Raw genomic sequence first — 72,089 nt, forward strand, 5'->3', positions numbered from 1 at the left:
TTGCTAGAAGCCACTAAAACATTGTGCATACTATCTCTGTTGCAATACTTTATTTCTGCTTTGGAAGTGCAGATTAGCCTACCACCTGCCGTTTTCACACTACTAGCAGCAGCTGTATATATTTTTTATATTTTTATAATTTTGTACATACCTTGGCTCAAGAATGATATTATTCATTTCAACTAGAGAAACCTGCATATCTACTCTTTGAAAAGGACAGTATTTGTATAAGCACAAGAACTAGTTAACGGGAATTCATGTGTTAATCAATTCCACTCGAGACTCTTTATATATTGGGGCTCGGCCTCCATTGGATCGCCCCTGACGAAGTCATAGTGACGAAACGCGTAGGGGCCCAATGGGAGCTCGAGTCTGGTTACTGTGACAACACAATCCGTAAGTCAGTTGGAAGCTGACTGCGAGACGGAGCTGTAGAAGTTTATAACAGCTCGTTCAAAGATACCTTTATGAGAACCTTTTTTACTTGCAAAATGTAAGTGCATTTTATCCTGTGTTTTATTAAACGTTGTTTTGGATAACTACACCATTGGAGATTCGGTATTTGTCTTCTTATCTCCCGTATATATGAACTACTGGGGGAAGATTTGATTATTATTGAAGACACTCCTGATGGGCGTGACGAATCACTTTGAGATGATGTCAAGTTTTGGACATTGGGACTCATTACTACGATATCGTGACTATGACCATTTGATTTTATCTTGTATTTATATGTATGAAGTATCAACACATGTCACTTTTTGTAACTTAGGCATTGTTTGATATTGAATTTTCCCTTTTTTCTACCCGTCCCATTTGCGCCTCATCCCATATTCTGTTTTATATTGTATGAGAACAGTGTCAGGAGAATTAGAAGAGAGTAATGGTCTTTAGTTCTAGCAGTGATCAAATCATTGACAGCTTTAGTCAATGCATACTTGCCAACTCTCCCGGAATGTCCGGGAGACTCCCGCATTTTGTGAGAGTCTCCCGGACTCCCGGGCGAGTGTGGCAATCTCCCGAATTCTGCCCACTTCACTAGGAAGTGCCCCACTTCCTAGTGAAGTGGGCAGAATTAGATCCCAAACGCCGCGATTCCCGGTGAATCGCGGCGTTTGGCCCCGCCCCCGCTGTCAAATGACGCAATTTGCGTCATGACGTCACAGGGGGCGGGGCCGAAATGACGCGATTTCGGCCACCCCGCCCCTTCACGCCCCCCTCCACTGGCTGGCTCCCGGAAGGGAGCTGAAGAAAGTAGGTAAGTATGAGTCAATGTAGTTTCTGTGGACAGGGCCGGTGCAAGGTTGCTCAGCACCCTAGGCAAAACTTCAGCCTACCGCTCCTCCTCCCCTCAGTATTCTCTTCTCAGCCCCTCACACACTTGACATTTGTAAAATAACAATAGTAACTCTTACCTCCTCCTTGCTGGCTGGTAAGGCTGCAGTCCAGATGCACTGATATCCAGATGTACTGATGTCTGGTGCAGGGTGCTCTTCAAGCTTCACTGCTGCCCAGGAGCAAATGCAGGATATCGAGAGGGGAGGCTCCAAATGTTAGATTTCAGAACAAAACAAAGAATACTTGACATCACTCACCTGTTACACACTGACATGTCCCCGGACGTCCAACAATTTTTCTCACACATGAAAATCTGCCCACTGGAGGTATGACGGGCCACTTGGCGCGCGGGATCTTAGTAGAGTACGGGAGAGCTGGTACAGCCCCTGAGGTATATTGGACCACCTGGTGCGCAAGCAGTGGTTTGGTATGGGTACTGGTTCAAGCCTGGAGGTATGTTGGGCCACCTGGTATGCAGGCCATTATATGGTACGGGTACTGGTACAGGCCCGTAGATATGTTGGGCCTTCTGGTGTGCAGGCCGTGACATGGTATGGGTGCTGGTTCAGCCCCGAAGGTATGATGGGCCACTTTGTGCGTGAGCTTGATGCTGGACTTGGGTCCTGCGGTTGATGCAGCCTTTAGCGTGGCAGGAGAACACTGTACAGGATAAGCAAGTTTGGTGAAACGCACATTGATGGCGGTAGATGATGATTTTGCAGATGAGATGTATAACCAAGATAAAGATATATACAGAGATTCAATTTTTCTTTCATTAAAATGTCAGTGGAATGTAAATACATTCTAAATTAGTCTGTGATTTATACGTTTTTGCTTATTTCCTAAATCTTCATCAATGTCCTATTGAACATTCAGATGAACTAAATCATGCAAATTGAAACAGTGCTTTATGGACATAAATTTAAACTATCGTTGTTTATTTACATCAGACTGTATTCTTATGAGGATTGTTTGCGTACAAGAGTGCCGATCACCTATATGTTACCACCGGTGGAACTCGGGCTGTATGCTGTGGTATGCCATACCGCCACTTCTACTGCCTTCATTGTAAAACTATAACATTCCATTCACTTACATTCTCATAACATTTTTTGTACCGTCACTTCTAAATTTCCATACTGATACTTTTAAATGTCCACTTCAACCATTGTATGTTACATTATTTTGAAGTGGTTGAAAATATCCTTTGTATAGGTGGACTGCACTCACTAAGGAGCTCAGATTAGAGAAGTGTGGCCATCAGCCTGAACGCAGTTAAAATCACGTGGGTGAGTGATTAGGTGTTTAGCCTATGGGCTTGTAGTATATGTGAACCAATAGGTAGAGAGAGGGGAGTGGTTTTGTTTTATATAGGTGATAGTTTTCATCCATTTTCCCCTCTCTGTTTCCGGATTCCTCCCTCCCACCCGGCTGTTTTTTAAATGGTTCGTCTCTTCGGTGGGAGAGCAGTGCAGTTGGTAAGTTTGCATATGGTGCTTGGTTTATATGTCATAGGTCACTACTCCCCCTTTCGTATGGTGTTGTCATCACGTGTGTTGGGTCCAGTGAATGGGACTCTGGGCCAGTATGTTGATTATCGCTGGTGGTTTATTTAGGGGGGAGTCTTGCCGTTGGATATATATTTCGCACCGGCCAATAGATAAGGTATATCCTGGGTTGGTGGTTCAATGGTCTGACCTTTCCACCGTTATTGGTTTTGTTTTGCCATCTGCCCTGCTCTCGTCCGCCTTCAGCCCCTTTAGTTTAATATATCCATTTAATATATATATTAATAAATATATTTTAATTCCAACGTTATTCTGGTGTCCGTGTCGGTATTGGTTTAGAAGGTATTATGGTAAACACTATGAGCTTCCGCACTGCGCATTTTAGGTGTTTTTTGTATAGTACTACTTTTCTGTTGTGATCATATGCAATGTTAATATATGCAATGTTTATGTATAGATCTTATAGGCCCTTTTATCAGTTATTTTGTGTTGCTTATCATACGTCACTTGATTGGGGGAAGAGTTTATTTTTCTTCTTATGTACAAACTTTTAATAAAAAGACACAATGCAAAAAATTTACAGCTTTCGGAAATAGATTTATTTAATCAGGATTATAAAGCAAGTATTCTAATAATCAATAAAATCTTGATTAGTTTTAGATACCACTTTTCCAATCTCTGTGATAACAACCTAGTTTCCAACCAGTCTATATAGATTCCTATTGGTAGATTTAGATTTTCTTCTAAAAAAGAAAAGTGAAATTGTTGCCCACAGCAACCAAACAGATTTGAGCTATTATTAATCTAGTGCATTCTATTCTTTTTCTTTTTAGGTTTGATAAATCTACCCCCTCATGATTAAAGTAGTTATACATTTAAAGCTGCACTGCCAACTTATTGCTAACTTTGACTCCCTTGCTCCATCCCATCTCCAGAGCCCCAGGGGCTGCTGAATGCACTTGTTTAACCTGTGGATCCTCCTTCTCTCTAATGTTGAACTGGCAAAACTTTTACGCTTTTCAATTGAAAATGGCTTAGAGGCAGGGTGTGAGCTGGAGGGCCAATCAGAAGCTACAGTGACCCGTGACTACAGCTTCTGATTGGTCATCCTGCTCTCTTCCCCTGCAGCATCACATAGCCTTTGTTTTCGGCCAGGACTGTCTGATTAAGGATTAGGCCGCCCCAGGCTAATACGCTCCTAGCACCTTTTGGCTTTGAATTTAAAATCTGGGCTCCTTAACCTCCCTACCCACCAGCAATGTTTATGTTCCTGTATTTTGGAAACTCAGATCCACTAGGTTTTTTTTGTGTCTCTGCAGTCTTTGTCACTCATTAAAATTCAAACTGTATAACGGAACAGAGGCATGATTGAGCGCTATTGAGGCTGAGAATGTGAAGGTGGAGGGGGGTGTCACCCATGCACCTGTTTCCATCCTTGTCTCTCCTAGCCACTTATCCTTGTGCGCCCACCCAAGGATGACTCATTTTCTTCAGCCTTTACCATGGGAATACGCCAAGATTAAATCTTTACTACATTTTTCTTTCATGTTTACTTTTTACTTTGTTAAATTCAGTCGAAACCTCCTCACAATTTTGCACCGCCGGAAATTTTGCACCCTCCCCAAAATCCTTGGTCCCTGGGGGGGGTGTCTGTGTCTGTCTGTGTGTGTGTGTGTGTGTGTGTGTCAAAATACGTGCATGGAGCAGCCCCTAAGAGCTCCGGGAAGGGGAAGAAGCAGGTGACCAAATTTAAGTGATGAAGCAGCTTGAAAGATACATTATCACTCAAATTTTGCAATATAACCCTGCATATCAGGGTAGCCAGTATACGAACTGCCAGGTGCTGTAAAAGTAATTGGGCATCTGCAGACACAGTAAATCCTGCACATCTTGGTGTTTTGTATCATTTTATTTGATAGATTGGTATAAGTGTTTTTTATATTGTACAGTTTATTTAGTAGTGCATAATCCTTTTATTATATAGTGTTGAATTCCAGTGATATAATTTTGGGGTTATTAATCAGGGTTGGGTACCTTTTAACGATGAAAGAAACCCCCGACAGTAGTATAACAGTGACTATGCGCGATCCCGGTACTAGTAAATGACATCCGTGTAAAACGCGACACTTCTATTACTGCTGTTAATGGGGTATACAAGAAAGCATCGGCTGTAAAATGTAGAAGTGTTTGTAAATAAAACATTGTACAGGCGACGCTTTTTTGTACCGAGCATAGTCGCTGTTATGAAACGTCATTTTTTTTAACACTCGCAGATATACCTCGGTCAGGCATGTCAGCTTTGGCGTGTTCAAGTTGCCCATCCTACTGTTGGGGTTTCTTTCAACGTGATAGTGAGTACCACCGATTATACGTTTTACATCTGCGTACATATGTACTCTTTATTTTTGTTCTTGGCTACAACAGTGCAAGACAGATATATCAATACGGTGGCGTACTTTTATAGACATGTTTAATAAATTCAACTAAAAACAAAAGCTGGCTCCACTTTCGGAAAATAGTCCATCAAAAAAGTGCGCGACCGAGGTATCATGTTCTCTCTCTCCAACAACCAGTGTGTTTGGCTATGCAGTTTGTTTTTCACATGGAAAATAAATCACTGGTTGAAGACTAACAGGAGGAAACACTGCAATACTTAGTAGGTGCATTGGTGCCTGAATACAACTTTTATTCCAGTCTTATTGGAATAAAATCATGGCTTCATGTTTGCGTGCAAGAGTTGATATAACTTCAGGGGCAAACAAAGGATTTGTAGAGGGGGGTTTCCACACCACGCCGTCAGTGGGCGTGACAAGCATGCATGGGGGTGTGGCTATAATTTTAGACAGTGATTGGCTGCTCTCCAACTCTTTCTATCCCCATAATATACATGGGCAATGCTGCGTGTACTGCTGTTAGGTGCACACAGCTCTCCCTTTTCAAGCAGAGCCATGTGAAGTGGGGGCGGGGTCCAGCCACCTCAATTATACAATGCCCCAGGCTTGGAGGGGGGTTCCAGGCACTAAGAACCCCCCCACCCCCTCGGATTGCCTATGTACTTTAAATTATACCAATCACTATCTATTTTATTTAAACTATGGCAAAAAACCCCAGTATTCACAATAATTGTCCGTCACCAATTTAGAGCTCCTGCCATCTTAACTTTGTGGAGACAGCCATTTTTTGGCTGAACAAATATTCATAAAGATACACCCTAACCATCCAAAACACTAGGCTGCCTAATAAATATTTGTCATAATGTGCCCTAGTGATGTCACAGTTTCCTAGGGAATTTATAGGCTCGTGAACATTCAGAAGTTAAAATGGCCACCCCTATTGTGTGTAGCTGCAAGGTGCTCTTTAAGTACATAAGACACCCTTGTTAAAAATAAAATTACATTTATTGCTACAAAACGGTTAGTAAAACATATAGTCATAACATAAGCTGATGGCTCCAGGTGCTAAAGTTTCTTCCCATAGCCAAAACCATCCTGCTAGGTTACTGTTAGTGTATTTGTGAGGTAGATCATTTGGACTGTAAGGTCAAGAGGGGCAGGGACTGATGTGAATGATTCTTCAGTTTTTGTAAAGCGATGACTAATATGTTGGCAATATACAAATTTTAATACAAAGAGATCAGGTCAGGCCATTTGTTCGCTTTTATTTGCCCAGCATATTGGACAAACTGACCCGCAATCCTTGATCAGAATCGATCAGGACTAGGAGGAGGATACCTACTCTTCTTGTGCATTACTGCAGTGATTAATATTGCATACTGCCTGCAGTTCTCCAACCTTGGTCTCCTATTTCAGAGTTGGCAACTATGAGGATAACACCAATTGGATTCATTCATTAGTTAGTGTTGATTTGTAATTTAAGGGTAGGAGCACTTACAGTACCATGGAAATAAAAGCGTTGGATTTGTTTGCTTTTATATGGAAAGAAAACCCAATTGGACTAAAGTTATTTGACCATTTATCTTGTTTTCTGTGTTCCAAGAAGTGGGGAGAGGTCAGCAGGAATTCCGATCCACTCAGGAAGAAAAGCAGCTTCATATTTGAATACTTTGAGGAAAGGAGAGTCTGGCAAAGTGAAATTTGTAAGGTAGATGGTTTCACCTCCTGTCAAATATCCAGCCCAGTATCCAAATGTCCCTACGGTCATGATGGTGTGGTTACAGTGTGCCAGGAGGGAAAAGTCACGGGCAGGAGAATGTTCCTGGCCATCCCCAGCAAAATGAACGTCTCCCAGGGAATTGTTAATATTCTCCTTACACCAATCCATGCCATTACTGGTCACCACGAACAGAGGGTTTTCATATTTGTTTCTGAAGTAGTCCATGGCTGTTTTCAAATACCTTTTATCAGCTATCACTCCTTTCCATTTCTTAGGCATGACAGTGACGTAATCCCCCCTGCGTACGTGGACTCCTACAAAAGTAACGTGCTTCCGGTCTCCTCGCAGGTTGGAAAGGTATTTGTTGGCCTGCTGCTTAAGTGGCTCGCGAATAGTAAATTCTCGTAGTATCTCTTCTCTTAGATGGTGGTAGAAAGTCCATGAACATGGTGTACCTCCAAGTTGAACGTATTGGTCTGAGATATTACTGTACTCCGGTGACATCCAGTCATGTACATTATATCTCTTCCACTTAATGCCATCTGCAACCTCCTGAGCAATAACAGGTAACTTAATATTGAATATGTTAGATAGCTCATTGTACATCTTTGGCAGTACGTAGGCTCGGCGGTGATTGAGCTTGGCGAGTGCATAAAGTGTTGCATATTCTCCCATTTTGTTTCCTAACCGTGCACTAGGCTGTGATGTCCATATGCTAGTGTTATCGTAATAATCTATATCTAAGACTAGTGGACTTTTTTCTTTCCTCCGGGTGTAGTATAAGAAGGATAATGTAAACACCATAACGTAGACCAGTAAGAAGGCAAGTATTTTCTTCATGTTCCACTCAGCTCCTAATAAGAGGGAAAAAAAGAAAGAAGTTTCAGTTAGAGATGTTCACTGACACCCATATTTTGGTTTTGAATGTGTATTAACTTCGTGTTTTGGCTTTGGTTTTGGATTAATATTTCTTTGAAAAATTGCTAAAATCACATAATTTGTTTTTTTTTTTGATCCTACATTAATATTAACCTCAATAACACTAATTTACAGTAATTTCCAGTCAATTTTGACCCCCTCACAGGTCACAATATTATTTTCATCCACTTTCAGCCACAGACTGCAGAAAGCTGGATGGATCTAAGCGACAGAGCAACGGCACAAGCACACGGCAGTTCATAGCATATGTAGATAACATTGGCACACAGTAGTGTCAGGAAAAGAAAAGTGGTGCAAGTTGGAATTGTCCTTGGACCCTCCCACCCACCCTTATTTTAGATATTAAAAAGGACATGTACAGTTTAATAAACCAAGCACTTCAGTATCAAGCAGTGCCACTTTTGTGGCTGAAGTACTTGGTTTGTTTTGGGCCCCCACAAAACAAGCTAACAATGGGCTTAAGGCAGCTAAGCTAACAGTGCTATTAATGAACTCTACATTGGCAAGTCCTGCACCAGTGTAAGAAGTTCTTGCCAGTGATAAGAAGAAGGCCATTGTCATGCCTGGGCATAAGACCAAAAAATCCACCTCTTATTTGTGGCATTATTTTTACCCAAATCCTGACAGCAGTTGTCTAGCCATTTGTAGCGCTTGCAAAGTAAGTAGAGTTAGGGACCTTAACCATCTAGGAACCATGTTACGACATTTGAAGTGAGTTCATGGCAAGCTCTTGGCAAAATCAGAAACTTTATACTAAAAAAATAACAACAAGCAGTCCAGCATCAGCTATCTCCCTTCTCTCAGCTAGAGCCCAACACCTGCAATCTACACCGCCAATTTCTTCATCATCAATGCCCTCACTAGTGATCGGAGTTAGTGACTCCTCCCCTATCCAGGATTCCTCCGAAGAATCCTTGAGCGTTAGGCCCACTGCTGCTGCTCCTGCTGCTGGGGGTGGATCATCAACCCAGAAGCAGTTTAAGAGGAAGACTACTAGTAGTCTAAAACAATTAACTGTTAAACAATCCTTTGCAAGAGTACGCAAGTATGACAGCTGCCACCCAGTCGCACTTGGATCACAGGCGCCATAGCGACTATGCTAGTATTAGATCTGCATCCAATATCCACCATTAATGCAACAGGTTTTAGACAGTTAATTGTGGTCCTGTGTCCCCGTTACCAAATTCCATCTCGACACCATTTTACTAGACAAGCATTTCTTCACCTGTACCAGGAAGTTACAAAAAAAGAAAATAATTGGGCTACAAATTGCCATTCTACCCACTGTACACTTAACCAAAGATATGTTTACAAGCAGAACTGGGAAAACTAAAGATTATGTTAAACGAAGCCATTTTAGCTGAGGGCACTTAAAGTGCATGGATTATGTTTCTCAGGCCCTTACCCATTCGGGGTTAAAGTTGTTTCATTCCCAGCCAATAGAATCCATGGGGAGTGGTTTAGTCACCTCAGTATGAACTCCCATGGATTTTTAGATCTTTCCTTCCCGCACTTTCACGGATGAAGGAGCTCCCTGGAAGGATAAGATAAGACTGTTATCTCACTGTCTAAAGTTTTTATCACACTGTTTCTGCTATTGTGACTTATATATCTTTTAGCTTCTGTTTCCATTTACCTTTCAGTTTTCCTCTCATTCTTCCTTCTCCTATTTCATTCCCCCTTCCACTCACCCCCCCCCCCTCTCCCTCGGCATCTCCTTGTTTCACTCCCTCCCCATGGCAGCGTTTCCCCAAACCTCATACATCATGTCCAGACCAAGAAGGAATGCAGCTGTCCCAGCTCGCCTCTCCGACGGGACACAGCTCCTGTCTGCGAGTCTGCTCTCTTCCAGGGCCATCTTTTCCATTGGGCACGATGGGCAGCTGCCCGGGGGCCCCACGGGCAAGGGGGCCCCATAGGCACGGCTCTTAATGTGAATAAATAATCCTGCAAAAGAAAAAAACCTGCAAAAAAAACCTACAAGGGTCACTGAGCAAGTACATCTATCTATCTCTATCTCTATCTCTATATATCTATATCTATATCTGTATCTATATACATCTATATATCTATATCTATATCTAGGGGCACCGGTGCACTGCTTTGCCCGGGGGCCCATAATGTTGTTAAGATGGCCCTGCTCTCTTCCCCTATCCCAGTCAGCACTGAAGGGCAATCAGCAGGGGGTTTAGCAGCTGGTGAGTCCCTGCGGAGCGACAGGCATGGGGGGATGGGGGTCGCCCCGGAGATCACAGGCTCCAGAGAGGGCAGCAGCGCTGCCTGTCTCTGGAGTCAGCAGCTTATCTGCAGGGTCTCAGAGCATGCAGAGGAGGAGATCACCTTCTCCTACCTCTGCAAGGGCCAGTAATACAGTTGTGGACCCCCAGACCTCACCATCAGGAAGGGGAGTTCAGACCTCAACCAGTGGGGGAGGCTTGGAATCCTTAGCAGCCTTATACTGCTCTCCTGTTGGGGCACAGGCTGCAAGGGAGGCCAATTTCACTGTGCAGCAGGATGCAGGAGGGGCTATGCCTCACAGACCCTGGCTGCACACTAACATGGGACACAACATGACACAATTGAACAGTATTCCCCCCCTCATGCCCGAGGGATGGATTAGGGGCAGAGCCCGCCCTCCAGCCATACATAATGTTAGCTTTCAGCCCTTACACCCCCCTTAATTATATGCCCAGACGGTTCCCCAAGCGGTGCTCCCCCCGCAGTGCACCTTTTCTACTCCAGTGCACGCAGCCGGGTTTGGTCAGCTGGGGTTGTCATATAGTGGCCTCAGCAGCGTTGTGGGTCACCCCCCGGCGCTGGTTTCTCAAGCCGGTAATACTCAATCTTTGCCACACACTCCGCCCATCCCTTTGGCACGTCCTCCACGAGCATCGGGAGACCTGTCCCATGGTGTCATGCCCACCTGGTCGCTGCCATACCCCCCTCCCAGCGTTCATAGTTATCCACAGAACTGGATTGCGCCCTATCCATCACCATCCAGTGAGGGCTACTTTAATGCCTTTAATCCTGATAGATCAAGCCATCCTAACATGCCTTTTGTAGATCAGGGTATGCCCCCCTGCTATGTAGGTCCCACCCAAAATTTGGTCCGCCCCCCAGCCCCAGGTTTCGCATTTAATACTACAGCTCATCCAGTTAACCCAATCAGTAATGTGGTAGGTAATGTGAATCATTCGGTCATTGCGGATGTATCTAACATTCAGTCTGTTTCAGTGCCTGCTTTATCTGATGTCGGAGTAAGCGCGGTAGCGCAAGGAGTACCCGTGGTGGCAGGGAGCTCTGCTCTTCAAACGGAGTCAGCGGCTGCTTCGGCTGCGGGAGGAGAAACGTATGTGTGCTGGATGAAAAAACAGCCAGTATTTAACTAATGTGCAAAATAATAAATTAATTCGCACCCTTTGGATTGATTGACATGGTTTGTCCCAGAGAACATTTACTCATTTTTTTGCCTTACCTTCCTTAATGACTCAGGCCCTATATGACTGTGACAGCCCACTTGGTTGGTGAATAACCTTCAGCAGCAGGAACAGCAGCAGCATCTAGCAAACAAGGCTAGATCTCTCAGAGACTGACTGCTCTGTAAATCACCTGCTTCACTAAGAGGCACACTGCTGAAAACCGGTTTGAAAACTAAGGGATGTCATTGCAACATTGCTTATCCCACTTGGACACTTCTGAGGATATGTGACCACTAGCAAAATTGTTAGAGCATTACAGAGTGGAGAATTCCATCACGTTCCCTGTTTTGCTCACACAATTATCTTGGTGGTACAGAGCTTTTTTAAAAATCAATGTGACATGCAGGAGATGCTGAGGAAAAGGCCAGAAGGCGGACTCATGGCTTGTGTCTCTATTGTGGTACCAAGGGACATTTTTCTCGTTCCTGCCATGCCAAGTCGGGAAAAGATTTGGCCTAGGAGATAGTGAGGGGTTTCACCTAGGTCTTCAGATCATCTCCTCTAAAAATGCTTTTATGATTCCCGCCCACATCACCTGTGGGGATCATTCTGTTAACTTTTCAGCTTTTGTTGATAGCAGTGCCGCCAGGAACTTTCTTGATATGGAATTCGCAAAGTCTTTTGGAATTCCTCTCCGCAATATCAAGACAGTTATCACTGTATGTGGTCTAGATGGAAAATCTCTTCCAGGTGGCAAGGTCCTGTATGAGACCCCACCATTACATCTAACGGTGGGAACTCTCCATTCAGAATTCCTGACTTTCTACGTGATTAACTGTCCATCTGCACCAGTGATCTTAGGACATCCCTGGTTGCAACTTCATAACCCGGTAATTGATTGGACACAAGGGAAGATTACCCAGTGGAGGTCTCTTTGTTCGCAGACTTGTTTGAAGCTGCCTCTCCGGATGTTGCACCCTGTTTCACCACTACTACCTCCGCAGTACCAAGAATTCTGGGATGTTTTCTCCAAAAAAGCAGCCGATATCTTACCTCCTCATAGGGAATACGATTGTGCCATCGAATTAATTCCGGGCACTAAAGTACCTAAAGGGAGGCTATATTCCCTCTCCAGTCCTGAAACCCAAGCCTTGCAGGATTATGTCAAAGAAAACCTTCAGAAAGGCTTCATTAGGCCTTCAAAATCCCCAGTGGGAGCTGGTTGCTTCTTTGTTTCCAAGAAGGATGGTGGACTCCATCCCTGCATAGACTTTAGGGCCTTAACAAGATCACTGTTAAAAATACATACCCTCTTCCTCTCATCTCGGTTCTGTTTGACCAACTCAGAGGTGCTACCATCTTTACCAAAATTGACCTTCGCGGGGCATACAATCTCATCCGCATCAGAAAAGGAGATGAGTGGAAAACGGCCTTCAATACTCAGTCTGGCCCTTATGAGTATCTAGTCATGCCATTTGGTCTCTGTAACGCACCAGCAGTCTTCCAGGATCTTATTAATGATGTTCTTCGGGAGTTCCTTGATAAGTTTGTAGTGGTATACTTGGATGACATTCTGATATACTCGCAGTCCGTGTCACAACATCGACTCCACGTTCAACAAGTACTCCGTAAATTACGGGATCATCACTTGTTCGCTAAGCTGGAGAAATGCGAGTTCGAAGTCCAAAGTGTATCGTTCCTTGGCTATATCATATCTTCCTCTGGCTTTTCTATGGACCCCAAGAAAGTACAAGCTATCCTTGACTGGGTGCAACCTGTTAATCTAAAGGCCATACAAAGGTTCCTGGGCTTCGCTAATTATTGCCAAAGGTTTATTCAAAGTTTCTCTGATTTGGTAGCCCCCATTGTTGCCCTCACAAGAAAAGGGGCAGACCCAGGCAACTGGTCTCTGGAAACTATCACTTCCATTGAGGCTTTGAAACAGGCATTCATTTCCGCTCCTGTTTTAAGGCATCCTAATCGTGACTTGCCTTTTGTTCTTGAAGTTGATGCCTCTGACGTGGGTGCAGGCGCTGTACTCTATCAAAAGGATCTTGTTAACCAGCGATTGTTCCCTTGTACAATCTTCTCTCGTAAATTCTCTTCTGCAGAGGCCAACTATGATGTTGGTAATCGAGAACTCTTGGCCATCAAATGGGCTTATGAAGAATGAAGTCATTGGCAAGAAGGAGCAATCCATGGTATTTCGGTCATAACTGACCTCAAGAACCTTCAAAATATCGAATCAGCAAAATGACTGCATCCAAGGCAAGCCCGTTGGTCATTGTTTTTCACTTGCTTCCGTTTTACTATCAGTTACAGACCAGGTTCTAAGAACACTAAGGCTGATGCCCTGTCCAGAAGTTTTTCCTCTCATCATGCACCAGCTCCGAAACCACTGCCGATTCTACCATCAACAATCATTCATGCCGGTTTAGCCCAGGATTTGACTTCAACCCTTCACAGATTCCAAAAATTGGCCCCCACTGGAACACCTGCAAGCCGCTTATTTGTTCTGGTTCACCTCCAAAAGGCTGTCCTCACTGAGACCCATGATCATAAAACTGCCGGACATCCTGGTATCTTTAAAACTACTGAGAACCTTTCACGTTCAGTTTAGTGGCCAACCATGTCTTCTGATGTCCAAGATTATATTATGTCCTGTGAAATCTGTGCCAGGAACAACACTCCTAGAAATCGTCCTTACGGTCAGCTTATGCCCTTGTCTGTCCCTTCTAGACCGTGGACACACTTGTCAATGGATTTCATAGTGGAACTTCCTGTCTCAGCGGGCTACAATACTATTTGGGTAGTGGTTGACCGCTTCAGTAAATTGGCACATTTCATACCTCTAACCAGACTCCCTAGTGTGCAGACCTTGGCCTCACTTTTTGTTCAACACATTTTCCGACTCCATGGTTTACCGGTAGATATTATTTCTGACCATGGTTCTCAGTTCGTGGCTAAATTCTGGAGATCCTTTTGTTCTCTCCTTGGAACAAATATCAGTCTTTCCTCAGCATACCGTCCACAATCCAATGGACAAACGGAGAGGGTCAATTAGTCCCTGGAACAATTTTTACGTTTATATACTTTTGAGTTTCACAACAACTGGTCAGCATTATTACCCTGGGCGGAATTCGCATTCAACAATTCCTGCCATTCCTCTACTTTTATGTCACCGTTTTATTGCAATCTCGGTTTCCATCCCAGATCTAACTCCTTGGCTGTTCTTTATTCTTCTGGGCTCCCTGGCATACATTCTACAGCTACTGCACTGAAGAGCATCTGGAAAAAAGTCCATGCTGCCTTAAAACGAGCCTCATTTAGATCAAAAAAATTTGCGGACCAACACCGTAGGAGCTGCTCTTTCAAAGTTGGGCAGAAGGTGGGGCTCTCTACCCGGAATATCAGGCTCAGACAACCATGTAAAAAACTGGGTCTTAGGTTTATTGGTCCTTTTTCCATTATCAAGCAAGTGAATCCAGTGGCATTTAGGTTGAAGCTCCTACGCTCCTTGAACATTCCAAATACGTTCCACTGCTCCTTACTCAAACCTGTAATTTTTTCTAGTAATTTCAGACATGTCCACCCTCAGAGGCCTCATTTGGTGAATGTGGAAGGACATTGAGAATTTGTGATACAAAAAATACTGGATTCCAAGAAAGTCCAGGGGCAAATTCACTTTCTAGTCCAATGGAAGGGCTGTGGTTTGGAAGAACGTGTCTGGATTCCAAGAAACCGCCTTCATGCGGACAAACTCATTAAAGAATTCTTCAGGCAATTTCCCAGAAAGCCAGGGTGTCGGAGTTTCCTAACCCCTCCTCAAGGGGGGGTACTGTCACGAGCCGCGGCGGTACTTACAGCCGCCGTGACTCGCTTCCTGGTCTCCCCTGCGTCCCGGCCATCACCTTGGCAACCGGGACGTCACTTCCGGGCAGGACCCGACTGGACGCTTCATCTCAGTGCAGCGTCCCAGCAATGAAAAGAAGCCAGGCGCGTGCGCAAAAGCCTCCTTGCTAGCCCGCGGGCTAAGTAATCAAATTTATTGGCAGCTGCTGGGTGGTGATTATTCAGAGCTAGGCTCCGATTGCCCACTTGTAGTATTTAAGGCAGGGAGGGCTTAGCCTCCCTGCCAGTTATAGCGTCTGAGTTGTGCTCTTGTGCTGACCTGCTCTCAGTTCCTGTTGGATTGCTGTTGTGACCTTGTTGCCTGCTTACTGGATTTTCCCTTCTTGCCTGTGACCCTGATCTTTTGGCCTCTACCTTGGATTCTGCTGACCTGCTCATGACCCTGACCCTTTGGCGTGTTTCTGACTATTCTACTCTGCAAGTGACCCCTGACCTCGGCTTGTTCTCCGGATACGTTGTCTGCTGCCGGCCCTCGACCCTTGCCTGGACTTCATTCTGCTGTCTGCCATAACTCTCTATTCCTGGGTTCTCCGCAGCCGGTACACATCTCTCCACTAGGGGCAACAGTGAACACCAGACTTTCGGAGCAGACTCCAGGTTTTGTTGTACCGGCTGGAGGGGTTCCTAACAGCTGGATTCCAGCAGGGATTAAATAATATTGTGTGAGGATGTTGTATTCATTGATGAGGGTGAGGATGATCACAGTGTAGATTGCAGGTGCTGGGATGTAGTTGAGAGAAGGGAGTTAGCTGTTGCTGGTATGCTTGTTAATATTTTGGGCAGAATGGTATGTTGGCAATTTTAGGTTTTTCTACCGTAAACTTTCCCTTCATTAAAGAGGTGTTATTTTCTTTACCAATGTAAAAGCTTGTTTTTTGGATTTCAGTTTCCCTAACTAAAACCCACTATGCTCTTGAGCATAGGCTTTAGCAAATGTGTTAGAAGGACTAGTATCATCATGACTGCTGCTTGCAGCTGGTTGCCATATCGATTGCGCTGAGCTATGGCTTTGGAGACTGACAAGAACACTGCTATCCCTTCTGTTTCTGTGTGAGCAATGATACTGGAGACTGGAAAGTGGCAAGAACACTGCCACCCATGTTTCTGTGTTAGCAATGGCACACAGCTATGTCACTGGAGACTGATAAGAACACTGCCACCCTTCCTCTTTTCTGTGTCAGCAATAGCACTCAGCAATGTGACTGGAGAGTGACAAGGACACTGCCACCCCTCTTGTTTCTGTTTGAGCAATGACGCTGAACAATGGCACTGACAATGGAGGCTGCCAAGAATACTGCCACCCCTCTTGTTTCTGTTTGAGCATTGACACTGGAGACTGCCAAGAACACGGCTATACATCCTATTTCTGTGTCAGCAATGACACAGAGCAATGTCATTGGAGAGTGACAAGAACGCTGCCACCCCTCCTGTTTCTGCATGAGACAGGGTGCTTTTTAACTCTGAGCAGCACACCCCAAAAATATATTTTTTAAGAACCAATTATATAAATTTGAATGATATTCTGGAGCAGTGTCTGAAGAATTGCAAGGTAACCTTTCTTCCTTTCCCAATCCAATTAGGCGCTTACCTGGTGTGGTGGCAGCTACAAGTAGCTCCAACTTCAAGTAGCTTTACCCCTAATGTCAACCATGGATCAGTCTACAGATCAGGAGCATCCCAGTACCAGTACTGGCAGCTGTAGTACTTTTTCAACCTCTACTAGTAAAAATGGTCAGATGGGAAGAAAGTGTAAGAAAGTCTGCTTCAAATCCAAACACTTGTACTGCTACTGCTGTTACATGTACTAGGATTCCCATTGCAAAAGAGAGTGCCCAACGCAGTCATGCAGTCTGCAACTTTCCATTCACCACCTTCTCGCTCAGAGTGTAGGTCTGTCACCTCCAAAACAGCCACATCAATGCATGAAAACAACACTGAGGCTGAAGAACAAATTGGACACTCACAAAATTCTTAGGAAAGTCTAAGGGCTAGATTTACTAAGCTGCGGGTTTGAAAAAGTGGGGATGTTGCCTATAGCAACCAATCAGATTCTAGCTTTCATTTATTTAGTACCTTTTACAAAATGACAGCTAGAATCTGATTGGTTGCTATAGGCAACATCCCCACTTTTTCAAACCCGCAGCTTAGTAAATCTAGCCCTAAGGGTGTCCATGAGTGAGTGCTATATGTGAGTCTGACAATTCAGATACTGACACTGTAATTATAGAGCAGCGTCCTTCCAAAATTTCTCAAATATTTGGAAATGTGAGGCCTAATGGTAATGATGATGATTAAAAATTGAGGATGCTTCTTTAGAACTTGCTAGTTTACCAGAGAATGAGGGGTATAATTGTGGATCTGAAAATTATGAATGTGTTGTACTTGAACAAGTTAATGAAGAGGATGATGATGATGATTGTGTCCAAGTAAGGCAGCCACCAGTGGTTTCACCTCATGCCCATGACAAGCACATTGTCATACTAGGGCAAAAAAATCCACCATTTGCATGTGGAGATATTTTATCCCAATCCAGACAACACTTGTCAAGGCATCTGTAGCCTTTGTGACACCAAAATAAGCAGAGGTAGGGACGTTGAGCATCTAGGCAGCTCCTCCCTGTTACAGCATTTGCAGCGAGTTCTTCAAATAGTTTATCAAAAGGTGGAAAATGATGTATAGTAACAAGCAGTCCAACATCATCTAGCTGCAGAATGGATAGTCACCTCATGCAATCGTCACCATCATCCTCCTTATTATTAGTATGTACTCAAGCATCCAATTTTCAAATGCAAACTGACTCCCCTAATACAATTCATGATTCCCAAGAGGCATCCTTGCACACTATGAGGGGAGAAACTTCTATTCAAAAGGGAACCAAGAAGAGTAAGCATAGTTTTAAACTACAATTGCGTCATTATATTGTGGGTGGCAGAGCCAAAATGACGCATTTCATGACGATTTGTGCCAAGGAGGCCCCAATCTCGCCAACTACACAAGGAAGTGGCTGGATGCGGGTGATTGGCCTGCTCTCTCCGGGAATCCGGGAGACCTACTTGGAATTCGCGAGTGGCTGGATGCGGGTGATTGGCCTGCTCTCTCCGGGAATCCAGTACACCTACTTGGAATTTGCGAGTGGCTGGATGCGGGTGATTGGCCTGCTCTCTCCGGGAGTCCAGTACACCTACTTGGAATTTGCGAGTGGCTGGATGCGGGTGATTGGCCTGCTTTCTCCGTGAATCCAGTAGACCTACTTGGAATTTGCGAGTGGCTGGATGCGGGTGATTGGCCTGCTCTGTCCGGGAATCCAGTAGACCTACTTGGAATTTGCGAGTGGCTGGATGCGGGTGATTGGCCTGCTTTCTCCGTGAATCCAGTAGACCTACTTGGAATTTGCGAGTGGCTGGATGCGGGTGATTGGCCTGCTCTGTCCGGGAATCCAGTAGACCTACTTGGAATTTGCGAGTGGCTGGATGCGGGTGATTGGCCTGCTCTCTCCGGGAATCCAGTAGACCTACTTGGAATTTGCGAGTGGCTGGATGTGGGTGATTGGCCTGCTCTCTCCGGGAATCCAGTAGACCTACTTGGAATTTGCGAGTCTCCTGGAAATTCTGGGAGAGGGGGCAAGTATAAAGAAAATATACTATAAAGTGGTTAGCCAAAGCTTATGGGAGTGTTTTATTGAATTAAGCTTACAATAGTGTGTCTGTGTGTTTATTTACTTATATACACTATACTATATTAGTATAATAGGGAAGGAGTCTTACTGACCCAGCCTTCATTATAGTAGGACCACCGGGGTAGCAAAGTTGACTCTCCAGGGTCCCAATTTATAGGCATTACCCCAGTACACACAGTCCCGGGGTGCCAGGTAGAGTCCTAGAATTTTACTGCTAGTCTCTGGTAGGGGGCAGTTATTTCTATCTATTTCTTTTATTATGGAGTCTTCCTATTCAGTAAGGTAAGTAAAATACTCCAAGGGCTGGTGAGAACAGCAGGGAGGTTTGGAGAGAAGGGAGGGGGAGGTTGGTCTGGAGAGAATAGAGGGAGATACAGAGGACTGGAGATTGGAGATAAGGGGGAAATTATTTGGAGCACATAAATATTTCATATATACTGTAAAAATCTAAGCAATATAAAAATTAAAATCAGTAAGATATTCATTAGCAAAAAAATCGCTATTAAATGTGAGGAAATTTATAAGCCATCATTTGATGGGTGTAGTACCTATTAACGGTACTGACTACTCCGACACAGAACAGAACGACATGAGGATTCCGAATGAAGACTACACCGACCTGTGAAAAAACCTACTTACCAGAATGCAGATGACTTCACATCACGACTCCCTGTCTTGCTGGCTGCAGAAAATGATGTCATGAGCAAACACGACTTAACTTAAAGTGGCGATGGATGGACCCGCCTGTAATTTATGTAAAGTAAGTACTCTTTCAGGGGTTTATTACATGGTTTCACCTGCTCTGATGCTTTTCTAAGATTTATTGCCTTAGATTTGTAACCAATTTTTATTGTGTTTTTGCATATATTTCTATGTTATTTTCAAGTCAATTCCGTTTGTATGTTTATATAACTTCTGCTCTTATTGAAATTGGAGATTAACGAGATTCTGAGGTATTATTTTTGTACCATATCATAGTTTTGCAATTTGTATGCAGGGTGGCTCAGTGGTTAGCACTTCTGCCTTACAGCACTGGGGTCTTGAGTTCAATTTCCGACCATGGCCTTATCTGTGAGGAGTTTGTATGTTCTCCCCGTGTTTGCGTGGGTTTCCTCCGGGTGCTCCGGTTTCCTCCCACACTCCAAAAGCATACTGGTAGGTTAATTGGCTGCTAACAAAATTTACCCTAGTCTGTGTGTTAGGGGATTTAGACTGTAAGCCCCAATGGGGCAGGGACTGATGTGAGTAAGTTCTCTGTATAGCGCTGTGGTATTAATGGCACTATATAAGTAAATGGTAATAATAATAATAAAATCTACCGCAGTGCTGTTTTCTTTTGGAATGTACCTGAAAAAGATACGCCTCCTAAGAGGGGAAGCACCCAAATCTAATTATGTCTTATATCTAGCGGCCATGCTCCACCGCCCTTACTGTACTCAATTTACACTTACCCACCCCTGTTCCGCCTCTCTAGGCATAACAGGACACATATCTAAAATACACACAAATCTTGATATGAATACATTTTGCTATGAAAGCGCAGTACGGATATGTTTTGCACAAGTAAACCAGAGATACATCCAGGGCTGCCGAGAGGGGGGGAGCGGGTACTAATTACCTGGACCCGGGCATGTCAGGGGGCCCGACCCGGGCCCTTGCGCTGCTGCTTTTTTTAAAAAAAAAAACGTCTTTTTTTCTTTCTTTCTTTTTTTTTTGCAGGGTGGGGCTCGGTCATTGGTGGGGGGAGCAGGCTAGTTTAAAAAAACAACAAAACATACCTGATCGCGGAGCCGGCATCCCTCCTCTCTGCTGCTCTGTGCTCCATTCAGACTGTCTGAATGCCGGGTGTGATGTCATCATGTCATGCCCAGCATTCAGTCAGTCTGGAGCAATGGATCACAGAGCAGCAGAGAAGACCAAGAAAGGAAAAAAGGTAAGTGCAGGAAGGAAAACGAGGGGGGGCACGGAGGAGTTAAAAAACGGGGAGGCAGCATGACAGGGGTTAAAAAACGAGGGGGGGCATAGAGGGGTTAAATACGGGGGGGCAGAATGACAGAGAAGTTAAAAAATGAGGGAGGGGGCAGCATGACAGGGGTTAAAAAATGAGGGGGGACACAGAGGGGATAAAAAACAGGGCAGCATGGCACAGTGGGGTTAAAAAAACAGGGGTCAGCATGGCACAGTGGGGTTAAAAAATGGTGGGCAGCATGGCACAGTGGGGTTAAAAAGGTAGGGAGGCATGGCACAGTGGGATTGAAAAAGGGGGGGGAGCAGCATAGTATAGTGTGATGAAGGGGAGCCAGATGAAGGGGGCAAAAGCAGCATGGAGGGCGCAGTGTGATCATAAGGCATGGCGATGATGAAGGGGCACATTATTGTAATATTGGAGCTGGAGGAAGGCCTAATTATTAATCGTGGATGGTATTGATTTAACGCCAGGGTTGTTTGGAATTATCTAAATGTAGCTATTTTTTTCCAAATAGGGCCCCCAGCATTCCAGGATCCAGACAAGCCGCAATTAAAGAAACATGCAGCAACAGGTGGTGAAAGTGAGAAGAACAGGTAGGAGAGAGCAGGACAGTATGTGAAATGTTGTGATTCTAGTAGGGACAATGTCAATTTTTGGTGAGTGTTGTGCCCAATGTAAGGTGGAGGTCAAGACTGAACTCTTCGTGTACACACTGCATTTTTTCTATACTACACTTTGGTGCTAGATGTCCTGAAAGGCAGGAGTGCTTGGACATATGTGACGCTCGTGCGAATTGAGAGCCGAGTGATAGCCACGCCCCAATGGCGAATTTGCCACGCCCCCAAATGCACGACCACAACCCCGAGATTACGGCGGCGCAATTTATTTTACCATGCTCAGCTATGAGGAGGGCCCCATGAATTTGTTGTACCGGGGCCCTGAATTCCTCTTGGCAGCCCTGATAACATCTATGGAGTCCCCAATTCACCTTGACATGAAAGAATGTTAAATGTCAAAAAACAGGTATGGCAAGTAAAAAACAGACATATAATCTGATGTTGCAAATGTATTACAAGCACATAGTGTACAGTAAAGATGCTATGCAGTATCCCATGCAAATATTCAATGTGTACATGGGTAATGCAAACCACCAGTGCGGAAATACTATCATATATGTATAAAAAGGGGCGGAGGCACCGTAGCTAGATAAAGCGGATTGACATAAAATACTTAAGCAGCAGGAAGGGGGTGGGGGGTGCAGGGAGGCACGTCCCCCTTTCACACCTGGGGAATAAGAAAGCCAGTGAGAGACTTACTAGGAAAAACAAGTGGGGGAGGTTAAGATCTTGCAAGGACAGGAAGAGTAGGGATAGAAGCTTAGCCAGGCACAAGCATTACACAGCAATGGCCATGGGTCACATGTGAGCAAGAGAAGGAGTGCAGCTACATGCAGATAAACAGGTCAGATAGCAGCCAGGAGGAAGCAAAGCAGCAAGGAAAGCTCAACTATCTTGCTGGAGCCAGAGGCAGGACTAACCCAGCAAGCAGCAGAGATCATCAAAGAGCAGCAGCACATGGTGAGTGAACTGCCCCCCTCCCCCAACTTACTGCACATGGTCAAGGGGCTGAAGATTGCAAGGAATCAGGGGAAAAAGCAGATTAATGGGGTAACAGCTTGTACGGGTACACAATACACCCTCATCACAGCATTCATCTCAGACATATAAGGAAGTCCCAGCTAACACGATAGAAGCAGATGAAGGAGAAATCCAGCAAGCAGTAGAAGGGATCACAGCTGCCTCCTCCCCCTACCTATTTCACATGGACAAGGGGCAGATTATGCTGAGAAGCTGCAGACCAAAAAAGGAACAAAAGAAGGGATCACAGCAGCACATGATACCAGCATGAAAGAAGGCGCAGTCAAGATCGCCAAGGGAGCAGGCACGGAAGCCCACAACAGAGAAAGCAGCGACATGGGAGCTGCAGAATGACAAAGGAGCATAGTCACCACTCCTCACCTCACCACCAGATCAACAGAGCACGGGCATCATCTAGATGTCAGAAAGATAGATCTCACCAGGCCAGCCATCAGCGCACATCGAATCAAGATAAGAGTTCACACAGGGGACTGACAGTGCCGCGTCCAGCACCACAGCAGAAGAATGATATTGCCAAGTCCACGCCAATCCCAGCGGGACTCCAGCAGCTCAAAGCTGCTCACCTGGGGCCACATCCAGCCCAGCCAGTGGGACATCATTGCATATCGCATCGAGAGAAGAGCTCACAAAAGGGGAATGCCGGTGCTGTGTCCAGCGCCACTGCAGGAGAAGAATAACGCTAAGTCCGCCCCAATCCCAGAGGGAATCCAGCAGCTCAAAACCACTCACCAGGGGCCACATCCAGCCCAGCCAGCGGTACCATCAGCGCATATCACATCAAAATAAAAGCTTGCACAGGGGGAATGCCGGTGCCACGTCTAGAAAAGCAGCAGGAGATGAATAACGCCAAGTCCACGCCATTCCCAGCGGGATTCCAGCAGCTCAAAGCTGCTCACCAGGGCCCACATCCAGCCCAGCCAGCGGTACAATCAGCGCATATCACATCGAGATAAGAGCTTGCACAGGGGGAATGCCGGTGCCACGTCTAGAACCGCAGCAGGAGACGAATAACGCCAAGTCCACGCCATTCCCAACGGGATTCCAGCAACTCAAAGCTGCTCACCAGGGCCCACATCCAGCCCAGCCAGCGGTACAATCAGCGCATATCCCATAGAGATAAGAGCTTGCACAGGGGGAATGCCGGTGCCACATCTAGAACCGCAGCAGGAGACGAATAACGCTAAGTCCACGCCATTCCCAACGGGATTCCAGCAGCTCAAAGCTGCTCACCAGGGCCCACATCCAGCCCAGCCAGCGGGGCATCATCGCATATCGCATCGAGATAAGAGCTCACAAAATGGGAATGCCGGTGCCGTGTCCAGCACCGCAACAGGAGAAGAATTACGCTAAGTCCACGCCAATCCCAGCGGGACTCCAGCAGCTCAAAGCCGCTCACTAGGTGCCACATCCAGCCCGGTCAGTGGTACAACAGCAGCAGCAAATGACATCAGGGCCGGCATGGAAAAAAATCCCCCAAAAACAAGACATCTTTCACCACTACCAGCGCAGAGATGAGCGCCTCAGCAGGGGCCGGTGAGTATTCTAATGATGATGCGAACGTTAATAATATGTATATGGGTGATCACTGTAATGTACATGGAGTAGGGGACAGCTCAGTGTTAGATAGTTATAGTGAATCGGATGGTGAAGCAGCATATAAGACTTTTAGGAACAGTAGGGCGTGCTGAGGAGGGCACGAAAGTTGCGTAGGTTAACAGTTCTTGGGATGGATGCAGCTATAAATCAATTGGGGGTAGGCTTCGAAAATAAATAAATAAAAAATCTACAAATCTAAGAGGAGTGACGGGAGAAGCCGAAACACACAGCAAGATCCCCGGGAGCGGGGTAAGTGCCTTTTTCCTCATCAGCTCCTCCAGAGCCTGCCACACATTTCTGCCACATTTCTGCCACATACGAACTTTTGTGGTACCTAGACGGAACTTCTCTGGATTACATCGCTTTTTCATGTATATATGCCGTGGATACGTTTGATAGAGACTTATTTGTCTACAACCCTTTGAACTCTCCTATTTGACGTTACGTACAACAGGTGACCACAGACTGAGATTTCTGCACTCCGCATATCAGCAGTTTGTCCGCCCCTTGCGCCAGAGGGAGCTACAACGTATCTGTTTCTTATGATTCGATTATATTGGACTTTTTTACTCTATTTATGGTGCGATTTCTGTGTTTGCTGTAAGTGGATACACTACCAATTTGATTTATACATATATGATAGTATTTCCGCACTGGCGGTTTGCATTACCCATGTACACAATGAATATTTACATGGGATACTGCATGGCATCTTTACTGTACACCGGGTGTATGTAATACATTTGCAACATCAGATTATATGTCTGGTTATTTCTTGCCATACCTGTTTTTTGACAATTAACATTCTTTCATGTCAAGGCGCCTTGGGACTCCATAGTTGTATCACTGGTTTACTTGTGCACAGTTTACCTTGGAAGGTGGGTTTGACCCCCACTGTCCCCTTTCATTCCTATCTTTTGGCAGTCACTACATACTACACTGGTGAGAAGCGCAGATACTAAAAAAATCTATTTTACTGCAGTACGGATTTGTGTACGTGTACGTCACAGAAATTGACGCTTAGCTGAAAAGAATGCTAAATTTGGAATTATATGTTAGACCATATTGAAAAGTAGTGCCATATTAAGAGACAAAAATGCCAATTGATTGTCTTTGGAAATTTGCAACTTTGTATTTCCTGTGCCAGAAATGCATTTACCCAGCACGGTGTGTATTGTTATGACCAAAAACGAAATATTGCTCTGTGTGGTGAAAGAAGAAACACATACGCTAAACCAAAATGTAAATTTTTAACATGCACTATGTTGAAAAATGAAATAATAAATACACAGCAGAACAAATCCTTCCTTATGTTAAGTAATCACATTCAGCGGTAACCTGTCACATATAGTTCAATATGTAGAAAAACAGCTTTACACTCACCAACAGCCCAAATGAATGTTACTTTATCTTTCCAGTATATGATTACAAATACAAAGCACACACAATGAGTTTCAAGGAAGTAGTGTAAAAATAAAACATATTGGTGCTACCTATAATATAACAGAGCAGGCAATCAGGGAGAAGGAATAGTGGGGAGAGTAGTTATTTGAGATCAGAGCTGGATTAAAGCAATGGGCTTTCTGGGCTATAGCCCAGGGGCCTCGGGCAGCTGGGGAGCCCTAACAAAAAATTTTATGTGGCAGCGTTAAATAATTTATTTATTTTTTCTTTGTAATGCCGGCAGTCGGGTCAGGGGCTGTATACCATTGCCTCCCATTCATTCCTGTTAGGCAGGCGCAGCTAACAGCAAATCTGAGGCTGTCATCTGCCCTGCTGTCAGTGCAGCGGGTCCCATTATCTCCATTCGCCCCGGTGCACCGCCCCTGCTTCAAATTGACTTGTTCTGCTGCAAAATTTGATCCCTGTGAAATTCCACCACAATCTCTAAATGGGTTTATAACTCAACCTCCTTCCCCCTATCTCAGACAAGTATTGTGAGGTAGAGGGTGCTTTGTGTGCTCTACAAACTGAATGCTGACTTTCAACACCGTTTGTCATCTGTCCCCATCTTGCTCTCTGACCCAGTGGCACTGTCTCAATATTTAATGCATAAGTATCAAATATATTTTGCGGTAGCCTAGGCAGCAGCAAAAACAATGACCTCACCTGCTTTACTTAAAAGACAGTCTGTCCCCTCTGCTAATCATTGAAAGAGATCTCAGAGAAATATTTCCATTATCTGTACATGTAACTTTACTGTACAAATATAACGTGACACCGAATAAGAATTAAAACAAAACTCTATTAAGATTGTGATTGAAGAGCAGAGACTTACTTGCACTTGCAATGCCTGTAGTCCGTTTCTCAAGGTAAAGTACCCTTATGTAGAGAGCAGAGCCGGATTTAGACCTCAGAGGGCCCTAGGCAAGATACTGGTTTGGGCACCCCCCGCCCACCCCCAGTGAAGCAATCCATAGCAATGCATTTTTTTTAAAAAAAAAATTTAAAGTATAGATTATATTAACTGTTAATACCTACTAGAAAAGATAGTGCAGACAATGATATACCAATAAATATTAACTTTTAATTAAATCCTTGCATAAAACAGAGCACAAATAATGTCATACATAGCTTTAATTAATTACATTTAAATAATAGGAATTTTTTCAATAATGTGTTATAATGATTACTTTTCATTACTCACGTTTGCTGATGAAAAGAAAGGTTATTTCACTCTCTGACGGTTGGTATTATTGGCCCAACTCTGCACAGTCTACCTCAATCCTCCGTATGATGTCACTTCATTCCCTGCACGCCCAGTCCAAGCACACTGCGCCTGCGCAAACTCTCACAGCTCCCTCCTACAAAAAAATGTTTGACAAATAAGTTGCAGAACTATAGAATAGAAAAAAATGTCCCCACCTTCATCACTTTTGCTCCTCCAACACACTGATCCCATTTAGTACACTGTTCTCGCTTCATCACCACATTGTGCCCTCCATCGATGTTTATTGCCCCTCACACTGCCCTCCATAATTGTTCCACCTTGCATTCATGCCCCTCTGTGCCCTCCATAAATGTTCACCTTTCTCTCATGCCCCTCTGTGTCCTCCATAAATGTTCACCTTTCTCTCATGCCCCTTTGTGCCCTCCATAAATGTTCACCTTTCTCTCATGCCCCTTTGTGCCCTCCATAAATGTTCACCTTTCTCTTATGCCCCTCTGTGCCCTCCATAAATGTTCACCTTTCTCTCATGCCCCTCTGTGCCCTCCATAAATGTTCACCTTTCTCTCATGCCCCTCTTTGCCCTCCATAAATGTTCACCTTTCTCTCATGCCCCTCTGTGCCCTCCATAAATGTTCACCTTTCTCTCATGCCCCTCTGTGCCCTCCATAAATGTTCACCTTTCTCTCATGCCCCTTTGTGCCCTCCATAAATGTTCACCTTTCTCTCATGCCCCTCTGTGCCCTTATTGCTTATTGCACCTTTCTCTTGCCCCTCACCCTATGTGCCACTGCCTTCGTTAGCTTACCTGTGAATTGCCCTTTTCTCTTTTCTGTTCTGTTCTTCTTGTCTTCTTTTCTGTCTTGTCTGTCGCGCTGTCGCAGCTCCTCCTCTCTTCTCCGGCAGTGCTCCTCACAGAATTCTCCCTGACACTGACGTCGGGCGTGATGACGTCACGCCCGACATTCAGTGGGAGAGAGGAGACTGCCGGGAGCTGACGCGCGGTCAGGTGACTATAATTTTTTTTTTTCCTTCTTAATTTTCGGCCGCGGTTCTTCTTATTATGCGGGCGGACAGAGGGGGATGGCGGGCAGAGGGGAGCGCCCCTCTACCTTGCCTTCCCCACTCCCCGTCGGCTCTGGCAGGGCCCTCTGGGACCGCTAGACCCTAGGCAGTTGCCTAGGTTGCCTAGCGGTAAATCCGGCCCTGGTAGAGAGGAGGAAGTGGAGAGAGAGTAATGATTAGGAGGGGAGGAACAGAATCTGTGAACATTGACATTGTTGTTCTGCTTTCATCAGTGTAAAAGCAGCAGAGTATAACTTACTGAGGAAAGTGAGACGAGACAGTTCATCCTCCCAAGCCCCTAAATAACTGTTTATTTTATTGGGGACCCTTATCCAGTGACCCCTGCATTCCCCTGATGGCAGCCTTGAGTGTATATAAAATGTTATCACAATGTTTAACAAATTGCTTTTCTTAGTCTCTTTTCATGGCATGATCTTTAGGACTGTATCATCTTTCACCCCTCCACCAACACAAACATTTGTTCATATTGTACCTGCATTACTCCACTTACCTCTAGTTAACACCCATGAACTGCTGTCCTATTTATTATCTCTAAGAAGTACAACCTCCACCTGTCGCCAGAAAATAAAAAGTCACACATCTTACAATCCCCTTGCCTATCTTTCTCTCACTCTGCTTCTATAAGCTGGTGATATATCACCTAATCCAGGTCCCCCACACTCCTCACACACACATACATCAGAGCACTACCGCTCTATAGCAAACCTCAAACACATCACCTGTCTCCCCTCTCTTCCAAGGTCCTTTAAATGTGCCCTTTGGAATGCACGCTCTGTTTGTAACAAACTTACCTCCATTCATGATCTCTTTCTCTCAAAAAACCTCAACCTTCTGGCAATAACAGAAACATGGCTCATGCAATCAGACACTGCCTCACCTGCAGCACTTTCACATGGTGGCCTCCATCTCACCCACACCTCCAGACCTGAAGGCAGACAAGGAGGTGGGGTTGGACTACATCTCTCCCTACAGTGCACATTTACAGTTCTACCAAATGTCCCATCACTCACGTTCACATCTTTTGAAGTACATGCTATTCGCATTTTTAATCCATTCTCTCTTCGTGTTGCGGTGATCTATCGTCCCCCCGGAGCACACCAACAATTTATTGAGGATTTCTCTGCATGGCTCCCTCACTTCTTATCTTCAGACATCCCCACCATCATCATGGGTGACCCACCTTCCAAAGCTGCTTCCAAACTACTCTCTCTAACCTCCTCACTTGACCTCTCCCAGTGGATTGAATAATCTACTCATAAGGATGGCCACTGCCTTGATCTTGTTTTCTCTAGACTATGCTCAGTTTCTAATTTTCTTAACACACCCTTCCCCCTCTCTGATCATCACCTTATTAGCTACACACTCACCCCCACTGCTCTAGCCTTTCTACTGTCTAACTCTACCAAGCCTCCTCATACCTGCAGAAAACTGAATTCTATTAATCTTCAACAATTTTCCACCTCTCTCCAACACCTTCTCTCCCCTATCTCTACATTCTCATCCTCTGAGATGGCAGTACCTCATTTTCACCTAACCTTAGCAACAGCCCTTGATCAAGTGGCTCCAGCGACACTACATACTATACGTCGACTTCGATGTCAACCGTGGCACACTAAAGCAACACGAAATCTTCAAAAACTGTCCCGTAAAGCAGAACGTCACTGGCGTAAATATCGCACCTCTAACGACTTCTTCACATATACTTCTGTCTACCACTCCTATCGAAATGCTCTTGACACGGCAAAACAAACATACTTCCAATCTCTTATCTATGCTCAGGCTTCTTATCCCAAATGCCTTTTCAATACATTTAAACATCTTCTCAATCCTCCCACCCCGAACCCTCCATCTACTATCAGTGCTCAGGATCTTGCTTCCTACTTCAAGGACAAGAGCAATCCGCTCAATTCCTTCCCACTACCCTCTGACACCCTCTCTTCATTTGACTCCACAAATGAAGAGGAAATTTCTACGCTCTTCTTATCTTCCTACTCTACCTCCTGTCCTCTTGATCCTATTCCCTCGCAAATTGGTAGATCCCTGTCTCCTGTGCTCATTTCACCTCTTAACTCAAATCTGTAATATCTCACTCTCTACTGGCATCTTTCCATCACTATACAAGCAAGCAGTGATTACTCCTATTCTAAAAAAACAAAACTCCGACCCAAACGCTCTCTCAAATTACCGTCCCATCTCTTAGCTCTCTTGCCCCTCCAAGCTTCTACAGAGGATTGCCTACACTCGCCTCACACGCTTTCTTTCCGCTAACAACCTGTTGGACCCTCTTCAGTCTGGCTTTCGTTCTCAACACTCCACAGAGACTGCGTTGACCAAGGTTGTCAATGATCTGATCACTGCTAAAACTGAACGCCATTACTCTCTCCTAATTCTCCTGGATCTCTCGGCTGCATTTGACACCGTTGACCACTCTCTTCTCATACAGACGCTGCAATCCCTGGGTCTTCAAGACACTGTTCTATCCTGGTTCTCATCCTACCTCTCTAATTGCTCTTTCACTGTTAATTTCTCTGGAGCCACCTCTGCTCCGCTTCCCCTATCAGTTGGAGTATCACAAGGCTCAGTCCTAGGTCCTCTGCTGTTCTCTATCTATACCGCTTCTCTTGGAAATCTAATAAATTCCTTTGGCTTTCAGTATCATCTCTATGCGGATGATACCCAAATCTATCTATCCTCTCCTGATCTCTCAACATCTGTGTTGTCACGTGTAACTGACTGTCTTTCTGCCATATCATCTTGGATGTCCTTTCGTCAACTCAAACTTAATCTTTCTAAAACAGAGTTAATAATATTCCCACCCACCAACAAGAGCATACCTGACATTTCTATCTCTGTTGATAACATGACCATAAATCCCACCCCACAAGCTCGCTGCCTAGGTGTAATCCTTGACTCACACCTATCCTTTGTTCCTCACATTGACTCTATATCTAAATCATGCTACATACATCTAAAGAACATTTCCAGAATTCGCACATATCTCACGCAAGACACTGCAAAAACCTTTATCCGTGCACTTATCATCTCCCGCATTGACTATTGCAATTCCCTCCTTACTGGTCTTCCCAAAAACAGACTCAAACCCCTACAATCTATTTTGCATGCTGCAGCAAAGCTGATTTTCCTTGCAAATCGTTATTCCTCTGTTGAATCACTCTGTATGTCTACACTGGCTGCCTGTCTTCTACCAAATCCAATATTAAATATTTTTACTAACCTATAAGGCCATCAACAAAGCTGCAGCAACATACATCTCCTCTCTTGTCTCAAAATATCTCCCAACTCGGCAACTCCGTTCTACACAAGATCTGCGTCTCTCATCCACCCTCATTACATCCTCCCATTCCCGGTTACCAGACTTTTTTCGGGCTGCACCCACTCTATGGAATTCTCTCCCTCGCACATTAAGACTCTCCTCTGGTCTACAAACTTTCAAGTGTTCACTGAAAACCTACCTATTCAGACAAGCTTATAATATTCCTCAACCACCCTCTTAACCTCATCGCCTTTGGCCTGTTACCTCCTATTACACAATTTCACACAAGACAACTACCCCCTGACCAACATTGTTGTGCCAGGATCATTTAGCTTATAAGTCACTTTTACCTTTGCAGTCTCGCTAGGCCAAAATGCAAAATGTAGACTTAACCTCATGTGTCAATCTCCCATTGTCCCATAGATTGTAAGCTTGCGAGCAGGGCCTTCTCACCTCTTTGTCTGTTTTACCCAGTTTGTTTATTAGTTTATTATGTTTGTCCCCAATTGTAAAGCGCTACGGAATATGTTGGCGCTATATAAATAAATGATAATGATGATGATTTGAAGAAGAAGAAGCGTGGCGGACACCCTACCACTTAGCTTAGACCTCATACCATTGTACAACCATGATGGTAGCTGTCAGGCGCCATCTTGTTTCTGCCTCTAGACGAACACCTGTCTCCTTGCTGAATCGGCGTTCCGCTGCTTAGAAACGCTTGCCATTCTATTAGCATGCGTACGCCGAGCTTGGCAACCGTTACTTAGCAACATGACGCTGTTTACGTTTGCCATCACTACGCATGTGCAAGATTCCACGCTCCGTCGCCCTGCGACTAGCCAGCGATTGCTTGCGGTTTTCCCGCCGATTGATGCACCTATCAGGGATCCCTCTCCTCTATTTAAGGAACTCACTGAGGCCATTTGCTTGCCAGAGTATTTGGTCTTCAGCCTTGCTCCAGCGTTTGTTCCTGTGTTACTGTTTATTGGATTCTGACCCCGGCTTGTTCCTGATTTCTCCTTTGGTTCCTGATTCTGGCTTAGAGTGATTATTGGTACTGACCCGGCTTCCTGACCATTCTCCTGCTTCTGATTTGGCTATATCCGTTTCTCTGGTTCTGACCGGCTTGCTGACTATTCTTCCATCCTGCATCCTGGTGGGCCGTCACCACTGCCGCAATTGTTACCTCGCCAGCTGACTGATACTGAGGGCCGCGACCTGTACGTCCCTTGCAGCGAAGTCCATACCTCCTTGCGGGGGTTCCTGGTGAAAACCAGGGGCGTGTTAGACTCTGCGCCTCAGTACTCAGTAGTGCCAACTGCTGGCAGCTATCACCTACTCCACCTAGTAATTCTGACAGTAGCCTTGAGTGTATATTAAGAACAAGTGGCGTGGCGGGCACCCTACCACTTAAGCTAGACCTCATACCACTGTACAACCATGATGGTAGCTTCGAGTGCATATTAAGAACAAGAGGCCTGTCAGGCACCCTATTACTTAGGCTAGACCTCATACCACTGTACAACCATGATGGTATCCTTGAGTGTATATTAAGAACAAGTGGCGTGGCGGGCACCCTACCACTTAAGCTAGACCTCATACCACTGTACAACCATGATGGTAGCTTCGAGTGCATATTAAGAACAAAAGGCCTGTCAGGCACCCTATTTCTTAGGCTAGACCTCATACCACTGTACAACCATAATGGTAGCCTTGAGTGTATATTAAGAACAAGAGACGTGGCGGGCACCCTATCACTTAGGCTAGAGCTCATACCACTGTACAACCATGATGGTAGCCTTGAGTGCATATTAAGAACAAGAGGAGTGTCAGGCACCCTACTTAGTCTGCCCAGGCCTTATAGCACTGTACGACCATGATGGTGGCCCTGCCTATCAATTTTTAAGTGAAACTTTTATCAAGATTACAAAGGTGATAAAATATATTACAGATTTCATAAGTTAAAATGGACAGAAATGTAAATGGGCAATATGGAAGAAGAGATTCATATATGTGGGTGTGGGCAGAAACGCAATGGCATTGATAAGAGCGGGTGGGTAGTAGGGTAGATGATATTATGAGAATGTGGTGTTAATAAAAAAAAATGTGATAATGATGAACTGGGATTGATAGAGAATGATGATATGAAGGGTAATGATTGATGGAGGAAGTAAGATAAGAGGAGAATTATGCTGGAATTGGGTTAAAGTCAGAGGGGTGATGGAAGGTTAATAAGCTGCAATGAGGGTTAATAATTGATGGATGAATGATCACTTTTGCACAATCATAGAAAATTTGAGACAGGGAATTGTAAAGAGAAAAGTAAAACATATAGTAACAATGCTTAGCTTTGGTGGTATGGGCAGCAGAGTGGCATAGTGGTTAGCACATCTGCCTCACAGCACTGGGGTCATGAGTTCAATTCCCGACCATGGCCTTGTCTGTGTGGAGTTTGTATGTTCTCCCTGTGTTTGCGTGGGTTTCCTCCGGGTGCTCTGGTTTCCTTCCACACTCCAAAAACATACTAGTAGGTAAATTGGCTGCTATCTAAATTGACCCTAGTCTATGTGTGTGTGTATGTATGCTAGGGAATTTAGACTGTAAGCTCCAATGGGGCAGGGACTGATGTGAATGAGTTCTCTGTACAGCGCTGCAGAATTAGTGGCCCTATATAAATAAATGATGATGATGATAAAGGGAGAGACCAAGCAAAATTACTTGACAGACAAACTTCTGAATACTGACCCTGCTTTGTGCTTGCATGGGAAATATTCCTCGGATACACTGGTCCCGTTATGTGTCGTATCTTGCCTGAAATTGCGCATGCTCAGAAAAGGACAATTACATACACACCAGTGATTGTAATTGCATCCAATTCATGTCCAAGTCCAAATGCAAATGACACTTCCGACTGCCTATTACTTGAAGGACGTAACGGGGGTTGGAAGTGGCGGACACACATAGACAATGTACAGTAAGGGCGTGCTGAGGTCGAGCACATGTACATTTGTCAAATTCAAGCTCTGGGTATCTCTTGGGTACGTGTTTTTTAAGTGCCAACTGAGTGATGACTGGCACGTCTGCTTGGCAGGACATGTGTCTGCAAGTAAGAGAAACGATAAAAAATCAATTTCATGTACACTGTGCATTAACAATCATCCTGATTAATGTATTTCATGTGAAAATAATATATTTTTCTTACTGATTATAGTATTAATAGCTTGTAAATTTTGTAAAAAATGTTTGGGTGCATGCGTTCTGATGGGACTTTAGATTGCACATATGCATGTACGAACCCTGCAGCGTGTTGTGTCTGTCTGCATATGGCAAATAACGTATAGCCAGAGCGTACTTATGCCCATATTGAAATGGAAACGTTTATTGAGATCTGCTTGTACTTGAATCCGTATTTAAGTACGTTAAGTACACATAAGTTACGTCCAATTCTTTTAAAAGCATGTTGGCCCTGAGTCATTAGGAAAGTAAAGCAAAGAAATGAGTAAGTTTTCTCCTGGATAAAACTATGTTACAGTGCAAGGGGTGAAAATAAGTTTATTATTTTGCACAGAAGTTAAATACTGGTTGTTTTTTCATGTAGGACACAAATGCTTGATAGATTTATTTGTATACTGAAATTTAAAGTTGATCTAGGACATGCCCTAACCCAGCTATAAATCTGTCCCCACATTTTAAATTTACTTCCCCCTCCAATGCAGCATGGTTTTGCCAAGGTGCAAAGTTACTACATGTTTTTTGCTTTACTTTCCTTAATGAATCGGGCCTATCTGTGTTCAGAGAGAATCAAGCCCACTCTATGTATATATTTGTCCATAATGTCAGATTGTCTATGCTGTCTATTTTCATTAAACAAAAAAAACTATATTTCTAATCTTTACTACTCCATCACATGGGGCCTGATTCATCAAGGTACGGATCCGTATCTTTCTGCATTGTACGGTGCGTGGCGTACTCTAAGAGACGCAGACACTTACACTACAGAAATAAGAATCTCAAAGTCGAAAAACACACCCACCTGCGGTCCTTTCGACAACGTAGAAGAAGAAACAGCGGATCCCAAGCAATTAAGTTAAGCGAAGCAATGTATACGTCACAGCCAATGTGGGAGGTCTGACGAGTTTGTTTACATATAACAAAACATAATCGTGCTGGATATTTTTTTCAATACAGCTGGACCCGAATTATTCAGTATCAAGTTTTACATACGTGGTACACCATAGTTGCCTACTCTCCCGGAATGTCCGGGAGACTCCTGAATTTTTTGGAGTTCTCCCGGACTCCCGAGAGAGTAGGCAAAAATCCCGGATGTAGCTGTCCCCGTGTTCAAGATGGTTGGGGCGGGGCTAAGCGCGGCATTGTGGCCCCGCCCCCTGCTGCGATTGGCTATAATTGGTTAAGATTGACAGGGGCGGAGCCTAGCTGTGCACCACACGTGGCCACGCCCCCCTCGGCGGACCCCCTCCCGGACAGCTGCCTTCAAAAGTATGTAAGTATGTGGTACACTTTGAACAATGATTTTGGATTGCTTTTAATTAGCGTAATCAACACTTTCCCTAAAAGACAGGTTGCACAGGGCCTTTGTGTGCTTTGGAGTTCAAGTGGCCGTATAGTATGGAAAATGCATGTTAAATCAAATGCATAAAGAATCTCTAAAAATGTATGTAGTTTTATAATTCCATCTAATAGTTAATCGTACTCTTCATGATTCATACAAATTACATACAAGATAGGAATCTCACAGGTAGCTTAGTGGGTAGCACTTTGGACTCACAAAACTGCCAAAATGAGTTCAAATACCAAGTATACCCATAACATCTATGTGCAGATGGTGGACTTTAATCATTCATCTAAGAAACCCCTCAGGAACTTGGCCTAAATTTTTTTTTTTACTTTGTCCTACACGCTCGACCACAATGTCAAATATGCCCTCATACTTAACATGTATCTACCACTCTACTGCAACTTTATTATGGCAAGTTCCTTTTTTCATGGCTGACAATGTTAATGTATGAACTTTCATAAAGCTTCATGGACCACAGTTCACATGCGCATGGCCTTAGAAGGAGGGAGGGAGGGAGTGGATTTGGAGGGGACAGGCTCCTTGAAGTTAGAGATGCTCACCGTGTTTTGGTTTTGGTTTTGGATCTGGATTAGCGTTGTGTTTTGGTTTTGGTTTTGGTTTTGCCAAACCGCCCTTGCGTGTTTTGGTTAAGGGTGTGCACCGGCCACTTTTGGTGTTTTGGGTTTTGGGTTCTGATTAGCTTGAGGTTTTGGGTTCTGATTTGTTTTGCCAAAACACCCCACGAAAGGTTTTGGTTCTGGTTTTGGGTTCTGATTTTTTTTTTAAAAAAGCATAAAAAGTGCTAAAATCCATATTTTGGGTTTGTGTTCACTCCTACACTATTATTAAGCTCAATAACATTCATTTCCACTAATTTCCAGTCTATTGTGAACACCTCACACCTCACAATATTGTTTTTAGTCCAAAATGTTGCACCGAGGTAGCTGGATGACTAAGCTAAGCGACACAAGTGGGCGGCACAAACACGTGGCCCATCGTAGGTGGCTGTGTAGGCTTGAATGGCTTTTTTGCTGCTCCTCCATCCTCTGCAGCATATAGAGGGTGGAGTTCAAGCGCGTCACTACCTCTTGTTTTAGTTGATGGCAGGGCAGGTTCATGCTTTTTTGATGTAGCAGGAACAGTGAACATAGTTTAATATCTGATACTAATATTTATGCACTGCAGGAACAGCGAACGTACTTTAATATCTGATACTAATATATTTATGCACTGCAGGAACAGTGAACGTACTTTAATATCTGATACTAATATTTATGCACTGCAGGAACAGTGAACGTAGTAATATAGATTGCAGTTCCTATTTTTTGGACTGCTTAAACAGTGAACGTAGTAATATAGATTGCAGTTCCTATTTTTTGGACTGCTTAAACAGTGAACGTAGTAATATAGATTGCAGTTCCTATTTTTTGGGACTGCAGAAACAGTGAACGTAGTAATATAGATTGCAGTTCCTATTTTTTGGGACTGCAGAAACAGTGAACGTAGTAATATAGATTGCAGTTCCTATTTTTTGGACTGCAGAAACAGTGAATGTAGGTATTGCAGTACTAATATTTCAGGACTGCAATAATATATAGCTATAGAATATTTTTATACTTTTTAAATTATTTTTTAATATTTTTTTTTTAATTTTTTTGTATAATTTTTTTTATTTTATTTTTTTAAATTTTTGGAGTTTTTAATAATTAGACAATTATTATTGACTTAGCACAAAAATGCACAGGACTAAAGCACCACTGGACTCAGCAGGACAGACACTGGCCAAAGCACCAATGGACTCAGCAGGACAGAGCACAGGACAAAAGGACCACTGGACTCAGCAAGTACAGAGCACTGGACACAAGCATAAAGCACAACTGGACTGATCACGCAGGAGCACCACTACCCTACAACCTCCCTCTACCCTGATCACAGCCCAAATGAAAATGGCGGCCGCTAGCGGGGAATTTATGCAATCCAAGTCTCGCGAGATCCGACGCTAGACTTGGACGTCAGAGCCTCAGTTTCATTTTTTTGGCGCCGGAAATACCCGAACAGTACTCGGATCCCGGAATCCGAGCCCGCTCATCCTTAGTTTTGGTTTTGGTTTTGTTTGGTTTTGTTTTGCAATTTTGTTTAAAAATCAATGTTTTTGGGCATAAAATATCCGAATTTAGTGCTCCACCTGTTTCTTGGATAAGTAAGGTAATTCTAAAGCTAATAAGTTTGGAAGAAAACAGTTTAATCTCTGGTAGGCCGTCCTCCACTTGTAGTTGAATAGAAAAAAAGCAGCCTGCATAGACTGAACAATATAAAAAATAAATGGACCAAGGTAGTTTGGTGACTGTCTATGACCCCCCTGCCCTCCACTTGTAGTAAAATAGAAAAGAAGCAGCCTGCATAGACTGTAGAATTAGAATATAAAAAGAAATGGACAAAGGCAGTTTGGTATCTGTCTGCATCAGATCCCCTTTCCACTAGGAGTAATATAGAAAACTATTCAGCCGTTATATAATCTAGAATATAAATAGAAATTGAGAAAATCAATTTGGTATCCGTCTGCATCATAATCATCAACATCATCATTAGCGCCCTCGTCGCCTACACAAATCTCCCCCTCATCCTCTTCTAATTCCAAAGTGGCATCCTCAATTTGTGTATCAGCGGCTACACTTGGGCTGTTCAGGCACACATCAGCAGAACTGCTGAAAGGACCCTTCTTTAAGGGTACATTAATAGAATGGTCACGATTAGACATACCACTGGTGGATGGACTCTCCACAGGGATTGGTGTCATTTCTGATTCAGAGCAAACATTATTCTCTAATGCCTTACTGTTTTCTTGCAGCTCGGCTTTCCCCCATAACAGTAGTTGTGCACCACTTTTAGACTCCAAATTACTTGGTCTTGCTTGGTCACGAGTGACCTTATAAGAAAAAGGCTCAGTAATATTTTTAGATCTGTCACTAATAGAGAAAGGCGAAGGCCCCATTCTTTCTTTGCCACTGCGTGTGTAGATTGGTATGTAGGCAATTTTTTTTTATCGGCACTTAACTTTTCCTCAGTAACACTTCTTTTCCGCTTCAACACATTTTTTTTTTTTTAACTATTTATTTTGAAAAATAGCCAACATATACAGATACATTAATTGGTAAAAGACAAAAACAGAGAGCAGTACCTGTCATGGGCATATGTCAAAGAAGCTAAAAATATTTGAGACGGGAATATATAACATAGCCAGATGTTGTCAATAAACAGACAGGTGAGTATACAATTGTTATCCAGAACACTCAAGAAACAATAACATTTTATAACAATATAATGTGGGGGTGGGGTGGGGGGGGTACACTGGTCGCCACCGAAACTGAAAGAAAAAGAGGACACACTTCCCAATTATGCGCACAGTTCCTTGTCCCTATCTTTCCCTTTTAAGAGGAGAAACAAATAAGTAGAAAAGGGGCCCCAAGCGTTTCAATGGAGATTACTACTTAGATTCTCTGGGAAGGGAAGCAGCATCAAGAGCCAAGAGTCAGGCCACTTATGAACGTAAGGAGTCTTTTTAGGAGAAAGGAGTTGGTGCAAGAGGTATGGGGTTATAAGTAAAGCCAAGGAGCCCAAACCTGGTGAAATTTATCATCCTTATGATGTAGGTGGTATGTAATCTGTTCTATCCGGGCAATGAACCAAATGTAAGATCGCAGGGCCGCCAGAGTGGGGGGTTCAGCTTGTATCCAAGACTTAGCTACTAGGCTTCGCGCAGCAGCCAGGACATGAGAGGCCAATTTCACGCTACATTTTTATTGGTGTGTGTTTTATTCCCTGATTTAAAAAGACTATGTACTTTTACATCGGCTTTACCAGATGACATACTGGGAACACTACCATCAGGACTGGTGCCAGCACCTGCTTGCTGATTCTGCTCATATGTGGACTGCTTTGAATCCATTTTAATGAGCCCAAAGCACTTGTACTGCAAAAAAATTGTATAGATACTGCTGACAAATATCACTTTTGGCAGCCAGAAAAATTAGTCTACAACACTGTGGAATATGGGAGACCCCAAAGCACTTGTAGTGCAAAAAATTAAAAAATAAGCCTCCTCTATCCTCCTGTCTTGTTGCTCTAACAATTGCTACTACAATTTGATTTTATAATAGAATTGAATAGATTTGAAATGAAAGAATAAAGTGTACAATTATTGCTCTGTCCCTGCGCTAATACAGCCTATGACCTAACCCTGCTCTCTCCCTCTGTCAAATGGCGATGGATTACTGTGGAGGCGGTATTTATGCTTTTCAAATCTCGCGAGAACCGAGCTCAGAAATACGAATACGTCACGATGACGTTTTGCCTCGATTTCGCTTCCGAATGGGCGGGATAGGCGAAATTCGGATGGATTCGGATCTCGGGGAACCGAGCCCGCCCATCTCTACTTGAAGTTAAATGCAACATTCATCATCATCATCATCACCATTTATTTATATAGCGCCACTAATTCCGCAGCGCTGTACAGAGAACTCACTCACATCAGTCCCTGCCCCATTGGAGCTTACAGTCTAAATTCCCTAACACACACACACACAGACTAGAATCAATTTTGTTAGCAGCCAATTAACCTACCAGTATGTTTTTTTGGGAGTGTGGGAGGAAACCGGAGCACCCGGAGGAAACCCATGCAAGCACAGGGAGAACATACAAACTCCTCACAGATAAGGCCATGGTTGGGAATTGAACTCATGACCCCAGTGCTGTGAGGCAGAAGTGCTAACCACTACAGGTTATGTGATGTACTCAGATTTACCCAAACAGAATGCTCACCACAGTCAAGTAGCATGGTGGTTTGCATCGGTTGCACTTCTGCCTTACAGCACTGAGGTGATGAGTTCAATTCCCAAACATGGACTCTTCTGTGTACAGTTAAGATGTTCTCTTCAATGTGTGACTAACTTTGCTCTGAAACTTGAAGTGAACCTTGCACTATCACTACAATGGCACATGATTTGGGGAACTAGTTAATTAGCTATGGCATTTGCCATATACCTTTTCGAATGAATCACATTAATTATGTGTCTGCTATTACTACGAATGGCCTACCTCTTGGAGGGGTGGATTGGTGGTGGAGGGCACATGTTCCTTTTGCTGACATGGAAATAGCAAATGGCAACCTTTCTTTCTTCAGCTACTGCTTGTGCTTGGATGTGATTTCACCATCTTCTTGTCTTGCAAAATACTATAGCAAACACTGGTTCAGCATGGTGGCTTATTATTTAGCACCTCTGACTCCCTGTGCTGGTGTCATGATTTGGATTCCTGACCATTGCCTTATGTGTATGGAGTTACTGTTGGAAACAAACCAAAAAACCCCAGGGTATTGTTCAAAGAATCACCAGCTTAATATACGATAGTAGTACGATAATCATGTGATCAGACATTTTAAGTAAACTTCTAATTGCCAGCACAAACAAATATTAACTACTACAAAAGAAAGGATATAAACATGATAGACACAAACCACTTCACATGACCTGTAACAAATTATTGTTTTTGGTGTAGGGATGTGGAATATCTTAGTGGCCTAGTGGTTAGCACTTCAGTCTCACAGCACTGGGGTCATGAGTTTCAGTCCTGACCCTGGCCTTATCTGTGTGGAGTTTGCATGTTCTCTCCATATTTGCATGTGTTGACTCCAACACTCCAAAAACATACTACTGGGCGGTTAATTTTCTGATTTTAAAATTTGTCAGTAGTCTGTGTGGATATGTTAGGGAATTTTTGTCTGTAAGCTCCAATGAGGCAGGTACTGATGTGAATGAGTTCTGTCTGTACAGCGCCACTGAATTAGTGGAGGGATATCAAATACTGTGGATGATGAGAATACTTTTGAAATCGTCCTTTCTTGGGACTCCCTCACATTGCCAACAGCCAGTTAATGAATGACTGATTAGGTATAGATAGTACAGTAGGTAATATGTTTGCACCTTATGGGACCTTAGACAAATGGGACCTTTGAAATCTCTGAAACTGAGCCAAGGACTTGGTTTTCAAAGCTGGTGTTCAAATGTTTTTGCAATAATAAAAAAACACATCTGCCACTATGGTTCTTCAAATGGTTTTTAAGCTAAGGTCATCAAGTTACAGCACTGAGGTCAAGAGTTGGAGAGTTTGAATCCCAAACCTGCATTAATTAAGTAATTTTTGGACTCTACATCGAATTGTGTCATGGTTGTGCACAGTTAACATTAGCCCTCTTGGTAGTGCTTTCCTTTAAAAACACAGTGCCTGTTGGTCACAGGATGGCCATGCAGACATGGCATATTCCTTGCCTATTAGCTATTTAGGCACACAAAACTCTGCTTACTGATTGAATATAATTCTAAACGTACCTTGGTGAAAATTGTTTGAGATGGGGTTTTCCAACTCGCTACAGATTGTGTGCCAGTGTTCAGTACTTACTGCTTGCTTGCCATTCTGGAGGATGGTCACTCTACTATGTGAGGAGAACAAAATTGTTGCCTCAGAGTGCTATTGTGTCACACACACCTTACATTTAGACACATGTTAAAGCAGGCATTGGTTTTACTTAGCACAAAATTGCCCCAACATATGAATTACACACACACTGTACTTGCAGATATTCCCAGCCTGAATGTGGTTTAAGTCTAAGGGTTGCTTATTTACAGCCCCATTAGCAATGTGAATGTTACTGCAAATCAATGATAAATTCTTACATCCCAATCCAAGATGAACATTGGAGTTAGCATACAAACTACTTGTACCCCAGATTTTGAAGGCCACAAAATACACAATTTGTCAGGTGTGTGCAAACTAACAACCTGTGTTTTCCCACACATTTTACTAGGCTTCAAAGTGTGTAGTTGTGTGTTGCTGCAATGGAACATTGCATGACTGCATCAATACACAATATAATTCATGTGTAACATATGACTAATAGCGTAGGAAGCCGGGCAACAGTGCTGGCCAAAATGGGATTTCTAAGTAATGTGGAGACAGACTCCAACAGATGCGGGACTTGCGTCTGACACAAAGGCCTTGGACTTCATTATGTGAACTTTGTGTATAGCATTTGTCTGTGGCCACAATTCCAAACAAAGTGGCGTTTGTGTTGGAGGTCTATTTTGAGCCTGTTGGCTTCAACAGGTCCTAGACTAGGAAGTGTTGTGGCCAATGCTATCAACATTTAAGGAACACACTTTTACAGAGGTGTTTTGCAAATCTCTATAATTAAGTTCACAGACCATGTTGAACGTGCACAATACCACATCCTTACACGTGGCCCAACCAAAGAGACCAGACATACTAAAGACACCTGGTAGAAAGGTTAAAGCCACAAAATAGAGTGATTTCAGGGGAAGGACTGAATGTTGCTAAGGACCAAAAAAAACCCAGACATGCCTACAATTTATTAAACAAGTAGACATGTGCCTAAACAGGCCCCAAATTACTATAACACATATAACACATAAGCAGCCGTGGATCATTGGAGAAATACTTCAACATGTAGTGAGACACGAACTGCAGAACTCCAAAAGTCACACCAGCTTGGGCTGTTAAATGTAAAACACTTACTTCAGCAAGATTAGCTCACATACAACATTAAAGAATGTACTTAGTTTAGGCCTTGGTGCACATGAAGGTGGCCACTGTAATGTAACCTGAAAAGTGTCTTGTAAGATTCAACACAGTATTCTCAGTAATACTGGCTTGTGGGTTTTTCCTATAGCTTGGTTTAGGAGTGTGGTTTGTGTTTAATTTGGCTGGAAAGTACACCCACCAAAAAAAAGCAAATAAAATAGCAAACTGGCTAATGTGGCCAAGTCAGAGCACCAAATCTACCTCACAAATGTACTGGTTTTTTATTTACTGTTAAATTGTATGCTGCACCCACACTTTTCTATTACATGTTATTGTTCCAAACACTATAGATGCTTACATTCATCCACTGCCTTCACCATGGGCACATCCTCCCAAACGTTGGGACATCTGGGGCTAGATTTACTAAGCTGCGGGTTTGAAAAAGTGGGGATGTTGCCTATAGCAACCAATCAGATTCTAGCTATCATTTTGTAGAAGGTACTAAATAAATGAAAGCTAGAATCTGATTGGTTGCTATAGGCAACATCCCCACTTTTTCAAACCCGCAGCTTAGTAAATCTAGCCCCTGGTGTTCAATATTAAAGTATAACATTTGTTAACCAAATAAACATTGCGAGACCTCAATAGAGTGTGATATTGGAAGAGAGAATGCACCAGAGGTGGCTATAGTACAGGAGCAAGTAGAGAGGTAGTAAGTGACCCAGAAGAGACCGGCCTGTGTCTAGATGGACAATGGAGTGAAGGATGTGTAGGAGCATAGGGTGTCAATCAGTGTCAAAAGCATCAGAGTTACAGTTGAATGAGTATCTCTAAAACATTCAAACTAATATTTTTTGGGAACACAATTACAGGAAGCAACTGAAACATTAAAAAAATGAATACAACAACTATCTTGAAACTAAAATTTCAAGACCCATACATGTTGGTTTCATCTCATTGCTTAGAAGTGTTGCAAGGCAGGTCATGCAGGAACCTATAATGCATGTCTTCTCGGTTTCAAATATCAGATAAAGAAAAACAACCAACCTTTGGCCAATTTTAAGTTACAAATTAGTTGCCTGTGTTCTTTGTACACACCTGTACTTTCAAGCATTAAAATCTACAATATGTTCTCTTAACTGTAACACAGGTCCACTAATGGCATAAAAGGAACATAACTAGATACTTAAAAGCTGCAAAAGGCAAAACATCCATGTGTGGTTCCTTCAGCATGAAATGAACGTCGCCAATCCACCTTGATTAATGATTATTTTCAGATGAGCCAGACGTGTTCCAGCTAAGGCATGTTAGTACATAAAGGAATGCCTTTAGTTAGGCCTATTTCAAATCAAACTCTAGCAATCAATCCTCATCATTATTGTTCAAACTGCTAAGGCTATAAAAGGCACATCTGATAATCTCTGCAGGCCCAGAGGCAGCCCTTAGAGCATTTGAATTTAGCAGAATTCAAAGGTACACTTATGTTTATAAAAATGAAACAGGGCTTTACTTTCATCACAATACAATAGTTTGTAGGGACTGACAGATATTACCCAAAGTGTGGCTACCCATATATGAAAGTGTTAGAGTGAAATTGTATGATTATTGATTTATTATCATTCATATATTAAGCTTTAGAAACTAATGTGTTATGCTATAGCCTTAAGAGAAATTAGCAGATATTGTGTTCAGTTTAAAAGACAAATTATTTAATGTTGTGAAACTACATAGCAGGATGTTCCCATGAACAGAAACAGACCAAGGGCACGCAGCAAAGCGAGACGTTCTTCACAGAGCAGCACAAGAATATTGGCAAAAAACCTGGAAAGAGATAACTCAGAAAGAAGAAATAATTGTTTGAACTTTGTTGGAAAACTGCAATATATATAATTGTTGATTGACTTACTTTCATAATCTACTGTTTTATAATTGGTTGTTCAGCATCTATACCCCTAGACTTACATATATAAATATAAACGCTGAAGCGGTCTCAAGTTGGAACAGAATAAAAGCTGCTCAGCATTATATCATACAGGTGTTGAGTACTTTTCTGTTCACCAGTTGACTGAAAAATCAAGGAAGATCTGACTGACATTGAAGGTGATTGATAGAAGTATCAGTGAACCCTGATACCCCAACATTTCTGGGGGCTCGTCCGGGATGCCCCAATATCTCCACACCTGACGCCAGACTCCACTGATGTCCAGAGAACTGCTGAACTAAATTCTGTAAGGTGAGTAAGAAAAGTGTAGATTTCTTCCATCTTACTCAGTTCAGTATTTCTTTGTATGTCTACGAAAAGTCAGTTGAGCTGATTAGAGGGTATTCTATGAACCCAATGGTCAGTCAGAGGAAAGGATAATGAAATTATAAATGTATGGATACTGTAGATTATGATGAATGTAGACAATTTGAGTTAGAAGATAATAAGAGAGGTGTATGTAAGAATTGTATTGGCTGCATTGTTCTGAGAAAATATTCAGGTTGCAAGGGACCTAGACTAGAGGGTGTTACAACTACAAATGCATATTACAGTTTTGTAAGTAATTAAAAAGAACTATATTGTACATTAGGGTGCCATTTGAATGAAGAAATACTACATACTGGCCACAAAATCATATGTTACCAGATTATAAACCTATATGTCCATACACTGACTTGAGGGGAAGAATTGGATCAGCCATAAGTGCCAGCCTTTTGATCTAAAGTCGATAAAACTCACATTTGGGGTAAACGTATCAAGCTGAGAGTTTTCTGGCGGGTTTGAAAAGTGGAGATATTGCCTATAACAACCAATCAGATTCTAGCTATCATTTTGTAGAATGTACTAAATAAATGCTAGTTAGAATCTGATTGGTTTCTCAAACCCGCCGGAAAACTCTCAGCTTGATACATTTACCCCCTGGTGTTCCTATGGCAGACTAGGAGGTAAATGATTAAAGACACTTGTAGTCTGTACAAAGGGGAAAATGATATTACCTGATTCCGCTTACAAGACATTGTATCCCAGATACTGGCAGTACTGTGACCAGTAACCCAGTAATGGGGGCAAAGAATATTAAGATGCCTATTATAGGTAAACCCATATATATATAATGAAGGAGAGAGAAGGTAGTAAAGATCTTAAAAGAATTCATAAAGTAGTCAAGAGAGCAGGATTTTCAGGATTTCCCCCAGAAGGGACATTAGACTTAGAGAAATGGTCTTGGCTTTATTTCAATAATAAAGAATGGATAAAAAGGCTTGGCTATGAAGATCAGGTCAATATGTGGATATACTAAATGTACGTTTGATGCTGCGCAGCTGAAAGAGTAAAATGTGCCCTTATTCTGTGTAAAAGATTTCAGTATGTTGAGATAAGAAGAATAATATATTGAAGCTAACTTGTATTTAGTTTAATGCTCGGACTTGTGGTTCCACAGCGGTAGGCTGGAAGATAACAATTCATTTTTCTTGCTCTATAAGTGAGCTTTTGTTCTCCGTCTTACTGCGTGTAAGGGAGATCCGTGATAAGTTCACGCTGTTTGTTCTCTGTCTTATAGCGCTCTGTAAGGGAGAGGTGTGATTTAATTTAAATCACAATGTTTGTCTGTCTCGTCCGTTTTTACACGAGACATGTTTCAAGGTTGAAAAAGTTGTACATATGTAAATATAATACCTGCCTGCTTAATTTTAAGCTTTTGAAGAGATACAAAACAAGTTGGCTGAGGTCCAACAAGCCGTTTCTGTATTTGAACAAAATAATTTTGTTTGTTTCTGTTGAGAAAAATAGCTTTCACTTTAAGTTAAAAGAGAATTGTGGGAGTGAGCTTTTACATGTAGCTAACAAGCGGTTTAAATCTGTGTGAAAATGGTGCTGATAAATGTTCAGAAATCAGGAGGGTTTGTTATGCCCATAAAGAAATGTTACGAGATAAAATGTCTGTGAGCGAGACTTAAGTGAATATATTTGTACTTTCAACACGAAAATAACAGAATCTGAAAATATGTGTGAATATTTGATGACGGGAGATTTTGTTGAGAAAATGTTGAGTGATTTGCAAACACAATGTGAGGTGTCTAACGAGAATACTTTGATTTATGAGAGGAACAGTGTTGCTTTCAAATGGCTGAAAGCCTGGAACCAAGATTACAGATTGAATGTAAACCCGGAAAACATATTAGTGTCATTCAAGGGGGCTGTACTAGGTGATGATGAGAAAGGAGTGGCTTTGAACACTCGCCCAGGTCTCGTCTCTTTGACATTCCCTGTTTGTGAGATTAGGGACTGCCCCTTTGAGGAAATCATATTTTCATGGCATGGAACGCATAGCGTCACAGTTGTTAGCAGCCGTTCGCTGCAAAAAATGTTTACTGGTTACCTGATAACGGTGTACTGATACTGACAAGCATGATAGTTATTGTAGTTCCTAGTGAATAAATGTTAATCTCCATGCAAAAGTTTTTTCTTTACAGGTCTCCAGCTACAAAGAACATTTAGGCAATCCAGATTGCATTGATCCAACTTCCAATGAATAGAAGTTTGCAATATGTTTTGGTCTAGATCCACAACAAACATAAGTATAAACTAATGAAGGATTTAAAGAACGTAGACTCTGCTAAGTAATGATTACCTTGTTTTGGAAAGAGATATTAGAGTTTATGGGCTATTCGCATAGCAAATGCATGAACTAGGTGGTTTTTCTGTATGTCGTAGAAGGTCAGAAGGAATGTTTTTAAAGAGAAAAGGAGAAATGGACTAACATAGTTGAATATGAAATAGTGATTGTGTTTGTCTTTTGGTTTTTGTTTTGTTTTTTATCCAAATTTTACATTAGATGGTTTGAAAGAAATTAATGCAATGTTAAATTATGGTAGATAACAAAAGGTTTTTATTTTTATCCTCATAATAGTATTGAGACAATCAGTGTTGTAAACACATTCACTGCCCTTATTTACTGTATTATAATAGTCATATACTGCAAGTTCTTCTTTGTATCTTGGGTATGGTAATGCATTGTTAAGTATTCAATGTTTGTACATAAATTAAAAAACCTTAAGACTTTAAGAGCTATTATCTGTGCTCCTGCAATAGCATTTCTGGATGATAGTAAGCCATTTCCACTCTCCGCTGAGCAGAACCAAATGAACCAAGTTTAAGCTAAAGTAACTTCAGCACCAGCACTGGCTTTGCCAGATTATGACAGAGCTACTCAAGCACATGAAGATGAAGGTTTCACTTGAGATAATGCCCCACATCGCAGACTGTTTAAGACCAGATTCCTTAATGACCTTTCTGAAACATATCATCAACAATTGTTCCTTATAAGACCAGAAGCAGGGACAATGGAAATGCAATCCATGCTCCAAGTCCTAGAAGGTACAGAAGACCGGAAAAATGAGAAGCAGAGGAAGTCAAAGACAAGTCCCAAACCGTTCATGTGGTCCAAGAAAATCAAGACTGGAAGGTTCGTACAGACACAAGAGGTGCACCTGAGCAACAAACAAAAGAAAAAGGAAACATGACTCTGGAAGAAATGAAAAAACAAGGAGTTTGTTTCTTTTGCAAACAGAGATGCCACATGAAAAGAGATTGCATTAAGCATAAGAAATGGCTGGAAAGAAGAAATCAACAAGCTACAGACCAACAACTGGCATAGGAAATTGGCACTCCAACGTACCTCCGGCTCACAAATAACCAATCTCTGAAAGATGACTTGACTAAAGGCCTAGTGAATGTCATATTACCTAATGGTCAAGAATGTGAGTGTCTAATTGATACTGGAGCAAGCCGCACTGTATTAAGAAAACAGGAGGTCCCTCAACAACTATTGACAGAAATTGATTTACCTGCTACAGGCCTAGCAGGAAAAGAAGTAATATTAACAGAAAGCAAACCAGTCACACTTTTAGTAGGTGAAGAGAAAATTGAAGTACCAATACAATTTCTCACTTCCTCATCTTGTCCCTATAATCTGTTGGGAGCAGATGTACTTTCAAAGATACAATCCAGCATTAAATACACCCCAAATAGAGTAAAACTCACAAGTCAACTCCCATCTCCAGTCCAAGAAGAGCTTACAGCAGCAATCTACATGCTAGAGCAGATTAGCACATGTCAAAAGGATAAAACTGTTAATCTACCAGATTGGCTGAACATAGTACCAGACAAGTTATGGTCCAAAGGAAAACAGGATGTGGGTACACTTAAAGTAAGTCCTGTAAAACTTACACTAAAACCAGGAATGCATCCTGTCTCAATTAAACAGTACCCACTTGATGCAGTTCAAACCAAAGCAATCTCAGAACAAATACAAAGATATCTACAAATAGGGGTGTTAAGAAAATGTCGCTCTCCTTATAACCCACCCCTATTCCCAGTAAATAAACAAGATGTCGACAAGGGGTGCAATACCGGATGGTTTATGACCTAAGAGAGGTCAACAAAAGATTATTGATCAACACTCCCATTGTGCCCAACCCCCACACTTTCCTTAATCACATACATCTAAATGCAAAATGGTTTTCAGTAATTGACTTGGCAAACGCTTTCTTCTCAGTCCCATTACAGAAGATAGTTAACTTCTTCTAGCCTTCACCCATGATGGAAACCAATACTGATGGACAAGTCTCCCTCAAGGAGGAACCACCAGCCCAGCAGAATTTTCAGAAGCAACGGTACTAATTCTCCAAGGATGGAGGCCTATCAATCAACTACTCAACTTATCCAATATGTGGATGATCTCATGGTGGCTGCGGAAACTGAAGAAGAATGCAAAGCAGAAACACTGTCATTACTTTGCTTCCTGGCCGAGCAAGACTGCAGAGTATCACCAAGCAAGTTGCAACTAGTACAGGAGAAAAGAACATTTTTGGGACATTGTAGCTCTGCAGGAGCAATACATCTTACAACTGAAAGAGTTAAAGTTTAACTGAAATAGAAAATGCAGTGCAAGCCTTGAAATATGCCATCTCTACTGCACCAGCACTTGGACTAGCAGACTACCTGAAGCCTTTCACATTGTTCTGCCATGAGCAGTTAGGACATACTCTAGGAGTCCTCATACAGAAACATGGAACGTAACAAAGTCCACTGGCCTATTATTCTGCACAATTCGATCCAGTTATAAGAGGCTCTCCATCATGTATACAAGCAGTAGTGGTAGCAGCAATACTAAAAGAAAAGGTAGCAGATATGGTATTGGACCATGCACTTGTTATTCAAGTTCCACATGCAGTCACAGAAATTCTCAATCAAGCAAGGACAAGACATTTGTCTGCACCTAGACTGAGGTAGCCTTGCTTAGCGCCTCACATGTAATAATTACCAGATGCACAGTCCTCAATCTAGCAACCCTGCTCCCCATTGATGATTCAAAAGAGGGGAGTAAGGGGAGTTACAAAGGAGATGAATCATCAAACAGGGGATATGAGGACCTGAGTGACGCATCTGAAGAAGAAACTGAAGAAGCTGAAGAAATACAGACCCAAAAATTTTCACATGACTGTTTGGAACTTATGAAATTAGAAACGTCAGCTTTGCAAAATGGCACTGACACACCACTTTTACATGCAACCCTAACTCTTTACGTAGATGGATCTAGATATTATGTGGATGGAGTTCCATACACAGGCTAGGCCATCACTACTGAGGAAGAGGTGCTTGAACCGGTAACACTGTCTAATGGAACATCAGCACAAGAAGCATAATTGATAGCTCTAACTAAGGCCTGTGTATATGCAGAAGGACAAATAGCCAAGGTATATACAGATTCACGTTATGCCTGGGGAGTGACGCAAGATTTCGGTCCCATTTGGAAAAGTAGAGACTTTAAGGGTCAAATGGAAAACCCATCAAACACGCCAACTTAATTAATGAGCTATTTAGAGAATTGGAACTCCCTAAACAAGTGGGAATTATAAAAGTTCAAGCTCACACTAAAGAACAAACTCCAGAAGTAAGAGGAAAAAAATTTGCAGATCACACAGCAAAAAAAGGCAGCCCTCCAACAAAAGAATACTACATTTCTAGTAGACTCAATAGAAGGTGCCGCAGATAATTTAAATTTCCGGACCTACAAAGCGTTAAAGACTTTCAGAAACAAGCATCAAAGGAAGAAAAGAAAAAATGGGAAAAAGAAGGTGCACAGCTTGATGAGCAAGGAATAGGGTCAAAAGGAAAATAAATGGTGCCTACCAAGAGCCTTATACCCAGTAATGACTCAAATTGCACATGGACAAGTACATCATTCCAAAGAAGCAATGACTACTAGGGTATGGTAAAACTGGATTGCCCCTGGATATAACTCAGCGGCCACAAACTATGTGGCAGCTTGCTGGATATGTGGAATATACAATCCAGGGCAAAGAACAAAGACCCCAGGAGGAAGCATTCCAAAGGCTTTCTATCCCTTTCAGAGACTTCAGATCGATTTATATACAACTTCCTAAATGTGGTACCTACGAGTATGTGTTAGTAGGAAAAGCTACTGTCAAAAATACAGCAAATAAATTAATCTCAGAAGTCATCTGTAGATATGGCATACCTGAATTTATTGAATCAGATAGAGGTACAACCTTTACAGGAGAGATAATGAAGCATGTAATGAATAGAGATGCTCAATGACCCCCGTGTTTTAGTTTTGTTTTTGTTTTTGGATCTGGATTACCATCGTGTTTTGAATTTGGTTTTGGTTTTGCCAAACCACCATTGTGTGTTTTGGTTTTGGTTTTGTTTGGTTTGGCAATTTTGTTTAAAAATCAATGTTCACTCACCTAATTTAGTGCTCATCCTGTTTCTTGGATAAGTTAGGTAATTCTAAAGCTAATAAATTAGGAAGAAAACAGTTTAATCCCTGGTAGGCCGTCCTTAATTCTGCACACAAACCTGATTGTCTTCCTCTCCATCTTAGCCTATTGGCAATGCAGCCATCGTCTTTGGGTGTATATTACACCCTACACTTATAGTTAAATATATAAAGAAATGGACAAAGGCAGTTTGGTATCTGTCTGTATCAGCCCCCCTCCCCCCCATCCACTTGTAGTAAAATAGAAAAGCAGCCTACATAGACTGAACAATATTAAAAATTAATGGACCAAGGTAGTTTGGTGGCTGTCTATGAGCCCCCCCCCCCCCCCCCGACCTCCACTTGTATTATAGTTGAATAGAAAAAAAGCAGCCTGCATAGACTGTAGAATTAGAATATAAAAAGAACTGGACAAAGGCAGTTTGGAATCTGTCTGCATCAGCCCCCCCCCCCCATCTACTTGCAGTAAAATAGAAAAGAGGCAGCCTGCATAGACTGTACAATTAGAATATAAAAAGAAATGGACAAAGGCAGTTTGGTATCTGTCTGCATCAGATCCCCTCTCCACTAGGAGTAAAATAGAAAACGATTCTGCCGTTATATAATCTAGAATATAAATAGAAATTGAGAAAGGCAATTTGGTATCTGTCTGCATCATAATCATCAACATCATCATTAGCGCCCTCGTCGCCTACACAAATATCCCCCTCATCCTCTTCTAAATCCAAAGTGGCATCCTCAATTTGTGTATCATCGGCTACACTCGGCTGTTCAGGCACACATCAGCAGAACTGCTGAAAGCGCCCTTCTTTAAGGGTACACTAATAGAATACTCACGATTAGACATACCACTGGTGGATGTACTCTCCACAGGGATTAGTGTCATTTCTGATTCACAACATACATTATCCTCTAATGCCTTACTGTTTTCTTGCAGCTCAGCTTTGACGCGTAACAGTAGTTGTACACCACTTTTAGACTCCAAATTACTTGGTCTTGCGTGGTCATGAGTGACCGTACAAGAAGAAGGCTCGGTAACATTTTTGGATCTGTCACTAATAGAAAAAGACGAAGGCCTCATTCTTTCTTTGCCACTGCATGTGTAGAATGGCGTGTTGGCAAATTTTTTTTTATCGGCAGTTAATTTTTCCTCAGTTACACTTTTTTTTCGCTTCAACACAGTAAATTTTTTTGGGTGTGTGTTTTTTTCCCTGATTTAAAAAGACTATGTACTTTTACATCGCCTTTCACAGATGACGTACTGGGAACACTACCATCAGGACTGGTGCCAGCACTTGCTTGCTGATTCTGCTCATATGCGGACTGCTTTGAATCCATTTTAATGAGCCAAAGCACTTGTAGTGCAAAATATTGTCTTATATACAGTCAAGTCCATAAATATTGGGACATCGACACAATTCTCATATTTTGGGCTCTATACACCACCACAATTGATTTGAAATGAAAGAAACATGTGCTTTAACTGCAGACTTTCAGCTTTAATTTGAGGGTATTTACATCCAAATCAGGTGAACGGTGTAAGAATTACAACGGTTTCTATATGTGCCTCACACTTTTTAAGGGACCAAAAGTAATGGGACAAACTAAACTAAACTACATCATACTTTCACTTTTTAATACTTTGTTGCACATCCTTTGCAGTCAATTACAGCCTGAAGTCTGGAGCGCATAGACATCACCAGACGCTGAGTTTCATCCCTGGTGATGCTCTGCCAGGCCTCTACTGCAAATGTCTTCAGTTCCTGCTTGTTCTTGGGGCATTTTCCCTTCAGTTTTGTCTTCATCAAGTGAAATGCATGCTCAATCAGATTCAGGTCAGGTGATTGACTTGACCATTGCATAACATTCCACTTGTTAGCCTTAAAAAACTCTTTGGTTGCTTTTGCAGTATGCTTCGGATCATTGTCCATCTGCACTGTGAAGTGCCGTCCAATGAGTTCTGAAGCATTAGACTGAATATGAGCAGATAATATTGCCCGAAACACTTCAGAATTCATCCTGCTGCTTTTGTCAGCAGTCACATCATCAATAAATACAAGGGAATCAGTTCCATTGGCAGCCATGCATGCCCACGCCATGACACTACCACCACCATGCTTCACTGATAAGGTGGTATGTTTTGGCTCATGAGCAGTTCCTTTCCATCTCCATACTCTTCTCTTCCCATCACTCTGGTACAAGTTGATCTTTGTCTCATCTGTCCATAGGATGTTGTTCCAGAACTGTAATGGCTTTTTTAGATATTGTTTGCCAAACTCTAATCTGGTCTTCCTGTTTTTGTGGCTCACAAATGGTTTACATCTTGTGGTGAGCCCTCTATATTTACTCTTGTGAAGTCTTCTCTTGATTTTGACTTTGACACATATACACCTACCTCCTGGAGAGTGTTCTTGATTTGGCCAACTGTTGTGAAGGGGTTTTTCTTCACCAGGGAAAAAATTCTTATGTCATCCACCACAGTTGTTTTCCGTGGTCTTCCAGGTCTTTTGGTGTTGCTGAGCTCTCTGGTGCAATCTTTCTTTTTAAAAATGTTCCAAACAGTTGATTTGGTCACACCTAATGTTTTTGCTTTCTCTCTGATGGGTTTGTTTTGATTTTTCAGCCTAATGATGGCTTGCTTCACTGATAGTGACAACTCTTTGGATCTCATATTGAGAGTCGACAGCAACAGATTCCAAATGCAAATGTCACACCTAGAATCAACTCCAGACCTTTTTCCTGCTTAATTGATGATGAAATAACGAGGGAATAGCCCACACATGTCCATGAAATAGTTTTTGAGTCGATTGTCCCAATACTTTTGGTCCCTTAAAAAGAGGGAGGCACATATAGAAACCATTGTAATTCCTATACCATTCACCTGATTTGGAAGTAAATACCCTCAAATGAAAGCTGAAAGTCTGCAGTTAAAGCACATCTTGTTTGTTTCATTTCAAATCCATTGTGGTTGTGTATAGAGCCCAAAATATGAGAATTGTGTCAATGTCCCAATATTTATGGACTTGACTGTAGATACTGCTGACAAATATGACTTTTTTTGACAGCCAGAAAAGTTAGTGTAAAACACTGGGGAATATTGGACACCCCAAATCACTTGTAGTGCAAAATATTGTATTAGATAGATATTGCTGACAAAGATGACTTTTTTTGACAGCCAGAAAAATTAGTGTAAAACACTGGGGAATATTGGACACCCCAAAAGCACTTGGAGTGCCCAAAAAAGAAAAAAAAGCCTCCTCTATCCTCCTCTATTGCTGCTCTAACAATTGCAAATCCAATTGATATTAATATTAGAATTGTATAGAATAGAAACAATTATGTGTACAATAATTGCTCTGTCCCTGCGCTAATATAGCCTGTGACCTAACCTCTGTCAAATGGCGATGGATTGCTGTGGAGGCTGTGGATACAAATACATAACGATGACGTTTTGCCTCGATTTAGATTCCGAATGGGCGGGAGAGTACCGAGTCTGCTCGGCTCGGTACTCGGATAGGCGAAATTCGGATGGATTCGGATCTCGGGGAATCGAGCCCGCCCATCTCTACATTTAACACGCATTATGTTGAAAAATGAAATAAATACACAGCAGAACAAATCCTTCCTTATGTTATGTAATCACATTCAGCCCGTAGCTTTTCACATATAGTTCAATATGTAGAAAAACAGCTTTTTTTTTTTTTTTTGAGAAACAAAGTTTTTTATTGTTTATTTAAACAGGATTACACGTATAAAACATCAGGAATGAGTTGTATATATGGAGAAGAACATAAATACATGAGGATAACATGTTAACAACATTTGCGGGCGTATAACAAATAAAGTGATGTAAAATCTAAATGTAGATTTGGTGTATATAATAGAAAAAGAAATAGTTTGTAGGTGAGGGGAGACATACAGGGGGTTAGGGGGGAAGAGAAGGGAGGTATCTGATGAGAGAAAAACAGCTTTACATTCACCAACAGCCCAAATGCTGAAATGAATGTTACCTTATCTCTCAATTATATGATTACAAATACAAAGCACACACAATGAGTTTCAAGGAAGTAGTAGAAAAATCAAACATATTGGTGCTACCTATAATAGAGCATTCAATCAGGGAGAAGGAAAAGTGGGGAGAGAAGTTATTTGAGATCAGAGCTGGATTAAAGCAATGGGCTTTTTGTGCTATATCCCAGGGGCCTCGGGCAGCTAGGGGCCCTAACAAATTTTTTTATGCAGCAGCGTTATATAATTTATTTATTTTCTTCTTTGCAATGCCGGAAGTCGGGTCAGGGGCTGTATACCATTGCCTCCCATTCATTCCCGTTAGGCAGGCACAGCTAGCAGCAAATCTGAGGCTGTTACCTGCCCTGCTGTCAGTTTGAGCGCGGTGCGCAGTGCGCTGCTTAGTGAGGAGGTCTCGTGGACTATGACATCTCACATGACCTGACCACAGTAAGCAGTGCACAGAGACCACACCCGCATTGTCAGGGCAAGAAGAAAGGAGTGCCACCCGGAGCCTGCAGCGAAGAGGAGATGACCAGGAGAAGACAGCAAGTAGGTAAAGTGCTTATATTCTATATATCAAGGGGGGAAGAGGAGGAGCGGAGGTGATACACTGGGGCACAGGGGAAGGGATGAATTGGTTGCAGGGGGGTTGGGAGCCTTTACAAATTACTGGGGCCCTCACTACCAGAGGCCTAAATTGTCTTTATTCGGCCCTAGCAAAAACAATACTGTTCTGCAAAATATTCCCATGTTTTGCAGGTAGAATTTGGCTTAAATGTCCCTAGTCCCACCTCAACCACATCACACGCAGCCAGCTCTGTTCATAGACTATTGATCTCGCAAAATCAGAATCTACAAATACAGTGTTAATAGCAGAGGCGGAAATAGCGAACTGTGGGCCCTGGTGCAGGGAAGCGGGGAGGAGGGAACAGGGGTCCACAGTTCCTTAATTCCCCATGCAGCAGGCCCCATTACCTCCATTGGCCCTGATGTACGGCACCTGCTGCACCACTGGTCAATGGCATGATGGGAAGTAAAAGGGTTACTTGAACATCGGGATGGAATGGAACTGCCCACCTGTGTGAATTGACTTGTTCTGCCGCAAAATTTGATTCCTGTGAAATTCCACCACAACATCGTTCATCTCTAAATGTGTTAATAACTCAACCTCCTTCCCCCTATCTCAGATAAGTATTGTGAGGTAGAGGGTGCTTTGTGTGCTCTACAAACTGAATGCTGACTTTCAACACCGTTTGTCATCTGTCCCCATCTTGCTCTCTGACCAAGCAGCACTGTCTCAATATTTAATGCATAAGTATCAAATATATTTTACAGTAGTCTAAGCAGCAGCAAAAACAATGACCTCACCTGCATTAGTTAGAAGACAATCTGTCCCCTCTGCTAATCATTGTAAGAGAATCAGAAATATTTCCATTCTCTGTACGTGTAACCTTGCTGTATAAATATAACGTGACACCGAATAATAATTAAAACAAAAATCTATTAAGATTGTGATTGAAGAGCAGAGTCTTACCTGTACTTGCAATGCCTGTAGTCTGTTTCTCAAGGTAAAGTACCCTTATGTAAAGAGGAGGAAGTGGAGAGAGAGTAATGATTAGGAGGGGAGGATCAGAATCTGTGAACATTGACATTCAGCGGCAAACGCAGGATTTGTAGAGGGGGGTTTCCACACCACGCCACCAGTGGGCGTGACCATCATGCATGGGGGCGTGGCTATAATATTAGACAGTGCTTGGCTGCTCTCCAAATCTTCCTACCCCTATAATATACATGGGCAATGCTGCATGCACTACTGTTAGGTGCACGCAGCTCTCCCTTTTCAAGCAAAGCCGTGTAAAGCGGGGAAAGGTCCAACCACCTCAATTATACAGTGCCCTAGGCTTGGAGGGGGGTTTCCAGGCACTATGAAACCCCCTCTCGGTTTGCCTATGACATTGGTGTTCTGCTTTCATCAGTGTCAGAGCAGCAGAGTATAACTTACCGAGGAAAGTGAGACGAGACAGTACATCCACCCAAAAAATACCCCTAAATAACTGTTTATTTTATTGAGGACTCTTATCCAGTGACCCCTGCATTCCCCTGATGGTAGCCTTGAGTGCATATTGAGAACAAGAGACGTGGTGGGCACCCTACCACTTAGGCTAGACCTCATACCACTGATGGTGGCCCTACTGATCATTATTTAAGTGAAACTTTTATCAAGATGACAAAGGTGATGAGCAAGATTACAGATTTCGCAAGTTAAAATGGACAGAAATGTAAATGGACAATATGGAAGAAGAGATTCATATATGTGGGTGTATGCAGCAAAAAGCAGTGGGCAGAAACGCAATGACACAGATAGGAACGGGTGGGTGGTAGGATGGATGATATTATGAGAATGTGGTGTTAATAAAAAAAAAATGTGATAATGATGAACTGTGATTGATAGAGAATGATGATATGAAGGGTAATGATTGATGGAGGAAGTAAGATAAGAGGATTATTATGAAATTGGGTTAAAGATAGAGAGTGAGGGGTAAATGGAAGGTTAATAACTGGCAATAAGGGTTAATTATTGACAGATGAATGATCACTTTTGCACAATCATAGAAAATTTGAGACCGGGAATTGTAAAGAGGAAAGTGAAACATATAGTAACAATGCTTAGCCTTGGTGGTATGACTATATAAAGGGAGAGACCAAGCAAAATTACTTGTCAGACAAACTTCTGAATACTGACCCTGCTTTGTGCTTGCATGGGAAATATTCCTCGGATACACTGGTCCCGTTGCGTGTCGTATCTTGCCTGAACTTGCCCATGCTCAGAAATGGACTTTACTCCAGTGAATGCAATTGCATCCAATTCATTTCCAAATGCAAATGACACTTCCGACTGCCTATTACTTGAAGGACGGAACGGGGGTTGGAAGTGGCGGACACACATAGATAATGTACAGTAAGGGTGTACTGAGGTCAAGCACATGCACATTTGTCCAATTCAAGCTTTGGGTATCTCTTGGGTACGTGTTTTTTAAGTGCCGACTGATAGTGATGACTGCCATATATGCTTGGCAGGGGCAAACGCAGGATTTGTAGATGGGGGTTTCCACACCACGCCACCAGTGAGCGTGGCCAGCATGCATGGGGGCGTGGCTATAATATTAGACAGTGCTTGGCTGCTCTCCAACTCTTCCTATCCCCATAATATACATGGGCAATGCTGCGTGCACTACTGTTAGCTGCACACAGCTCTCCCTTTTCAAACAGAGCCATGTGAGCGGGAGCAGAGTCCAGCCACCTCAATTATACAGTGCCCCAGGCATGGAGGGGGATTTCCAGGCAGTAGGAACCCCCCCTCCCCCTCGGTTTGCCTATGCTTTGCAGGACATGAGTTTGCAAGTAAGAGAAACGATAAAAATGCATTTCATGTACTCTGCGCATTAACAATCATCCTGATTAATGCATTTCATGTAAAAAAAAATATATTTTTTCTACTGATTATAGTATTAATAGTTTGTAAATTCATTTTATAAAACATTTTGGGTGCATGCGTTCTGATGGGATTTTAGATTGTACATATGCATGTACGAATCCTGCAGCGTGTTGTGTCTGTCTGCATACGGCAAATAACGTATAGCCAGAGCGTACTTATGCGCATATTGAAATGGAAACGTTTATTGATCTGCTTGTACGTGAATATGGGCATAAGTTACGTCCAAATCTTATAAAAGCATGTTGGCCCTGATTCATTAGGAAAGTAAAGCAAAGAAATGAGTATGTTTTCTCCTGGACAAAACCATGTTACAATGCAAGGGGTGCAAATCAGTTTATCATTTTGCACACAAGTTAAATACTGGCTGTTTTTTCATGTAGGACACAAATGCTTGATCGATTTATTTGTACACTGAAATTTAAAGGTGATCTAGGACATGCCCTAACCCAGCTATAAATCTGTCCCCAAATTTTAAATTTACCTCCCCCTCCAATGCAACATGGTTTTGCCAAGGTGCAAAGTTACTACATTTTTTTGCTTTAACTTCCTTAATGAATCAGGTTCACCTGTGTTCAGAGGTGAATCAAGCTCACTCTATGGGGCATATTCAATTGTCGGCGAAAATCTCGCGCTCCGCGCACTATTGCCGTTGTTGCGGAAATTACGGTAATAGTGCAAAGAAAAAACATTATTACGGTATTTTTTTCGCTGGATTTCAGCTCGCAGCTCCCTGAGTTAAACCTACTACCGTAATAACTAGAGATGGGCGGTCCGGTTCCCCGAGAACCGAACCCACCCGAACTTTGGGTATCCGCGTACCGAGCTGAGCAGCTCGGTACTCTCCCGCACGTTCCGAATCCAAATCGAGGCCGAACGTCATTGTGACATCGTCGGATCTCGGGGCTCGGTTCTCGCGATACTTCAACATTATAAATACACGCCTCCACAGCAATCCATCGCCATTTGACAGAGGGAGAGAGCAGGGTGTAGTCACAGGCTGATTAGAGCAGGGACAGAGAATCCATATTCTTCTTGCAATTGCTCTAACAAAAATCGCTAGTGCAGAGAGGAGGATAGAGGTTTATTATTTTTTTGTTAATATTTGGCACTCCCCAGCGCTTTTGGGGTGTCCCCCATAATTGTGCATAAATATTTCTGGCTGTCAAAAGTCATATCTGTCAGCAGTATCTACCAACTAATTTTTAGCACTCCTCATTGCTTTTGGGGTGTCCCCCATAATTGTGCATAAATATTTCTGGCTGTCAAAACTCATATCTGTCAGCAGTATCTACCAAATAATTTTTAACACTCCTCTGTGCTTTTGGGGTGTCCCCCATAATTGTGCATAAATATTTCTGGCTGTCAAAAGTCATATCTGTCAGCAGTATCTACCAAATAATTTTTAGCACTCCTCAGTGCTTTTGGGGTGTCCCCCATAATTGTGCATAAATATTTCTGGCTGTCAATAGTCATATCTGTCAGCAGTATCCACCAAATAATTTTTAGCACTCCTCAGTGCTTTTGGGGTGTCCCCCATAATTGTGCATAAATATTTCTGGCTGTCAAAAGTCATATCTGTCAGCAGTATTCACCAAATAATTTTTAGTAGTCCTCAGTGCTTTTGGGGTGTCCCCCATAATTGTGCATAAATATTTCTGGCTGTCAAAAGTCATATCTGTCAGCAGTATTCACCAAATAATTTTTAGCACTCCTCAGTGCTTTTGGGGTGTCCCCCATAATTGTGCATAAATATTTCTGGCTGTCAAAAGTCATATCTGTCAGCAGTATCTACCAAATAATTTTTAGCACTCCTCAGTGCTTTTGGGGTGTCCTCCATAATTGTGCATAAATATTTCTGGCTGTCAAAAGTCATATCTGTCAGCAGTATCTACCAAATAATTTTTAGCACTCAGTGCTTTTGGGGTGTCCCCCATAATTGTGCATAAATATTTCTGGCTGTCAAAAGTCATATCTGTCAGCAGTATCTACCAAATAATTTTTAGCACTCCTCTGTGCTTTTGGGGTGTCCCCCATAATTGTGCATAAATATTTCTGGCTGTCAAAAGTCATATCTGTCAGCAGTATCTACCAACTAATTTTTAGCACTCCTCAGTGCTTTTGGGGTGTCCCCCATAATTGTGCATAAATATTTCTGGCTGTCAAAAGTCATATCTGTCAGCAGTATCTACCAAATAATTTTTAGCACTCCTCAGTGCTTTTGGGGTGTCCCCCATAATTGTGCATAAATATTTCTGGCTGTCAAAAGTCATATCTGTCAGCAGTATCTACCAAATAATTTTTAGCACTCCCCAGTGCTTTTGGGGTGTCCCCCATAATTGTGCATAAATATTTCTGGCTGTCAAAAGTCATATCTGTCAGCAGTATCTACGAAATAATTTTTAGCACTCCCCAGTGCTTTGTGCTCAGAATGGATTCAAAGCAGTCCACATATGATCAGAATGAGCAACCAGGTTCTGTCACCAGTCCTGATGTTAGTGTTCCCAGTACGTCATCTGGCCAAGGCGATGTCAAACAACAGAGTGTTTCCAAATTAGTGCAAAAAACAAAAACCCAAAAAAATGTTACTCTATTGAAGCGAAAAAGAAGTGTAACTGAGCAAAAGTTAAGTGACGATAAAAAAAAAATTGCAAGCATGCCATTCTACATACGCAGTGGCAAAGAGAGAATGAGGCCTTCACCCTTGGCTATTAGTGGCACATCCCAAAAAGTTATCCAGCCTACAATTGGTGCACAACTACTGTTACGCGTCAAAGCCGAGCTGCAAGATAACAGTAAGGCATTAGAGGAGAATGTTTGCTCTGATTCACAAATGACAACAATCTCTGTGGAGAGTCCATTCAACAGTGGGATGTCTAATTGTGAGCATTCTGCTGATGTGTGCCTTAATAGCCCAAGTGTAGCTGGTGATACCCAAATTGAGGATGCCACTTTGGAATTAGAAGAGGATGAGGGGGAGATTTGTGTAGGCGACGAGGGCGCTAATGAGGATGTTGATGAGGATGAGGTTGTTTGTGTAAGTCCTGCACCAGTGGCAGCAGTTCTGGCACGTGACAAGAAAAAGGCCATTGTCATGCCTGGGCATAAAACAAAAAAATCCACTTCTTATGTGTGGAATTATTTCTACCCAAATCCAGACAACAATTGTATAGCCATTTGTAGTGTATGTCAAGCCACAGTCAGTCGAGGGAGGGACCTTAACCATCTTGGAACCTCGTCTATGTTACGCCATTTAACGAGAGTTCATGGCAAAGTGTTGGGAAAAGCTGAAAGTTCTTCCCAAAAAAATACAAGCACTCCATCATCAGCTAAGACCCTCCGCTCACCGACATCCCGACGGCTACAAAATACACCCACCACACCATCCTCATCAATATCCTCAGTAGCGCTCGGAGTTAGCCCGGCATCCCACTTAAGGCTGGATGACTCCTGCACTATTATTGATTCCTCTGAAGAAAGCGTTAGTCCCACTGCTGCTGCTGTTGCTGCTGCTGGGGGTGAATCGTCATCCCAGAGGCAGGTCAAGAAAATGAGCAGTCCTACATTTCAGCAATTAACTGTGAAACAATCATTTGCGAGGGGAAGCAAATATGACTGCAGTCACCCAGTCGCCAAGCGAATCACAGACGCCATGGCTGCAATGTTAGTGTTAGATCTGCGTCCAATCTCCACAATAAACGCAGCTGGTTTTTCACAGTTAATTGAGGTTTTGTGTCCGCGTTACAGAATTCCATCGCGACACCATTTCTCCCGTAAAGCAATTCCACAACTATACCAAAAAGTGTGTAAAAATGTAGAGATTGCGCTGAAAAATGCCATTCTGCCCACTGTTCACTTAACCACAGATATGTGGACAAGTGGAAGTGATCAAACCAAAGACTATATGACTGTGACAGCCCACTGGGTTGGTCATTCACCTTCACCAGCAGGAACAGCAGCAGCATGTACACCACTACGTAACATTTGTCACAGGCAGGCCACTCTTTGTATCACCGGCTTCACTAACAGGCATACGGCTGACAATTTGTTACGCAAACTGAGAGATGTGATTGATGCATGGCTCATACCAGTCGGACTCTCCCCAGGGTATGTCATTTCTGATAACGCCAACAATATAGTGCGAGCATTACAGCTTGGTGATTTCCAACACATTCCCTGTTTTGCTCACACCATCAACTTGGGGGTGCAGAGCTTCCTACGAAATAACCGTGAGGTGCAGGAGATGCTTTCGGTGGCCCGTAAAATTTCAGGCATTCAGCCACAGCATGTAGGAGATTACAGCAGCTCCAAGAGCAGTTTAACTTGCCCTGCCACCAACTTAAGCAAGAGGTGGTAACTAGGTGGAATTTCACCCTGTACATGCTTCAGAGGATGGAGGAACAGCGCAAAGCCATCCAAGCATATTGCACAAGCCATGACATTGGGAAAGGAGGGGGGATGTATTTCACTCTTGCACAGTGGGGAATCCTTTCAGTGCTGTGCAAGGTGCTGAAACCATTTGAAGTTGTGACGTGTGAGGTGAGTGCAGACTCTGCTAGTTTGAGCCAAGTCATTCCTTTAATTAGACTTTTGGAAAAGCAGCTTGAGAAAATGAAGGAGGAGCTGAAAGCAAGCAATTCAGCAAAGTATGTTGGCCTTGTCGATCAAGTACTTAATTCGCTTCACAATGATCCTCGAGTTATTAAGATCTTGAACTCGGATCAGTACGTTTTGGCCACTGTGCTTGATCCAAGGTTTAAAACCTACATTGAGTTTTTACTTGTAAATGAGCGAGATGTGAACTTTTGCAAGGAGCTATTGCTCAGCAAGTTGGCCGCTGAACTGGGCCTCGGCTTGACGACGTGTCCTCCTTCACTTTCTCAAGCTGCTGCTGCTCGTAAAAAATTAAATTTCCCAAAAAGAAGCAGGGAAGACGCAAGGGGCAGACCAGAACAATTTAACATCTGGGCTGGTTTGAAGGATTTTTCAAAAAAATGTGTCACTTTGCCCATAACTCCATCCAATACGAGTATAAACATGCAAAGGATGGTGGAGGATTACTTTCAAGAGGTAGTTGATATGGAAATGTCAGACAGTCACTTTCCTTACTGGGAAGAAAAGCAGGCCATTTGGAAACCCATGTACAAACTTGCTTTGCAATACCTAAGCTGCCCACCCTCCAGTGTGTACTCTGAACGAGTGTTCACCACAGCAGGGAACTTAGTCAGTGATCGCCGTAGAAGGTTACTTCCCAAAAATGTGGAGAAAATAATGTTTATAAAAATGAACTACATCTTCCACGAGGAAGGCCTTCACCATCCAAAACATCCAAGCACTGACTGTTCTCTAATGGCGGATTCAAGCGGCGATGAATTGATAGTCTGTGATGATGATGTACACACTGATGAGGGTGAGGATTAAGCTGAAGATGATGCAGATAACATCTTTTTAAAACTTTCTATGTAAGTGTAGGGTGCAATCTACCCCCAAAGAGGAAAGGGACTTGTGGCATTTCCATATCACATACCATCTTGAAAGGCTGCTGTTAGGGCAATTTATCCTTAAGGGTAGGGTGTCATAGACAGAGTGACCCCAAACTGGCTTTGTCCATTTCTCATAATATTGTACAGTCTATAACGGCTGAATTTTTTGGTATTTTATACAAGTGGAGGGGGGCCTAGAGAGACAGAAACCAAACTGTCTCTCTCCATGTCAATTAATATTATACAGTCTATAACGGCTGAATTTTTTTGTATTTTATACAAGTGGAGGGGGGCCTAGAGAGACAGAAACCAAACTGGCTTTCTCCATGTCAATTAATATTGTACAGTCTATAACGGCTGAATATTTTTGTATTTTTGACAAGTGGAGGGGGGCCTATAGAGACAGAAAGCAAACTGGCTTTGTCCATTTCAATTAATATTGTACAGTCTATAGTGGCTGAATTTTTTGTTTTTTTAAACAAGTGGAGGGGGGCCTATAGAGACAGAAAGCAAACTGCCTTTTTCCATTTCTTTACATATTTAACTATAAGTGTAGGGTGTAATATACATCCAAAGACGATGGCTGCATTGCCAATATGCATAGATGGAGAGGAAGACAATCTGTTTTGTGTGTAGAATAAATGAAGGCCTACCAATGAAGAATTAAACTGTTTTTTTGGATGATTTATTACCTCAACAATTAGACAGTTGGAGCACTAAATTGGGTTATTTTAGGCCCAAAAACATTGATTTTCCAACAAAATAGCAAAACAAAACCAAACAGAACCAAAACCAAAACCAAAACACGCAATGGCGGTTTTGCAAAACCAAAACCAAAACACGACGGTAATCCAGATCCAAAACCGAATCCAAAACCAAAACACGGGGGTCAGTGACCATCTCTAGTAATAACGGTAGTAGTTTTAACGCCGCGGAAACCTGCGAGAATTGAATATGCGCCTATGTATATATTTGTCCATAATGTCAGATTATCTATGCTGTCTAATATCATTAAACAAAAAAAAAAACTGTATTTCTAATCTTTACTACTTGATTACATGGTGCAGAAAAAAGCAGGGTTACATAGTTGTATTGCAGTATGTGAGTAACTCGAAAAAAGGATTTGACTTGATCGCTTGAGCCTTTGCGATGAGGGCTCACTCCACATTGAGAAGAAACAAAAAAGAATTTGAGTTTTCTTTAGCGGATAAGACACATAGGACTAGATTTACTAAACTGCGGGTTTAAAAAAGTGGAGATGTTGCCTATAGCAACCAATCAGAGTCTAGTTATCATTTATTTAGTACATTCTACAGAATGACAGCTAGAATCTGATTGGTTGCTATAGGCAACATCTCCACTTTTTCAAACCTGCAGTTTAGTAAATATATTCCATAGACCCCAATTATAATCTTAACATCTAGCTCTACAAACAAGTATAGCATCACTGTATTTGATACATGCAATATTGTCTATATAACCTGCCAGACAACATTCTGAAATGATACTGTAGCGTAAAGTCCAAACTACAGATGGTTATATCTTGATCTCCATCAAGATAATTTAAAAACGGTGGCTGTATTTCCTGATTCCTCGTCAAGCTCTGGTTGGTGATCACCTGTATTGAGATCCAACATTGAAAAGAAACATGTACCTGTCAGTCTATGTATGATGGCAGTGAGATGGGAAAATTTTCATCTAGCAAAACTTTGTTAGAGATCAGACCTCCGTGGCACTTGCATTGCAGGAACCACCATGACAGGGACCACCATGTATCCTGAACTGAAATTAAGCTATTTACTGCAGCAGTGCAATCAAAATCATTCAAATGCATTAAGGAATAGACGCCATTAAGCAGTTAAATACTTACAGACTTTTGTTGTGTCTCAAATATACTCCGAAACAAGCAGAGTCTGGCGCCAATTCAATATAACAGTCACAGTTTGAATGTGGATCTGAGTCCTCTTTTGCCATCCAGCAACAACTGGACGTTGATTTTCCAAGTGAGAAGCTCTCAACTCCGATGTTTCAATACAGCAATAAAACAGCAATAATGTACAGTACTCAGATTTCTTTAACATCCAAAAATATACTGGTAGGTTAATTGGCTGCTATCAAAAATTGACCCTATTCTCTGGCTGTCTCCCTGTTTGTCTGTGTCTGTGTGTGAGTGTGTGTCTATATTAGGGAATTTAGACTGTAAGCCCCAATGGGGCAGGGACCGATGTGAATGAGTTCTTTGTACAGCACTGCAGAATTAGTGGCGCTTTATAAATAAATGGTGATGATGATGAACATCAACCAATTTAATCCAATATACTCCTAATTTCATCGCAGTATATCCATTTGTTCAGAGGGAAGTTAGAGCGTCTAGAATGTCCACCACTGTGAGAAAAGACAGCAGGTATTCACTTAATGGTGTCTGCTCCTCAGCGTACTTGGGGCTAGATTTAATAAGAATCGAGTTTGGTGGCGGTTTGAAACCGCCATCTATCGCCGGTGGTTTAGTGGTCTAAACCGTCACATTTACTATAGGGCGGTTTGAGGCTTCAAATTAAAATGAATGGCGATGTATGTCGGTTTCAAAAAGCTAAACCACCGGCGGTTTGGTTAAAACCGCCATCCAAAAGACAAGACAGGACAGTTTCAATACCTACTTCAGAATGGTTTGATAGCTCAAACATGCTGTTTGAACTATTTTGCCTTTCAGAGCATAAGAGAAAGCACAATTGAAATGTAAATTATTTGGGCAATCATTATTTATTGATTAAGGGGCAAAATTAATTTAATATCAACTTATGGGGGAAAAAAATGTTCATTATATTAAAGGGACAAAATTATTTAATTATTATATTATTGGGGCACTATGTAATGAGAAATTGTGCAACATAAATAATTATATCAACCATGAACATTAGTTAATATTATTACATTTTCACCTTTGCCACATAATATAATGCTATAATAGTGTCCCCTTTAAAAAAATATATGAAAAAAAAATCCCTCTTAAGTTAATATTAAATCAATAAATAACGATTGCCCAAATAATTTAAATGTCAGTGGTGCTTTCTCTTATGTTCTGAATGTCAAAATAGTTGAAACAGCAGCAGTTTGAGCAATCTCGCCACTCACAAAAACCTCTTTCATTTTGGCCGTTTGGATGGCTGTTTTGCGGCGGTTTTGAAAACCCCAGGTTAGTAAATCCGGCTGTTTGTTCGTTCATCATTGTTAAAATCGGAATGGTGGTTTGTAAAGTGGTGTTTTTAAAAAGTGTCAATTCTGGCTGTTTTAATGACGGTTTGGGTTTTAGTAAATCCGGAAAAATAGCCGAAAAGCAAACCGCCCTTTAGTAAATCTAGCCCTTGGATTTGACTACTGTAACCTCCTGCTATCTGACTTCCCGACATCCATATATCCACAATTCAATCCATCCTAAATGCTGCAGCAAGACTGATCTTCCTCTCTCACCGCTCCACATCTGCTGCACCACTTTGCAAATCCCTACACTGGCTCCCTGTGTCCTCCAGAATCAAATTCAAATTACTCACCCTTAACTACAAAGCCCTCAACAACACTACCCCTGCATACATCTCAAATCTCATATCAAAATACTCTCCCTCCCGCCCTTTTAGATCTACCTCTGACCTGCGCTTTGTCTCGTCTCTGATAACCACCTCTCACTCCCGCCTACAAGACTTCTCCAGTGCTGCTCCCCAATTATGAAATTACCTACCACGCTCAATCCAGCTTTCCACAGCCTTCAAATCTTTAGACGCTCTCTGAAAACCCATCTCATTTTTAGAGGTGACCTTATCCTCGATAACACTATTCACACTAATGCACCCTCACAACTGTCCCAATCTCCACTCTAAGCCACACTCACTCCTCTTGTTTCAGCTGTGCCCTCTTCCCTTTAGAATGTAAGCTCTCTAATGAGTAGGGTCCTCCATACTCTTTGTTTTCATGTCTGCATTTATTTTGTCTACCTTGTATGTCCCTGTTTTATGTATGTCCTGTTTTCTCTACCCTATGTTGCTGCAGAGCACTGTGGTGCCTCACGAATCTACGATAATAATAATTTGAATGAACTGACTATTTTGTTTCAGGAAACAGCTTCATTTAAGATTTTCTTTCCCTAATAGACTATTTTTAAGGCTGTTGCCCTGTGTTTTATTTGATAGCTCACTTATATAGGGTTGTGTACAGCAAAACATGTCGATTTATTGACATAAGGCATTTATACACTGACATTTATTCCTAAAGTTGTTTCCTTACGACATCTTGCCAGGACTAAAGGGTTTAGCGTGGTTTTAGCGTGTGTAAGTGTTAAATTAATAAATAACTATTTAACTTTCCCATGGATCTAGTGTGCATGTTTTACAGTTTTATAACTGAGGGATGGATTAAGCCTGAGGGAGATTAAAAGCTGAGAAATGTGTACATAACTATTTGGCCTCACTAACTGTTAATGAAGCAAGGGAAGGTTTTGTGACACCTAAATTAGTGTCATAAGGGGAAGGCTCCAGGGTACAGACTATAAAATCTCAGGGAGGAGTAATCCAGTCCTCTTAATCCAGGAAAGTTGCCCTCCCTCCCATCCAGAGTTCGTTGGCTGGTTCTAGAGTTCGCCTTCCCGCTCTTGTACCCTGCAGTAGGGGAGCTTCTCCTCGTGTCTTTGCCCAGGTTCTGATGCAGACCTGAGGGTGTAGGAGCTATGTGGTGCACAAGCTCTGTTATCTGGTACGGATGCTGGTGCAGACCCGGAGGTGTGAGGAGCCACGTGAAACTTGGGCTCGGTGTAGGAACCATGGTCCTGCACAGAGCTGGATTAAGGCTTTGGGGGGCCCGGGGCACTTAAGACAGGGGGGGCCCCTAAAATCTCAAATTAAGAGCATAGTGTCTTCATTGGGTATAAGGCTGTAAGCATTGACATATCCTGCATTACAACACCTATAGCCAGCAGTACAACATTTACAGATCTCCCCAGAGGGCTCGCCTAGGTTGTCTGCACAAGAAAGTCATTACTTACACAAACTAAAATACTTTACATTAAAACAATCATCAAAACCCCACATTAAAATGGGCATTGACACCACACATTAAAACTAGCAATGATACCACTGATAACGCACATTAAAACTAGCAATGATACTGCACAATAATACTAGCAATGATACTGCACATTAAAAATGCCATTGATAACACACGCTATCTATCTATTTATATAGTGCCACTAATTCCGCAGCGATGTACAGAGAATCCCCATTGGAGCTTACAGTCTAAATTCCCTAACACACACACACACAGACAGACACACAAACAGAGAGACTAGGGTCAATTTAATAGCAGCCAATTAACCTACCAGTATGTTATTGGTGTGTGGGAGGAAACTCACGCAAACACGGGGAGAACATACAAACTCCGCACAGATAAGGCCTTGATAGGGAATCTAAATCATGACCCCAGTGCTGTGAGACAGAAGTGCTAACCACTAAGCCACCATGCTGCCCATAAAACCAAGATGTTTTTTTGTTCCCATTTACATAAGGCAGTGTAAATAAATCCTTCACTGCTATGGAGAGTAGCACTGAATAAAAAAGGAAAAGACAAAACTCTGCATACGCCACCATCTTTAAAAATATCACAAAAAACCCTGCTTCTTATTCCTGTCAAATATATATATATTTGTGCACTGTTGTAACAATAATATCAAAACTAGGCTCTCTGAATTCTAAGTGATATTAAAGGTTCGATGGAACTGACTATTCTCACTGACAAGGCAGGAATGGTTAGGTAAGCAAATGACAACAGACAAATCCTTGTTCCACCTAAGGCCTGTTAACCAATGGTGTAAAAAAAATGCAGGTTTAAAACGCATATAAACGATATGCATCATCATTCAGTTCACATTTTGCATATTAAGGGTTTTCTACTTATATATGATTTATTTGTTTTTCCACAGTTTAAATATGTGCCCAGCAGGGCCGGACTGGGAGTAAAAATCAGCCCTGGCATTTCAAGCATACAGGCCCATCTCTGTTGATGAGCAGGACAAAATCGTGTGCCGCTGGGCAGCAAATCCTGACTAAGCGGGACAGTCACCCACCAAATTCAGGACAGTTGGCAGACTGTCCTCGTCTCTCCTACCTGTCTTGTCATTGTCCGCACTTGTGGCTGCTGGTGTCTTTAGATCAGTTGCTGCTTGTCTGGATCCTGGAATGTTGGAGGCCCTATTAGGAAAAAAAAAATGGGTACATGAAATTTAGAAAACTCCAACCAGCAACGGTGTTAAATCAATATAGCACCCACGTTTTAAATTTAGGCCTCACTCCAGCCCCAACATTAAAATAATAGTATTCACATTTGATAAATACATCTATTTCCCTCCAACTAGCCCTGACATTAAATAGTATATACATTTAATAAATATACCTATTTCCCTACAACCAGCCCCAAACATTAAATTAATAGTATTCCCATTTAATAAGTTAACCTATTTCCCTCCCTCCAAACAACCCCAGCAAGAAATTAAATAGCATTTATGTTTAATAAAAATAACCATTTCCCACAACCATCTCAGGCATTAAATAATTCATAATCACATTCAATAAATATACCTCATTTTCCCCAAACAGCCCCACATTCACTTAATAGTACACATTACAGTCATATACTGTCCCCCCCCCACACATTACAGTCATATACTGTCCCCCACACACATTACACAGTCGTATACTGTCCCCCCACACACATTACAGTCATATACTGTCCCCCCACACACATTACAGTTATATACTGTCCCCCACACACATTACAGTGATATATTGTCCCCCACACACATTACAATCATATACTGTCCCCCACACACATTACAGTCATATACTGTCCCCCACACACATTACAGTCATATATTGTCCCCCACACACATTACAATCATATACTGTCCCCCACACACATTACAGTCATATACTGTCCCCCACACACATTA

The 72,089-nt window shown here is 42.5% G+C and overlaps 1 protein-coding gene across 1 annotated transcript; it reads right to left on the reverse strand.

Moving 5' to 3' along the window:
• Positions 1-6,682: 6,682 nt before the first annotated feature.
• On the reverse strand, positions 6,683-22,963 carry LOC142107416 (galactoside alpha-(1,2)-fucosyltransferase 2-like). Its single transcript, XM_075190848.1, has 5 exons — positions 22,952-22,963; positions 18,349-18,837; positions 11,117-11,231; positions 9,412-9,432; positions 6,683-7,813 (listed from the first exon to the last, which is right to left on the reverse strand). The coding sequence occupies exons 1-5, from the start codon at positions 22,961-22,963 to the stop codon at positions 6,819-6,821; spliced, it is 1,632 nt and encodes a 543-aa protein (XP_075046949.1). The 3' UTR covers positions 6,683-6,818.
• Positions 22,964-72,089: the final 49,126 nt, after the last annotated feature.

This window comes from Mixophyes fleayi, chromosome 11 (genome assembly GCF_038048845.1).
Source record: "Mixophyes fleayi isolate aMixFle1 chromosome 11, aMixFle1.hap1, whole genome shotgun sequence".
In the NCBI taxonomy this organism is placed as follows: domain Eukaryota; kingdom Metazoa; phylum Chordata; class Amphibia; order Anura; family Limnodynastidae; genus Mixophyes; species Mixophyes fleayi.

Excerpts from the sequence above, each read along its gene's own strand:
- LOC142107416 (XM_075190848.1), bottom strand. Across the intron at positions 9,433-11,116 it reads GGCACTGAAACAGACTGAAT|GGAGCTCCTTCATCCGTGAA; the intron begins GTTAGATACATC and ends TTATCCTTCCAG. Across the intron at positions 7,814-9,411 it reads GAGCTCCTTCATCCGTGAAA|GAGCTGAGTGGAACATGAAG; the intron begins GTGCGGGAAGGA and ends CCCTCTTATTAG.